Source organism: Peromyscus maniculatus, chromosome 1 (assembly GCF_049852395.1).
Source record: "Peromyscus maniculatus bairdii isolate BWxNUB_F1_BW_parent chromosome 1, HU_Pman_BW_mat_3.1, whole genome shotgun sequence".
NCBI lineage: Eukaryota > Metazoa > Chordata > Mammalia > Rodentia > Cricetidae > Peromyscus > Peromyscus maniculatus.
In genome coordinates, this window is record NC_134852.1 from 118,126,700 (window position 1) to 118,198,788 (window position 72,089).

Below are 72,089 nucleotides of genomic sequence, written 5' to 3' on the forward strand. Positions count from 1 at the left end.
GAAGCCAGAAGACAGATTTGCTATCCCAGATCTGGAGTTACACGTAGTTGTGAGATGCACAACATTGGTGCTAGGAGCAGAACTACAGTCCTTTGCAAGAGTTGTAGGCAAGCTTAGCTGCTAAACCATCTCTTTAGTCCAACCTTCACAATTCTGCATGTGATACCATGTGATATGATAATGACAATAGAATCTTGCCTTACAACATCACAGCTCCACTGTGACATCATAATGTTACATTGTGACATTAAAATGATCAATTTCACATAACAGCTATCAATAGTGATATATTGTGGCCTCGTAAGTTCATTGTGAAATGAAATGCTCCACTCTGGCATCACAATGTTCCACTGTGCCATTGTAATGCTCCATGAGACACCACAATCCTTTACTGTGCTGTGACAATGTCCTATTTTCACATCAAAGTTGTGCGGCTACAAAGATGGACTGTGGTTTTGCACCCCCCCTCGCCATTTCATTGTTATACCACCCTATGATAATGCTGAAAGAGATACTACAATTTTCATTGTGCTATGAAAATATTCTATTTTTATATAACAAGTCTCAATTATGACATCTCTGTGGTACACTGTGGCTTCTCACATACGTTATGGCATCTCCTTGCTCCATAAGTGGCTAAGAAACAGCTAAAAACAATTCAACATCATTAGCAACATCAGGGAAATGAAGAGTTAATCCACTTTGAAAGTCCATCTTATCTTGGTCTACTGGGTTACTATCTAGAAGAGAAATGAAAACAAATACTGGGTAGAATATGGAGAAAGGGGAACCATTATTCACTGTTTGTGGGAGGGCAACTGGTGTAGCCATTACAGAAATCAGCTCGGAGCTTTCTCAAAAAGCTAAAACCAGAACTTCCATACTACCTAACAATAACAACTCCTAGCATATACCCCAAGGACTCTGTGTCCTATGACAGAGATCCATACACATCTATGTTTATTGCTATTTTATTCACTATACCTAGGAAATAGAATAGACCCAGATATCCATCAATAGATGAATGGATATGAAAATCACACACACACACACACACACACACACACACACACACACACACACACAAAATGGAATTTTATAGGGTGAAATGTGATCAAAATACATTGCTATAAAAAGGATTTAAGTTAAAAATGGTAAAAGGTTTGCAGGAAAATAAAAGAAGTTGGAAAATACATTGAGTTAGATAAACCAGAATAGAACACAAAGAATATGTTTTTGATAGTGGCTCTGGGAATGACTTTTTTTCTGCTTTGACACCAAAAACTCAAATAACAAATCAAATATAAACATTAAACTAAAAATCTTTTACACATTAAAGAAAACAACACAGAAAAAGGAAAGGCGGTGTAAAGATTTGGAGAAAATATTTGGTAACTGATATATGATTACACTTAACATCTGAATAGGTAAGGAAATAACAGAATTCAGTAGCAAAAAAAGAAATAATTTGATTTGAAATCTGCAGAGAACTGAATCGACAGTTCTCTATGGAAGACATACAAATGGCAATGAGAGTTCAGAAAATGTTAATCAGTGTCCACAGTCATGAGGAACAGTGAAGCCAATCACAAGCTATTGTTAAAGCCTACAGTGGAATTCCTAAGGGGAAGGGGCTGTGAACACTTTGAGGCTCCCTGGGACTCATTATCATCTGCCTCCCCCTGCCCCACTGCTTGGAAACTCTTCCTCACTCCCAGGAGCTGCTTCAGACTGCAGCACTCAGTGAGAACATGCTCTTGTTGTTCACTTTCTCATACTTTCTTCTCCTGTCCAAAGAGGTGTTGGAAAAGGGAGCTGGAATTTGATCAATGGTGCTGTTTTGTACTTCTTTTATAAGTGTGAAAGTGGACATTGATTTTGACACACCAAAGAAGTGACAAACGACAACAAGTGTTGGTGAGAGAGGGCAGGGAAAACAAAGCCCCTGTACACTGTTCTGTACACACAATAGGTACTGTCATTATGTGAACTGTACGGAAGTTTTAAAAAGCAAAAGTAGAACATTCAAGTGTCCTAGAAATGTGACATAGCAATTCCTTTTATGGGTATACATCCAAATGAAATTAAGTTAGCCACTCATGAGGTTATTTCATTTACCACATCAGTTTTATTCAAGACAGTTAAGATGTAGAAGCAACTTAAGTAACTGTAAGTGATAAATGTATAAAGAAATTAGAGCATAAACACACACACACACACACACACACACACACACACACACACACACACACAAGCTTATTCAGTCTCAATAGAATTTCTTTTTACCTGCAGCAATATGGATGTAATTTGAGTTGTTTGTGCTATTGAAAATAATCCATATGCAGAAAGAAAAACCATTTCAGAATCTCAGTTACATGTGAAATTTTTTAAAGTTCAAACTCACAGAAAGATCACACTGTTGGTCATCAGGCAGGAGATGTAGACAATGGGATACACAGGCCAAAGAGGACAAAGCTGTAACTATATAAAATGAATGTTTGGCTACCTATTGAACAGCAAAAGATAATCATATTTTATTGTATGCTATAAATTTGCTTGAGGAGTAGGTTGCAAATATTTCTAACACAAAAAGAAGTGAGATGATGGATGTGTTAATTTCTGTGACTTGATATTTCTTAAGGGGAAGAGAAAAGCACACTGCAGGCAGAGTTACTCCATGTGAAGCAGTCTTGAGGCAGTGAAGAATGTTGGCATATTTAAGGCTTCAAAAGAAAAAAGATTTAATCTTAGAGTTTGTGTGTATTATTACATCCCAAAGAATAACAGATGTTGCCAGGCGGTGGTGGTGCACGCCTTTAATCCCAGCACTCGGGAGGCAGAGGCAGGCGGATCTCTGTGAGTTCGAGGCCAGCCTGGACTACCAAGTGAGTTCCAGGAAAAGGCGCAAAGCTACACAGAGAAACCCTGTCTCGAAACAACAACAACAACAACAACAACAACAACAAAAACAAAACAAAAAAAGAATAACAGATGTCTCTAAGAAAATATTTTCCTGCTTATCTGTCTCTTCACAGCACCCTTAATCTCGTTATTCCTGAGGCTGTAGATGAGGGGGTTCAACATGGGGATCACCACCATGTAGAACACAGACACCACCTTGTTTTGATCTGTGGAGTAGCTGGACTTGGGCATCACATAGATGAATGTGATGGTGCCATAGAACAGAGTGACTGCAGTGAGGTGGGAGGTGCAGGTGGAGAAGGCCTTGTGGCGGCCCTCAGTGGAGCGCATCTTCAGGATGGTGATGAGGATGTAGATGTAGGAAATAGCTATGACAAACACTGTCACCACAATGATGGAGCCAGCTGTGAATGAGGGAACAACTGCAGAGACACTGACATCAGAACAGGACAGTTCTACCAATGGAGCAAAATCACAGAAAAAGTGATTGACTCCATTGGATCCACAGAAGACTAGTGAATAGAAACATGCAGTAAAAGACCAAGTGTTAAGAAAACCACCTATGTAAGCAACTAGGAGCAACTGGACACAGACTTTTGTGGACATTTTGGTTGAATAAAGCAGTGGGTTGCAGATTGCCATGAAGCGATCATACGCCATGGCAGCCAGAATGAAGCACTCAGATGATCCAAAGAAGACAACTGAACCAAGCTGGATGGCACATCCAAAGTAGGAGATGGTATTTCTCTCCACCAGGAAGTTGACAAGCATGTTGGGTGTGACAGAAGATGAGTAGCCTATGTCAGCAAAAGCCAAGTGGCTCAGAAAAAAGTACATGGGGTGATGAAGCTGGGAAGAGACTCTGATGAGGAGGATGGTGCTGAGGTTCCCAGACAAGGTCACCAAGTAGATGCACAGGATGATGATGAAGAGGACAACTCTAAGGACTGGGTCATCTGTTAAGCCCAATAAAATGAACTCTGTCACTGCAGTGTGGTTCCCATCTTCTAGGAAAGCCATGGGACAGTGTAGCTGCTGCCAGATCCAGGCTGTGATGGAGACATTACAGGAAGGGATATATAAATAAACCATTCTCATTAGTTCATAGATGGAAGTTTTATAAACAAATACATTATTAAAACTGAAACTTATAATTTCATTTTGTACTAAGAATTGTGTCCCAATGTTTATATGTTTATGTGTAATGTATCTCTATAGTTTAAAAACTTTAGCTGAAACAATAGGAGACATGCTTCAAGCACTGTGAATTTTTTTTATAAATATGCTTTTAAATAATGCAAGGATTAAAATATGAAGCTTTTGAGCATATCTAACTATCTTGGTATAGCAAAAATGTGTGTGTCTAGGATGGGACACTGGAGCTTGAGTAGCAGCTAACATTTATGCCATGCTTACTAGATGATGGGCACAGAATTACCATTTTGCATCTGAGTCTATTCAAATATCCATGAAATTATTTAAGTACTTTTGTTATTACCAATTTATTGATGAGGAAGCTAAGTGGGAAAATGTCCAGTAACTTACCTAAGATTGTCTATGTAGTAATGAAATCAGAATATGAATCTCCAGGGTGAATTTAGTTTATTCTTTTTGTTGTAACTATTCCTCATGTGAAATTAATTAGTAGTTACAATGGAGTTGGATATCTTGTAAACAGAAAGAAAATAGATTAAATTTTCAGTACTAATGGCCAATGTATAAAAAGGTCCCTAGTTATTTACATAGTTTCCCAATATCTGTCAAAATATTTAAGAAAATCAACAAAACTCTACAATCTTATCGAAAGGACAATGAAGAAACAGAAAGAAATTTGAAATTAAGTCTTTTTATAAAGTTACCATTCTAAATAATAATTAAGTTATTATTTTATTTGCCCATTTGAAATATCAATCTAATCATTATGCAAAATTACAGGAATATTTAGAACAGTACTGTTGATGTTGTTTATCTGCATAAAATCTTTTCCTAACATAACAATATTCTCTAATTGCAGCATGTTGACTTAATATGAGTTTCAGCATAGTATGCTAGTGAATACATTTTGGTACTAGATAATTAAAAAGTGGACTAAGGTTCATGTAGCTGGGGGCCAGGTTGACTCACCTCCCAAGATTTTTGCCTTTTATCCAAAGTGTCTAGTGTTTACAATGTAGGGGGATTCAATAATACACAAAGTAAGTCTTTCCAGAAGATATTTTGGTATAGGGCTCTCAAATCATTTCAAAGACTAAATTTTTTTTAACATTATGTTTGAGTGCTAAGTTTAGATGTGGTTAAACCTGTGTAGAATCCTGGAAGTATAGTCATATAAATGAGGACTATTGGTAAACTGAGTTATGCCTATTTAAATAATAATTTAATTCTAGTTAATTTCAAGAAAACTTAATTTAACTCAGTCAAAGATGCTGACTGCTTGATTATGTCTACTCTATTTCTAAATGACAGTTTGTGGACACAATTTTGGAGAGTACATATACATGTTGTCAAACAGCAAAGCGAAATTCATAAACCAGATTTATTCACAAAAGCCTAAATCTTACCTCAAAAAAATGAGAATCAGTTCAGATTGCAGACAGAAACCCGAAGTTATGATTATACATGTCTAAGCTGTCTTTTATTGTTGTTTTCATTAGAAGATCTCTCTGATGAATTTAGAGAGTCAAATGTGACTTGGAACACACCAGGGATTATTATCACATTCTCTAGTGACTATTGACTAGTTTGTTTCACACAAATGCAAATAATCTTCAAGGATCCCATCAATTCTCATTCTTATTTTTGTGTAAGTACAAGTGCACTTTCATTTGTTAATTATAAGAATATAATAATTATCTGGCACACTAATAGTTTTATGTGTATATTAGTATTTCAGATTAATGAGTACTCAGCTGCATATACAAAAGGATAACATTGGCTTTCTTTTATTTGCTATTTTTAACTTTTAAAAATAATTATTTTTATTATTTTTTTGAGAATTTTATATATTTTGATCATATTCACCCCAACTCCTCCCATATCAACACCTTCTTCCTTTTTTATTTTATTAAGAAATTTTCTATTCTTTTTACATACCAACCACATATCCCCCCACTTTCCTCTTCCCACCCCCCAGCTTTACCCCCAACCCATCTCCCATTCCTACCTCCTCCGAGTCAAGGCCTCCCATGGGGAGTCAGCAGAGCCTGGTACATTCAGATGAGGCAGGAAAAAGCCCCTCCCCACTGCACCAAGGCTGCACAAGGCAACACCCTCCTCCTATATGCCCATTTTTAAAAAATCCTTCAAGCCAATTTATGTTTCCCATAAAATTATGCTTGTGTGGGAATCTATCTGTGTATAGATTCTTAAAGAAAATTGGCTCTCCTCTCAGCAGCTAACAATTTCCAATAGACTTCAGCAAGAGGCAGGAATCCACATCAGTCTTCCCTGTCCATACTGGGATTTTGTCTGGCTTGAGCTTGCACAGTGACTGTGAATTTACATGTACAGTACAGAAACTGAACTATTACTGTCGCCAGGATTTAAATGCCCCAGGAATGACCTGAAGTTCCAACATTGCTTCTGTTCTCCCCACTCCAGTTTTTAGGCCCAGATCTTTAAAATTGACCACACCTACCATCATTGGCCATTACTTAGGAAGCCGACTGACTGCTTAGGTATTTGCCAGGGACAGCCCACTTGATCTTGGTCCCTAAATTCCTTTAAACTGTATACACTTCACTCCATTTCTTCATTGTAATCACTGTCTTAATTGATTTTCCTATGTTAGGGATGCCTTTGTACATGACAGTTAATTAATAAATCACTTTAAATTTACTCATTTTATTTCCACCAACTAATTCCAGGTAATTGACTGTCTCACATAAGGAACACAAACAATGGTCCGGCAACCTATTGACTACAAATTTTGTTGCTCTTTGCATAATTGTTAATGTATCTTATTTTACATTTTATATATCATAGTCACCTAGAAATCAATCCATTCCTTTTTGATTTTCCAGTTAAATGAAATGTAAGTTTTTTGTTTTTTTCCCGGAGACAGGGTTTCTCTGTGTAGCTTTGGTGCCTATCCTGGATCTCACTCTGTAGACCAGGCTGGCCTCGAACTCACAGAGATCCACCTGTCTCTGCCTCCTGAGTGCTGGGATTAAAGGGAATGTAAGTTTTTAAGGTTCTTCCTTCTAGTTTCTGAATTTCATTGCTATCCATTATAATGTCTCTCTTTTCTTCTCTAATTTTATTAAGTTGAATTTTCTCACCCTATTTTGGTTACTTTGATAAAAATCTATTTTGTTTATCCTTTTGAAGAACTAATTCTTTGTTTCATTAGTTCTTTTTATTGCTTTTTAATTTCCATTTCATTAATTCCTCACTTGATCTCGATTATCTTTCATATACCAATTTTGGTTTGGCTTGTTCTTGTTTTACCAAGGCTTTAATATGCACCATCAAATTATTTGAGATAATGCTGTTATTTTTTTCTTATTTTATAAAGGAGAAAATGAAGAAATATTCCCAAATTCTTTTTATGGAGCCAATTTTATCCTGATAACCAACTCAAGTAAAGACCTAACAAAAAGAGAAAATTATGGACCAGTATCTCTGATGAACACAGATACAAAAATTCTCAAAAAAAAAACCCACTTGCAAATCAAACTTAAGAACATATTAAATAGATTATCCACCTTGGTCAATTGGATAATCATTGATATGTAGGGACATTTCAACATATGTAAATCAATAAATGTAGCCTTTTGCATAAATAAGCTAAAGGATAGAAACCACACATTAGATATAGAATAAACCTTTGATAAACTCCAACTTCTTTTCTCATTCTGTAGACTGCCATTTTGTCTTATTGACTGTGTCCTTTGCTTTACAAAAGCTTCTCAGTTTCAGGAGGTCCCATTTATTAATTATTGCTCTCAGTGTCTGTGCTACTGGTGCTATATTTAGGAAGTGGTCTCCTGTGCCAATGCGTTCAAGACTACTTCTTACTTTCTCTTCTATCAAGTTCAGTGTAACTGGATTTATGTTGAGGACTTTGATTCACTTGGATTTGGGGGGAGGAGGTGGGATCTATGGGTGGTATGTAGAGTGAGTAGAAAATTTCTTAATAAAGAAAAATGGAAAAATAAAATAAAATGTAAAAAAAAGCCTCCAACTTCTTTTCATAATAAAAGTACCAGAGTGTTGTTCAAATCTTAGATGGTCTTATAATTAAAAAACCTGGAGCCAGATATCAGGGTGAAAGCTGAAAGATGAGAGAAGCAGAACAGCCAGCCACTAGCTCTTATCCCTATGAAATCCTCACTCAAGAATGAGTTCCTGTTTCCTCACGCCTTATATATCTTTCACTGCCTAGGTGTCATTTCCTGGGATTAAAGGCATGTGTGCTTCCCAGTACTGGGCTTAAAGGTGTGTGCCACCACTGCCTGGCTCTATTTCCAGTGTGATCTTGAACTCACAGAGATTCAGACTGATCTCTGCCTCCCAAATGATAGGATTAAGGATGTGTCCACCACTGTCTGGCCTCTGTCTAATCTAGTGGCTGGCTTTATCCTCTGATCTTCAGGCAAGCTTTATTAGGGTATATAATATACAATATATCACCACATAATAAAAGAAGGTTATAAGTAATCCCCCTTTAAAATAATAAAAGAAGGTTATAACTAATATAAGAAAAACTATATACAATAAGTACAACAAGTATATACAACATATAGTCAAGAATTACATTAACAATGTCTAGTCTGTTAACATTTGACAAATTCAGAGAAAATACTCCATTATCTATCCATTTTTGTGAGTCCCAAGTGTTGTACCTAATTCATGTTTATCCTAACCAACCAAAAATATCTTTTGATGTCTTTCAAACTTATACACTTTACACCTCTTTAGTGACTTTCTTTTCTGAATTTTAACAAGGAAAACCATAACTATAGCTATCTAATCTTCAACTCCATCAGAGACCTGAGAAGGAAATAATATTGCGTAAGTAAGCAGGAAGTGCAAACAAGCGACTTCCAAAAAAATGTGAGAAATGACAGAAACAGCTGGCTGCCTAGACAGTTACCCAAGATTTCTATGTAACGTTGGGGCATCCGTCTTTGGCCTACAGGCCAGGCATATCTGATGCACTCATCTGTGAAGCAGGATTTTCTAAAGGGCCTTTCTACCTTGTCTTGGCATGGTTCAGCAGTCCTTTCTTTTGTGTCCTGCTTGTCCATTTTGCACAGCTTATGGTCAGCAGTTGAGGTAAGGCCACTTTATTGCCCAGTGGCTAACTTGCCACAATGAAAATAAATTCTGTATGGAGTTTCTTCAATGCCCATCATCTTCTCTGAAGTATATTGGTGCTTCCAGGAGCGGACACGTCTCATAGTCATAAAAAAGAATCTATGTTATTAAAACATCTTAAATACCATATTCTGTAGATCTCTGAAGTGTTTGAAGATGACCTGTATATCTAAAATATATCTCTGTTTGACTTTGAAAACATACCTAATATGACTACAAGTTCAATTGTAATAGGTGACTAAATACTAACTTGCATTTTTTATATCTTGATTAGTTGGTAATAATAACTTTCAAGGACTATTAATTTGCATTACATTGTTAAATGAACTGTATAGGTACAATACCTTGAACAAGATTAGAAATATATGTGCAGTATTTTCTAACAAAATCAATTTCAAATTTGTGTCAATATAAATAATTTGTATTCAATATACAAAAATCCAACCCCATGTAAACTATTTAAAACTAGTAGTTGCCTTTTAAAAGTAGATTCAATAATCTACTTTTCAATCTTATCCTATCCATATCCCCCATTTTCTCTTTTCAGAGTAGATTCAATAATCTATCCTTTATCCATCATTTCTATATCTTTTTTCCTTTTCAGAGTAGATTCAATAATCTACCTTTTGTCTTATCATATCTATATCCTCTTTTTTTCTTTTCAGAGTAGATTCAGTAATCTACCTTTTATCTTATATCCATATCCTCTTTTTTCTTTTTCTTTTCTTTTTTTTTAAAACAAGAACCTAGAATCTAATCCCCTTTGTTTAGCTTTTCTCCTTATCATTATCAACTAACAACTTGTAAACAACCATCCTAAACAATGACAACTATCCATAACCCATTGAATAACCAGGAACCACCCACCTCACCTATTGGGAATGTGGGCATCATGTTCTTAAAATTACTTCCTACTGTCTTGGGGTGAAGGCATATTTATGAAATTCTGAAAAGAAAATTTGTGGGTTAATTTTCAAGTCCTGGGAGAGTTAGCTATATCATTTGTCCGGTATCTGTATAATGGGAAAGTGCAGGGCTTGTCTCAAGTCCTTGCCCAAGTAGTCTATGAATCTGGATCATCTTAGCCATCTCAAAATCGTTCTCATCAGTTTGTAGTCCAAAACCGATCTTTGGGTGGAGTTTGTCAGCTTAGTGTTATTATCATTGTCCTGATGGAATCATCATTGTGGGGTCCCATCATCCTTTTTGGAGAGTTCTATGTTGCTGTTAGGCATTGTCATGTTTCACTACAGAAAATCTTTTTCATGGGACATTTTTTTTGGATGATTTGTCCTTTTTCTTCAGATGTCTCATTTGTCCAGTGTTCTTCAGATTCCTTAGATTTCATTCTCCTGAAAGACAAAAACAAAACCCTTCCTTAACCCTAACTTTTGGGGGTTTTGGCAAGTTTTATCTGACCAAATGAAAAACATTAGTTAATTGTATAAGTTAATTTAAATTGAATGGTCTTGCTGGTTGATGAACTATCACCTCTTCTAATTAAGAGGTCTCTCTTGTTCAAATTAAACCTTTGTCAATTTTGATGGTATTCATAGCTCGTCTTCTCTTGTAGAAACAAAAGCAAAACCTTGCACCCAACATAATACATATCCTGGTTTCCATTCTGAGGTCAGCACATCTTTATAGTATATAGGCTGATTTAATTCTGTAATTTTTCTATTATCCAATGTATCCCTGTAGCTGTTGTTCCTTTCTCATTATCATTGAGAAAATTCAAAGTTAATAAAGCATTATATAATATATTTCTGGGGATTTTTTTTACCTCTTTCTGTTTATTTAGCATAACCTTTGGAGTTTGATTTGATCTTTCTATGACTGCTTGGCCTATAGGATTGTGTGGTATACCTGTAACATGCTTTATATTGTAATAAGCAAAAAAACTGTTTCATTTTACCAGAGACGTATGCTGGAGCATTGTCAGTTTTAATTTGTACAGGTATACCCATAATGGCCATAACTTCTAGCAAATGCGTGATTACAGAATCAGCCTTTTTGTAACTCAGAGCAGTTGTCCATTGATATCCTGAATAAGTATCAATGATGTGGTGTACATATTTCAGTTTTCAAAATTCTATAAGATGTAACACATTCATCTACCAGATTTCATTCCTCTGAGTACCTTTTGGGTTATATCCTCCTGGTAGTGGAGTTTGAATATATAAAGAATAAGTAGGACATTTACTTATAACTTCCTTAACTTGTTGCCAGGTTATGGGAAAATCCTTTTTTAAACCCTTACTATTGACATGTTTTTTAAATGAAATTATGAGGCTTCCAGCATATTTCCTATCAATAGTTTATCAATCTCATCATTATCTTGTGCTAGAGGGCCTGGCAGACAAGTATGGGATTGGATGTGAGTTCTATATAAGTGATGACTCCTATTCCTGATTATTTCTTGTAACCGAATAAATAACAAAGTTAATTTTGACTAATCAGGGATAAATTCAGCAGTTTCAATATGTAAGACCACTCTTTTGCCATATTAAGTCAGTAACTGTTTTGAGAGGTTCAAAAAAAATCCATTAATACCATCAGAATGGCAGATAACACCAGAGAATCTAAGGTTACAGGGAGCACATCTCAACAAAATAAAGAAAATACACTGTGAGCCTACAACTAACATCATGTTAAATAGAGAAAACTCAAATCATTTACACTAAAACCAGGCACAAGACAAGAATGTCCATTCTCTCCTCTTCTGGTTAATATAGTGCTTCAAGTCTTATCCAGAGTAAAACAATTGAAAAAGAAAAAGGAGATACAAATAGGGAGGAAAAAAAATCTAACTATCCCTCTTTGATGTGATTCTATGTATTAAAGGCCCTAATGACTCCACTAGAAATTCCTATAACTGATAAACAAATTTGGGAAAGTAGCAGTGTGCGAAATTGACATTAACACACAAAATCAGTATCCTTCTTTATACAAATGGGTAAACATAGCTTTCTTTATAAAAATAAAAGGATTTAAGGGAAAAATTATTTACAATGGCCTCAAAAATCCCCTGAAATAAATCTAACTAAAGGAATAAATATAAACAAAATGTTTATTCCATTTTATAAATGAATATCATGAAACTTTAAGAGATCAACAAAACTGTAAGACTCACTTGATATTGCTGGTTTTTAAACTTAAGTAGTTATCAGTTTGCCTCTTAGAACTCCTCTTATTGTATTCCATAGATTTTGTTAGATTTTGGTTTTATTTCAATTCAGTTCTAGAAAATTCTAAATTTTCTTCTTGATGTCTTCAGTCACATAATTCAAAATGTGTTCAAAATGTGTTCATAATTCAAAATGTGTTCAGTCACATAATTCAAAAATGTGTTGTTAAACCTCCATGACTTAATGCACATTCTGTGGTTGATTTCTAGCTGTATTCGGTTATGGACAGACAGAATACAAGAAGTTATTTCAAGTTTCCTACACTTGAATAATTTGATTTTTGTCCTATTGATTGTATTATAGAGAAAATTCAATGGGCTGCTGAAAAGAATGTGTATTATACAGTGTCTGGAGGGAAAGTTCTGTAGATGCCTGTTAGGTTCTTTTGATCTAAAGTCAAATTAAAGCATTAAATCAAATGCTTCTCTACTTAAATTTTGTTGGGATAATCTGTCTGTTAGTAAGAATGGAATATTGAAGTCATCCACTATTATTCTGTAAAGGTTAATTTGTGCCCAAATATCCAGTACTGTTTGTTTTGTGAAATTGGATGCACTAATGTAAAATGATTATCTGTTAAGAGTGGTACTGTCTACTGGTGGATTCTTTACAGCAAAATATACCATTTCTGTGTAGAAACAGGCTATAGAATGGAAAAAACTTTACCAGCTGTACATTTGACAGAGGCTTAGTAACTAGAATATACAATGATCACTGAACATCAAGAATATAGACAACACAATTAAAAAATAGGGCATGGAACTAAATAGAGAGTTCTCAAAAGATGAAATACAAATGAATGATAAATAATTTTAATAGTATACAACATACTTAGCCATTGGGAAATAAAAACCAAAATTACTTTGAGATTTCATCTTACTATAGTTACAATGGCAAAGATTGAAATAAATGACCACAAATGTTGCCATGGATATAAGGAAAGGGGAACACTTACTCATTGCTGATGGGAATGCAAACTGGTTCAGCCACTATTGAAATCAGTGTGGAGGTTCCTCACAAAGCTAGAAATAGATCTATCACATGATCTAGCTATATCTTCACCCCTACGCATATGCTCAGAAGACTCTATGTCCTATCCCAGAGATACTTGTTCATCTAGTTTAATGCTACTTTATTTACAATCTTTAGAAAATGAAAACAGCCTAGATGTCCATCAAATAATGAGAAAATGATGGAAATGAGGTACACTTTCAAAATGAAATATTAATCTGTTAAAAGTGAAATTATTCACAAGTAAATACATAGAACAGAGTGGATGCTAGATTTTAATCTTTAGATGTGTTTTTCAATTGGAATATCTGATAAAGGCTAAGGTCAAGAAATTAGTGAAGGGAATGGGGACATTCAAGGGTGGTATAAATACAAGAAAAGTGAAAGCAAAAGTCACTACACAGATATAAATAATAAAGATAGAGTAAAATGTAATGAAATGGAAATTAAAACAATATAAAGAATGATTAAATAAAATAGTTGATTCTTAAAAACATAAAAAACATGGACAAAACCTTAGCCAATCTAACTAAAAATAAGAATGAAATTAGAGATAAAACGAGATACATAACTACAGACATGAAGGATATCCAGATAATAATTAGGGAATAATTTGAAAACTTAATATCGTATTAGATTAAAAACTCTAGATGCTATATTACCTACTGAATTAAGCCAATATGAACAATTTGGAAATATATCTATGAAGAACAATGAAACAGCATTAATAAAAAGATCTGAGGACATGGCTCAGATGGGGAGCACACTTGTTCTGCAAAGCATAAGTATCCAAGTTTGAGTCTGTAATGCCCACATGTAATGTTAGGCAAGGCTGTGCATGTCTGTAACCCTAGCATTGGGGCATAGAGACAGACAGATTCTGAAATTGCCAAACTGAAATAGTGAACTTTGCTAGCTGACGTAGTGAACTTCCAGTTCAGTTACAGACTTTGCTTCAAAGCAATCAATGAGCACATCAGTAGAAGAAAAATCCCATGTCATCTTCAGTCTTCCATTTATGCACATGGGCATGTGCACCTATGCACTCACAGGAATACAACACACACACACACACACACACACACACACACACACACACACACACACACACACACACCACTCAACTGAAAAAACCAAGGTCCGTATAGATTCAAACATGAATCCTATTAGACCATTGAAAAAATAACTGACACTAGTGCTCCTCAAACTTCCAAATGTACTCTGCCAAATTCACTTTGAGAAGTCAATGTTATATTCATAACAAAATTAGAAAAAGACACAAACAGAAAGAAACTAACAGAATAATCTCCCTGATGAAGGTGGGCAAAACATCAATCAATAAAACCCTTACAAATCCAATTCAACTACATGTTGTGGAATATTAAAGATGTATTACATTTGTTTATGCTGTGGAATATTTGTTTGATGACACAAAGATGTGTTGCATTCTTTTATGCTGCATTTGTTTAACTCTGTGAAGCTGTGTTACTTTGCCTGTCTAAAACACCTGATTGGTCTAAAAAAGAGCTGAACAGGCATTATGTAGGCAGGGGAAAGGATAGGTGGGGCTGGCAGGCAAACAGAATAAATAGGAGGAGAAATTTAGGGAGAAACGATCAAGGAGCAAGAAAAGGAGAAGGACAGCAGAGGCCAGCCACCCAGCTGCACAGCAACTCACAGAGTAAGAAGTAAAGAAAGGTATATAGAATAGAGAAAGATAAAAGCCCAGAGGCAAAAGATAGATGGGACCATTTAAGTTAAGAAAATCTGGCCAGAAATATGCTAAGTTAAAGCCAGGCATTCATAAGAAAGAGTAAGCCTTCGTGTGATTTATTTGGGAGCTGGGTGGTGGGCCACCAAAAGGAACATAAAGTTAAAAAAAATAAAAACCAACTACAACTATATATAAGAAAGATCATTCACAATGACCAAGTGAACCAATTTGAGATATACATGGATGGTTTGACAGGCAAATCAATAACCAACACATCACATGAATGGACTCATGGACAAAAGAAATCACATAAGTGTACTATTAGCTGAAGAAAAGGCCTATGACAAACTTCAGTTTCACTTCCTTATAAAAGTCCTAAAGAAACTAGGGATCAAAGGAATATATACCAATACAATAAAGGTTGCATAGGACAAAGCCATAGCCAACATTATACTAAGTGGGGAAAGACTCAAAATATTTCCACTGAAATCAGAAATTAGAAGAGGTGTACTCCAGTATTATTCAGGCTGTCTTTGAAGCCTTAGCTTGTACAGTTGCACAGGAAAAAGAAATAGAGTAAAGACAGAAGAGGAAGAAGTAAACGCATCACTATTTGCAGACAATGTGATCAGATATGACAGACAGCAAAAACAGAACCAGAAAACTTTTAGAACTTGTAAGCACCTTTATCCAGGAGCAGCACACAAAATTAACATATAAAAGTACATTTTATTCTTTTGAATGTATTAATATTTTTAAATTTTATTGTGGCCCTCATAATTCCTTATAGAAACATTAAAATATGGATACAGAGAGAGAGACAAAAGGAAGGCAGGAGACTAGGAGAAGGGAGAATAGAGGAAGCGGAGAGACTAGCAGGAAGGAGAAAGGGGAAATAAAAGGAGGGAATGGCATAGGGTGGATTTTGTCAAAGTGTATGATAAGCTTGAAAAACTATACCTCTATGAAACCCATTTCTATGTCTAATGAATATAAAATAAAAAGGAAAAATGTTGTAAGAGTCCTAAATTATTGTTATGTACACCTGAGCATCAACCACTGTGTCTGTTAGCAGTGATGTTTTGGTGCTCAGTGGAGGCCACCTCAAGTACTCCTTCTTAATAGATTGCCTCCTTTTGCTGTGGGCTTCCTTCTGAAGGACTGTGCTTTCTGTCTCTGTTATTATATATCATGCAAACTGGAGTTTCTTGGATGAAGTGTGATTTGTTCTGAACCAAAAAAAGCAAAAGCAAAAAAAAAAAAAAGACAATGATTAAACACTTGTGACAGTTTATAGCCTCTTAGCAAGTATCATAGAAACTGTCTAGATAGAAAAGGGGATTTTCAAAAAGAAGAAATATAGAGACTAGCAAGGGAAATGGAGAATTTAAGACAGAGCATCATTTGGCTCACCAACAGTATTAATACCATAACAGAAGATATTGGGGATCACATAGTAAAGACTGTGAAGATGCTGAGGGGAAAGCATGTGAGACAGGTAAAGGGGAGCTCTGCTGGGCACTAAGGATAGAGTGCCATTACTGGGGACTGGGGTAAGGGTGAGCTTTCTCTTCAGCAAAGTCACTCCCATGAGAAACAATCACAGTGATCACACTGTATGGTGTTTCTTTATGCATGATCCTTTTGCTTCCCCAGGCAATTACTTCTCATGGCACCTCAGTCCCATGTCCTGTGAATAGGATGGAAGAGACTTGGCAAATTTTCAGAATTTTAAAGTTAGAGCAAATGGTATCATGTAAGAAGCAAACTATGCCTGTGGGAATTACATACATTTCAAGATACACTTTCACTAGATTAAATTTAAATTACTTCTGTTGTTATTCAGAAGAACCACAGAAATATAACTGAAAACTCCCCATGGTGTTGAAGATGAAAAGCAATTTTTATGGGCATCACATCATATGATGCTGAGTACAACTCTGCTTGCATCTAGAAGCAAGAATCTCAAGATGATGGTCCCCTGTGTCCTCAGGACTCTCATTAAAAAGTTTATTGTAGTGAGCTCCATCAACAACAAATGAACACAGAACTGCCCTTTATGGAGTGTAAATTCATAAGGGATTCATTCCCTGCATCTGAAAGAGGATATACTTGAAACTTACCCTGAGTTATGATATATAAAACCACAAGACCTGCTAAAAGTCGCACCTATGTTGTGAGACTAAATTTTCCTTGCAGCTTACTTACTTCATTATTTTTAAAGAATGGAAAGTGAGTCTTCTTTGTTACAAGGTGGCATTTTCAGAGCAATTTTGCTCTTAAAGAATATTGTTCTAATGATCAAGTGCTTGTGGGGGTTTATAGCCTGTTAGGAAGTACCAAAGAAATTATATGCACAGACAAGCTGGAAGTTAACAATACTACAAGTTCTTTATTTTTTGTAGAGCAGAAAACCATGTGTAGAAAGTTTTGATGATGTGAAATAAACAGGAGTATAAATATCAAAGCAAAAGAAAGAGGTATGTATAAAGAGGATTAGGTCTGGGTAAAACAAAGATGATAATAGATCCAGTGTTACAGGTATCTTTTTCCTCAGTGGCTGTCAGAGTCATTGGTAAGAATGGAAATAATATTATATAGTTATATTCCCAGTCAGCTACACCTGGATAACATGAGGATATCAAAAGCTACCACTGACATATACAAGAACCATCGTAACCAGATCAATTAATTAAAACTATCAACTAAAGTCTCTGAGAAACATTGTCAAGCTACATATAACCTGGTATGGATTAGAAGGGCAGTGGGGGTGTAGTGCTTTGATAATCTCTTCTAGCAATTCTAAAATGCCTGAAGGAAGATCATTTATAGCTTGAGTGAGAATTGATACTACATCAAATACAGAAATCTCTCAAATAAGAAATAATGATAGCATCTTTCTCCTGGATGCTCAGTTACACAGTTGGAATTTTAAGAGTCATCTGACTGCTTTTATTGTCACACATTCATTAATTTAATTAAGCAAGCATTTATAAAGCACCTCTCCTCATGACTTCATGTTTACCACATGATTTTTAAAATCCGTTAAGAGGGCAGCAAACTGTTTCAGTGCACATTTAAATACAGGCAAATGGATCAAATAATGTAATTGAGGAGGAATTAATAAGTGAACTGAATTAGCACATGTGGAGGGCTTTCTTCACACTTTGGGACTTCCATATTTTTCTACAGAAATTAAAAAACAGTACTCAAAAAACACATTCACTCAATTTAGGCTGAAAGTTGGGGCACATGAAAGTTAACACAAACCTCTGTCTTTTTGAGGAATCATTCTTGGGGAAAAGTTCTCATCACCATAAAAGTTATATTAATCCAAAAGTGGGAAACAAAAAAAGACTACCAGCCAGGGCGACTTACTAAGGCTTCTAAAAGTAAGTGATATTCGAATTGTCTTGTCAAAAAAGTTGTTTTTGTTTGTTTTGTTTTTGCAAAAAGGGGCAAACAGACATGCATTTTAATTCAGAAAAAAAGTGTGTGAAGCAGAAGAGTCAAGAAAGAATGTGCTGCATTTTAGAAATAGTGCATGTTACTCTTATGTGGCTGACAACAAATGAAGATCGATTGGTGAGACCTCAAACTCATGCTAGAGCATGTGTGTTTGGGGAGGAGGCTTTGTAGGCAGCGCGGCAAGTAAACCATTCTCCGTTCTCTCAATACCTTTCTATAATGTGCCATCCAGATAGACATACGAACTGTATCAACTTTGACAAATCAAACACCCCTCTGAACTGTAGTTTCCTCATCACAAACAAGGTAAGTGTAGTAGCTATTCTTAGAGCACTTTTTAGGACATAAGAGGTATTAACTAAAACATTAGGAACTGGAAGTTATTAGCACCACCTCCCTTGTAAGCAATGAGGATCAAAAAAGCAACTATAATGAAGACACAGCATGGACACAAATATAACACTTAAAAAAGCTATAAACATGTACACCACAGGAGTGGGAAGAGGAGGCCCCTGTATTCATTCTGTGTGATAGACACTGGGGAATAGCAGACCAGAGGGGTTCACATAGAGACCAAAATGTCAGCAGAGTTCTGAGCCCTGTAATTATTTAAGGCACTTACCAGGATGAAAGGTGTGAAAGAAAAAAACCTTTTGTTCATTACTTGAAAGGATTGTGACACTAAAGTTGTACAAGAAGAAGTTACAATATGATTGTTTGTTTTTGAAACAGTGTTTTGTTTAGTCCATCCTGGCTTTGGATTTACTATATAGCCAAGGCTGCCCTTGAACTTCTGATTGGCCTGTCTCCTCCCAAGTGCTAGGATTACAAGCATGTGCACCCAAAACCCAGCAAACAGCATTTTTATAAGCACTCAAACAGGGGCATCATATAGAGTAAACTGTAGCTCAATCAGTAAGAACAGAAAAAAAATATTTTCCTTTAGAAGTAAATTAACGAGGAAACCTTCAGAGAAAGAGTCTATGTGGGATGAACTTGAAGGCCACCTCTAACAGTCTGAGTAAAAGCTGCATACGTAGATCTGTTGCTCTGTGTATTGACTGTTCCCGACGCCACTGGTGTTCTCTTCACTAGTCCTCACATGTTCCATGCAGTTTGCCCTTCTACTCTGCATCTTAGAATGTCACGTCCTCAGAGAGAGCTTCCCTGATAGATTAAATAGCCACATGCACTGCCATATCACAGAACTCCACAATGTATTTCTTATTCAATTTTAAGTGTCTGGAACATCATGAGCATTTAATTAATATATGTTGAATGAATTAATGACCTTTATAGATACATAAACATTCTGCACCTAAATCTCTTCTGTAAATCTAAATGCCAACCCCACCACAGATTTGTGAGGATTCTATGAGATAGTACTATCTGACCCCAACACATTTGTGACATATTATAAGTATGAAATTTGTGCCCATTTTCTGGCTTGGATGCTATTATTTTCTGCACCTAAATACACAATGCAAATAGGAAATAGCAACTCTTCAAATAAGAATATAGTTTTGTCTTTCATCATTTTAATTTAATCATTGTGAATCTTACTGAATAATTTCTAGCTAGCATCTTTCTGTTTCTCTTCCATGTCTTTATTTTCTACCTAACTTTCTTATAGTTTTTGCCCTTCACCTTTAATAGTAGCTGAGGTTAAAAAGAAAAATTCTGTATAGAATCTTCCTGGTAATTTCCTGTCATGTTTTCTTCATAGATTACACCCCAAAGGAACAGACAAGACAGAAATATGACTGTGGGAGATTGGTGTGAGAAACTTCAGTTGGATCTTTTCATGCCTGCACTGCAAAGAGAAATGTTTAACCTCACCAGCTAGAAAAGGTGCTGGGCGTTCTGCTAAAAATTCAAAATCTCATCAGAGCACTGTGACAAAAATTTGCAAATCTGGAATGAGACTGTCTTTCAGATCACATTAACTCCAAGGGAGTTCATTACATCATCTATGCAGTGGACAGAGCTTTGATACTCCCAAATGTGTTCATTGTATCATGTTTGCATTGGACAAGAGCTTTGATGAAGCCTTAACTTCTTTAGGTACTTAAAAATTATGCTATGCTATAAAGTACTAATATAAATTTTATTATTTATGTGGATATTGCTATTTCTCTATCTTCAATTACTATACTAAGATAGGAATGTGGAAGTTATACATGCTAAATTTATTTATTCATCTGATCTGGTCACAGATGTAAAAATCATTCCTGGAATCACTGGGTGGTGGAGAATACAAATAGTAACAGGACCAGGACCACACTGAAAAAAGTGTAAGTTTCTTCAGAATTTCTCACTGGTCTCTGCAGAATTTTGAAAAATCATGTCAATTTGAAATCAAGTTATTCAGTTACTGTGTGCATTTCATTACTAGGTTAGTAAACAATGTGGAGGGCTAGGGTATCATCTGATGAAGAACATATTTGGAAACTGTGGCATATCAACATCAAGCAACTGAGACATTTATATTCTCTGTTTTCTTCAGTGTAGATCCCAAATGGAGAAAAGTGTTAAGGAATGCTTTGTGAGTAGATTTCAAGAAGACATTTGGAACGACTCTTTGAGTTTCATGTAGATTCTGATACTAGAGTCCTTTCAAACCTCAACTATTAGGCTCCTGGCTTGATTTCAGGGAGGTCCACATTTGTGCATACATACATACATTCATTTCCTTTAAAAAATTTTTTTTTGTGCATGTGCTTATATGTGGTGGTGGTGGTGGTGGTGGTGGTGTGTGTGTGTGTATACACATGTCATGCTACATGTCTGATGGTCATTTTTCTCCTTCCAACATGTGGGTACTTGAGATTGACTCATGTAATCAAACTTAGCTACAAGTACCTTTATCTAATGATTTATTTCACTGTCCTCACTTCCCTTTTTACAGGTTCTTCTATTAAATTGTTTTATACTAACTCTGGTAGTCTTGATTAAGTAACAGATGGCATCACTGCAGAAGCTCCTCACAATCATCTCAGTGTCTTGATCTCAAGCATATATTCACCTCTGGAGAAAAAAATCATTGCCACCTGGAGGATGGGCAATCACACCACAGTGACCATGTTCCTTCTATGGGGATTTTCCAGCTTCCCAGAACTACAGAATCTACTCTTTGTTGTGATTCTCCTTTCCCATGTGACCATCCTCCTAGCAAATGCATCCATCATGGTGGCCATCAAGCTCAACCACAACCTTCACACCCCCATGTACTTTCTCCTTTTTGCCCTGTCCTTTTCAGAAACCTGCACCACTATGGTGATCCTACCGCGAATGTTAGTGGATTTGTTATCAAAGAACAAGACTATTTCTCTCCCTGAGTGTGCCACACAGATGTTTTTCTTCTTTGGACTGGCTGCCAACAATTGTTTCATCATGGCTGCCATGTCCTATGACCGTTACACTGCCATCCACAGCCCACTGCACTATCATATCCTTATGACCTCAAAGGTCTGTGTTCAGCTTGTGATGGCTGCTTGTGTGGTTGGGTTCCTCTGTTCTTTCGGCATCACCTTCACCATATTCAACTTGTCTTTCTGTGATTCCAATAATATCCAGCACTTTTTCTGTGACATTTCACCCTTGGTCCATCTTGCTTGTGACTACACTGTTCATCATGCAATGATTATCTTTATGCTCTCTACATTTGTTCTGGTGGGCAGCTTTGTTTTAATCATGATTTCTTATGTCTTCATAGTATCCCTAGTTGTAAGAATGCCTTCTGCACAGGGGAGGTATAAGGCCTTCTCAACGTGCTCCTCCCACCTCACAGTTGTGTCTATGCACTATGGATTTGCTTGCTTTGTCTACTTGATACCCAAGAACAGTGACTCTTTCCGTGAGGACATGCTGATGGCTGTCACATATACAGTACTGACTCCTCTGCTCAACCCCATTGTTTATAGCTTAAGAAACAAAGAAATGCAGACAGCCCTGAGGAAGGTACTATATAGTGTCAACAAAATTTTGCCTTGCCTGCCAAGTAAAAAGGCCCCGAACACTTAAGAACAACTATTGAGCAGTGACAACAAAGTGAGAAATTGGATATTTCCACAAAAAGACCATTATTTAGTGTACAAAGCAATTAAAGTATTATCTAACTGCCTAAAGTGTCCTGGTCTCACCACTTTCCTACAGCAAATAGATCATGGTTTTAAAACATGTATACTTTTAATAGACATATCAGAATGCTTTGGAACACTATTATCATGACTGTAGTTGCTTTGGTGGAAAAGAATTATTATATATATTTTTGTGGTTTTTTTGGATATATTTTTTTAAATTTTATTTTACAGTACCATTCAGTTCTACATATCAGCCACGGGTTCCCCTATTCTCCCCCCTCCCACTCCCTCCCCTTACCCCCAGCCTACCCCCATTCCTACCTCCTCCAGGGCAAATCCTCCCCTGAGGACTGCGATCAACCTGGTAGACTCAGTCCAGGCAGGTCCAGTCCCTTCCTCCCAGACTGAGCCAAGCATCCCTGCATAAGCTCCAGGTTTCAAACAGCCAACTCATGCAATGAGCACAGGACTTGGTCTCACTGCCTAGTTACCAAGAATTATTATATTAATGAGAAAAAAGAAAAGAAAAGAATCTAGTCCCCATGACTTACTATGTGCCATTTTTTCATATGACATGGATGGCGGTCTATATTACGGATTGGTTATGCAGTCCAAATGGATTTATAAAATTGACAGATGTCTTTTTCCAGCTCAAACATAGAGCAGAGAATCATCTTTAGCTGATTTGTGCACACAGCACATTCCATACTTGTGTTAATGCAGATATGTATGTTACCTTTACAAGTTTGCATGTTTCCATGACAAAAGGACCAGACACAATGAAGATAATGCAAATACCCCAGGTGATACAGCCTAACAGAATGCCTTTATTGCTGTTTCCTAAAAAATCTGCTTCCAGGACAACTTCAAAGTGGTTAGCTAAGGTGGCCTAGCCTCACACACTACTCCAGCCAGGACTTCAGATAAGCCCTACACTTTGTCATCACAACAAATGAAACAGCTGCCTCTCCCAGGTCTTGACCATTATTCAAATTTTCTCAGGGTCCTTTAGAGATGACTTTGCACTCTAGAAAGCAGGAAATAATTTTAAGAACATGATACCCACATTCCCAAGAGGTGGGGTCAGTGGTTTTTTTTGTCATTTGGTGGGTTATGGATGTTTGTTGTCATTTAAGGGGATTAGTTGCAAGTTGTTATTGGTCATGGTCAGGGAGGAAACTAAACAATAGAGGTTGGATTAAGGGATTTTTTTCATTCTTCCTTCCTTTCTTTTTCCTTCCTCTATCCTTCTTTCTCTCTTATATAGTGAAAATAAAAGGGGGGATGTAGAAATGATAGGATATAAGGGTAAATTACTGAATCTTCTTTTAAACTAAAAAGCAACTACTAGTCTCAAATATTTTACATTGGTATGGATTTTTTATAATGATACAAATTTAAGGTTATTTTTGTTAGAACATACTGTATAGATGTTTATACTCTTGTTTAAGGTATTGTACCTATCTAGTTCATTTCAAAATTTAATGTAAAGTTCTTGTCCTTGAAAGATACTATTACAAACTGTTTAGGATAATTAAGAAATGCAGGTTAGTAGTTAGTCACCTTTAACAATCAAACCTATAGTCATGTTAGGTATGTTTTCAAGGTTAAACAAAGATATATTTTAGATAGATTAGCGATCTTCAAACACTTCAGAGATCTACAGAATATGGCATTAAAATGTTTTAATAACATAAGTTTTTTTCCTGAGAGTGAGATGTATCTGCTCCTGGCAGCACCAATCTACTTCAAAGAAGATGATGGGCATGAAAAACTTCCATATGGAATTTGCTTCAAATGTGACAAAGCCAGCTACTGGGGAAACAACTTCCCTTGCCATGGTTGCTGACAGTATGCTGTCCAAATGAGACAAGCAGGGCACAAAGGAAGTCACCTGATGAATTTTTTTTTTTTTTTGAGACAGGGTTTCTCTGTGTAGCTTTGCGCCTTTCCTGGAGCTCACTTGGTAGCCCAGGCTGGCCTTGAACTCACAGAGATCCGCCTGGCTCTGCCTCCCAAGTGCTGGGGTTAAAGGCGTGTGCCACCACCGCCCGGCGTACCTGATGAATTTTGTCAAGACAAAGTAGGCCAGTCCTTCAAAATTCTTTCTTCACAGAAAAGTCTGTCAGATGTTCTAGGTCTAAGGGCTAATTTCCAAACTATGTAAAGAACATAAAAAACCAGACATCAACAAACCAAAAAATCCAATTAAAAATGAGGTACAGATCTAAACAGAGAATTTACAATAGAACAATATCAAACAGTCAAGAAGCACTTAAAGAAATGTTCAATATCCTTAGTTGTTAGGGAAATGCAAATCGAAATGACTCTGAGATTCCATCATACACCTTTCAGAATGGCCAAGATTAAAAACACAAGAGACAGCTCATGTTGGAGAGGACATGGAGCAAGGGGAACACTCCTCCATTGCTGGTGGGAGTGAAAACTTGTACAATCACTTTGGTAATCTATATGACTGTTTCTCAAAAAATTAGAAATCGATCTGCCTCAAGATTCACTGATACCACTCTTGGGCATATACCCAAAGGATTCTCCATCACACCACAAGAACACTTGCTAACCTATGTTTGTAGCAGCTTTATTCATAATAGCCACACACTGAAACAACCTAGATATCGTTCAACCAAAACATGGAAAAAAATGTGGTACATTTACACAATGGAGTGTCATGAAATTTGCAGGCAAATGGATGTAACTTGAAAAAAAATCATTCTGAGTGAGTTAACCCAGACTCAGAAAAACAAAATGTTATGTACTAACATATAAGTGAATATTAGCTGTAAAGTAAGGCATAACCATGTTACAATTCACAGACCCAGAGAATAGGAGTAATAAGCAGGGTTCAAGGTGGGGGGGGGATGCGTGAATCATCTTGAGAAAGGGAAATAGAATAGATACCATGTGTGGATGGCTAGCGTGGGATCAGGTTGGAGGAAGATGGAGGGAAAGATTATTTGGAGAGACAGCTGGAATTGGGGGGCATTTTGGGCATGAGCTAGAAACCCAGAGCAATGGAAACTCCTAGGAATCTAAAAGGGTAACTCTAGCCAAGATTCCTAGCAATGGGAGGTACTGACCCTGAACTGGCCATCTCCTGTAATTAGGAAAGACTTCCAGTGGAGGGATTGGGACACCAACTCAGTCACTAAACCTTCAGCCTACAATTTGTCCTGCCTATAAGGTAAAGGTGGCACAAAACTTGGGGGAGTGGCCAGCCAATGACTGGTCTGCCTTGAGACCCACACACCACAAGAGGGAGCCCATCCTGACACTGCCCAGAGGTCCAGGACCCAGAGACTGGATAGTCTAGAGATCTAGGATAGAACCAAATAAGACTGACAAAAAAAAAAAGTCAATGAAATGATTCCTAATGATATTCTGCTATACCCATAGATTTGTGCCTACTGACTGTGGAGGGCTGTTGGTGAAGTTCTCAGGTTGGTGAGAAATATGCTAGTTAGACAACCTAGCATAGTAATCAAGCATGGAATGTTTGTATATTTTACCTCATATAAATTTGCATTAAAATGCAGACTATAAAGCAGATAGAAATAATGAATTGTTGCTATTAATTTGTAAACAGAAATAATAATAGGGAAATTTACTGATATCTACAATTTCCGTGAACCTAAGAGATTATATATATATATATATATATATATATATATATATATATATAAATAATTTGGTTTTATATTAGGTCTCTTGTCTATTTAGTCTTTGGTTCTTGATCACGCAAGTAGTATTGGGTATGGGTTCCATCTTGCAGAGTGGGCCTTAAGTAAAATCAGACATTGGTTACTCACATAAGCTTTGTGCTAACATTTCCCTAAGATATTTTGCAGGCAGGGCAGCATTATAGACCAAAGGGTTTGTGACTGGGTTGGTGATTACACTTCTCTTTTGGTAGCCTGCAGAGCTTCCCATACCAAAGACATTAGAATGTAGGGGTGAAGGTTTTATGTAGGTACCATCTCAACCTCTCTGTGTTCAACGAATTGCATGTTATTTTCTGCAAAGATCCTTGCTATCAGTTTGTGGAGAGTAACCTATTGTCTTGGCAACACCTGGGTTGTTTGGGGATTTCCATGAGACTCCTTTGTCCAACAACTCAATTGGATGTAACCCAGTCCTAGTACTGACAAGAGATTGCCAGTTGGGACTCAGTCTCACCTATTATTTAGAGACTTCATTAGGATCACCTCATGATATTTTAGGAAGATTCCACTGCATTAGATTTCCATACCATCCCTAAAATGAGACACTTCCATCTGTCTCTTCTGCTGTATTCTCTCCCTCAACCCCCTTTCCCCTCCCACTCCCCACCTGATCCTCCATTCTAGTATCCCTTTGCCCAAGTTCACCCATAAAATCTATTATATTTTCCCCTCCTAGGGAGATCTATGTGTCCCACTAGTCCCTTCCTCTATACCTAATCTCTCTGGGTCTACAGTTTGTAGCTTGGCATTTAGTTAATGGCGCGCGCGCGCGCGCGTGCGTGCGTGCGTGCGTGTGTGTATACATACCCTATTTATCCTTCTGTGTCTGGGTTATCTCATTAAGGATGACTTTCTCTAGTTCCATCCACTTGCCTGCAAATTTCGTGGTGTCTTTTTTTAAAAAAAATTTTAACAGCTGAGTAATACTCCACTGTATATTACCACATTTTCTTTATTCATTCTTCTGATGAGGGATTTCTAGGCTTTTTATAATTTCTGACTATTATGAATAGAGCAGTGTCTAGTTAGGATTTCTATTGCTGTGAAGAGACACCATGACCATGGCAACTCATAACAATTTCAGAGCTTTAGTCCATTATCACCATGGTGGGACATGGAGGTGTGCAGACAGACATGGTACTGCAAAAGGAGATAAGAATTCTACACAGGCAACAGGAACTGAACTGCCATATTAGGCATGACTTGAATATATGTGAGACTTCAAAGCCCACATCCACAGTGACACACTTCCTCCAAAAAAAGGCCACATCTCCTAAGAGGGCCATTCTCTATGGGCCAAACATTCAAACACAGGAGTCTATGGGGACCATAACCTATTCAAACCATCATAAGCAGCAATCAACTTGCTTGAGTAAATGTCCTTGTGGTAGGCTGCTGGGGATGTATTTCTGTATGCTGTGAATGTGTTGCTCTTATTGATTGATAAATAAAATGCTGATTGGCTGGTAGCCAAGCAGGAAGTATAGTATAGGTGGTATAAAGAGAGAGGAGAATTCTAGGAAGTGGAAGGCTGTCAGGAGAGGCTGCCAGCTACTGCCACCATGAAAAACAAGATGTAAAGTACTGGTAAGCACAAGCCACATGGCAATTTACAGATTAATAGAAATGGGTTGATTTAAGATATAAGAACTAGATAGCAAGAAGCCTGCCATGGCCATACAGTTTATATGTAATATAAGTCTCTGTGTGTTTACTTGGGTCTGAGTGGCTGCAGGGGCTGGGTGGACACAGGAAAACTTCAACTACCGTAGGATGAAGTGAAGTGTCCTTTGGTGCTTTGGGTATATGCCTAAGAGTGGTATTGCTGCATCTTGTGGTAAATCTATTCCATCTTTTTAAGGAATCACCATATTGATTTTCATAGTGGTTGTACAAGTTTGCACTCCTACCAGCAGTAAATGAGAATCTCCCTTGCTCCAAATTCTCCCCAGTATGAGCTGTCACCTGTGTTATTGACAGGTATAAGATGGAATCTTAAAGTAGTTTTGATTTGCATTCTCTGATGGCTAAGGATGTTGAACATTTCTTTACGTGTTTCTCAGCCATTTGAGATTGCTCTACTGAGAATTCTGTTTAGATCTTACCCCATTTTAAAATTCAATAATTTGGTTTTTTAATATCTAGTTTCTTAAGTTCTTTATATATTTTGGATACTAGTTCTCTACTAAATGTGGAATTGGTAAAAATCTTTTCTTATTCTGTAGGCTGCCTATTTGCTCAAATGATGGTGTTTTTTGCCATGCTTTTTAGTTTCATGAGGTTCCAGTTACGAATTGCTGATGTTAAGTGCCCATGTTATTGATGTTCTGTTCAGAAACTCTTCTGTGTCAATGAGTTTGATGATATTCCCTGCTCTCTCTTCTATCAGGTTCAGTGTATCTGGTTTTATGTTGAGGTCTTTGATACACTTGCACTTGAGTTTTGTATAGGGTGATAAGTATGGATCTGTTAATATTTTCCACATATAGACATTCAGTACAATCAAGGGGAACATAAAAAGGCTTTGTGGCATGATTAGATTTTCATAGATGTTCACTTGTGGAGTCAACATTCCATACACCTGTAGAGAGGCTAAATATTCATTTCAGCTTTCAAACATCAACTATCATTATTAATCACACACAAGAGTAAACAGGGAAGTCAGTGCATCTCTTATTTCTTCTGAGTATTATTATCGGTGGATATGGTATAATTGTTTAAATGCAGTAAGACATGGAGTAGTGCATTGTGTACCGCCATGCAGGAAAATCTAAGAAGTAAATATACTAACACTCTCAGTGTAATTGTTGCAGTGTGGCATAATACTCATTATTATGCTTTAAAAATGTCAAAATGATTCATTACAAAAATTGTGAATCATGATGTTAATAGTTGGTAACAGTGGATTTTCTGTTTCAGAAAGATTTGTTACCAAGAGTTGCTTCATGAGAGGGCAGTCATGTCAACCATTTTCTCAATGTGTATTTTCTCTTTCCCAAATTTCTTCTAGGTGAATTCTCAGGTTATAGCCTTACTTGATGAGAACTTTTCCTGGACATCTACATAGGACCTAAGACTTTTGAGCCTTGGTGGGTTTTCAGAAATATAAAGACTGGTACTAAATAAGAAGTAAAATGCCACTTGAAGACTCACCCATTTTCAAACATGCTTCAACAAGTTGAATTTCAATCATTTTCCTTTTTGTAGACTGACAAGAACAAAGTAAAAAAAAATTAAATTAAAAAATATCTGTGGACATCAGAAAGAGTTCTAGGTCTACAGGGGATTGTTCTCCTGATAGGGACATAAAACTCTAAGTGATGCAAGGGGTAATGGTCTCAGGTGGCCTTGTGGATCTCCTTAGGGGTGCACCAAACTTAGCTCCAGCCACAGGATCTGGAAAGTCACTGCCCTGTTGTCTTAAGAGAACTCAACTTCAGGTAGAAGTGAACTCACCACAGGCATGCACAGGGGAAACTGTCTTAAATTTTTTCCTTAAATAACATTGTGGAAAGGACTGAAGAAAGTTGCATGACGTGTAAGCTCTACATACAGCTCCCCTACTTATTTTAAAAAAGATTAGATGTTATCCTTCTTTGGTATGAGGTGGGAATTTAATTTTCATTTCTATCTGCCATAAATATTTATTTTTAACATCTACTTATGGTGATATTTTAATTGTACTGAAATGTGATTTTATTTGTATGTTAATAAATAAAGTTGCCTGGGGGTCAGAGCTAATAGCAAGACATAGCAGAAGCTGGGCAGTGGTGGGACATGCCTTTAATCCCAGCACTTGGGAGGCAGAGCTAGGCAGATCTGTGTGTGTTCAAGGATATAGCCAGCATGGAGACACATGCCTTTAATCTCTGTACCAATCATAGAAGACCTGGAGGTCTGTATAGATGGGCAGTGATGAGGAGGTCATGTGATTGGGTTTACAACCAATGAGAAGGCAGAATAGAAAGTCAATAAAAAGGACAAACACACAGGAAGTAGGTCTCTTGGCTGAAGAGGACAGCAGCAGCAGTGAAGGGTAAGGTTTTTAGCTTTTAGCTCTGACCTCTTGGGCTTTCATCTCTGCATTGGCTCTGTGTTTCTTATTTAACAAGACAGTTAAATCTACATCTACTAACTACCAAATCCTTGTGAAGGTTAATAGGGAGAATATGATAAGGATAATAAGGGTAACACTGGGCTGGAAATGTGTGATATATTTTCAAATACATATAAAATATATGATGTATAAAATTCATATGTATATATGTGTATTTGAAAATATATTTCTATATATTTATAAATAAAATGGTTCTTGTATTTCCACTGTTTCACCTGTGGTTAAAATTCACTATACACCACTGGCAGCTGTCTTCTTCCTGTGTTTCTCATTGTTTATCATTTTGCTACTCATTCCTTGGACCATTTGATATTATCACTATGTGATTATAATTTATAAGCTCAACAAGCATTCTTATAGTGGAATTAAGGGAAAATCTGTACATGAAACCTGGAAATCCAACTCTAGATAAAAAATGTGAAACAAAATCCATGGACCGCCCCCCCTCTCTCTGGAGCTGAGGATGGAGCCCAGGGCCTTGCACATGCTAGGCAAGCGCTCTGCCACTGAGCTAAATCCCCAACCCCTCTTTGTTTGTTTGTTTTGTTTTGTTTTGTTTGGGTTTCTTTGTGTAGTTTTGGTGCTTGTCCTGGATCTTGCTTTGTAGACCAGTCTGGCCTCGAACTCACAGAGATACGCCTGGCTCTGCCTCCTCAGTGCTGGAATTAAAGGAATGTGCCACCACCGCCTGGCAGATCTCTCTCTCTCTCTCTCTCTCTCTCTCTCTCTCTCTCTCTCTCTCTCTCTCTCTCTCTCTCTCATATTTTCTACCACTTGCAACTCAATAAAACCTAGCCTCAATTTTTCTGGACAGTTAAAATATCAGTAACTGCCATGCATCTGAGTTGAAGTCAAATTAGGTTTGAAGAAAGGTAAGTACACTTTCCCAAAGATTGGTAACAATATTTTACCACTGAAAGTCACCCAACAATTACTAGGAATTAGTTGTACCTGCCAGGTAAGTTCTGCAGTACATTCTGGTGGGCAATACACTCTTCACCTGACCAAGATTTTAAATGCCTCTAGAAAGTTCAGTGGTTAACAGCACCCTTGAGTTTTCAAATGGTGAAGGACAAAGTAACTTCAAATCAAGATTAAGGGTAAAATCCCTATAGATATCCTTGCTGATTCAAAGAAATATGTCAAACTAACTTCTTCAGGTCTCATTGCAAGAGTGGGGTCTGGAAAAACTGGGGTCTATCTAGGGTTTCAGGGGATGAAAATAAATTGTTTCCCTTTCAACTGCAGAATTGGAATGGCGCAGACTGTGAAAAACATCTCTCAGATTTAAAGAATGATTTTTAATTTTTTTTGTGTGTATCTGTGCACTTGAGTACAGGTGCTGGTGGAGGCCAAAAGGAGTCAGATCTCCTGGAGCTGGAGCTACAGGTGGTTGTGAGTCACCTGACCTGGGTGCTGGGTTCACTCCAGTCCTTTACAAAAGCAGTAAGTGCTCTTATCTTCCAAGTCACCTCTCCATCACCAATCCTCTCAGCTTTCTGAATGCTTTCCTCAGCTCACTAGACCACTCCCATTCTTGGGAGTTCTTTTTTGTGTTCTTTCCCTAGTATTTATTAATCTACTTACATTAAGGTGACTGAAAAGGGAACTGCTGTGTAGGAGAATATTTTTTAGACACATTTAAAAATTCACATGTATAGTATTAGGAAAAAATTAAAGTCAGAGCTGCATGAATATGAGGTTTTTATTCTTAGACAAAGTATTTCTTTTCTATTCTGGCCATATATTTCTGATGATACCTATCCCCTGAGCATAGGAGCCTGTGCTATCCAAACCCATATCTGCAGCTCAGCCTCACAAGCACTGTTTCCCCGACACTCGGGGCTTTCCGACTCTTTCTCTGACCTCCATGCTAACTTAGAAGATATGAATTTTTCCTTCATTTCTCCTTCTTCTGGCAATTTCAGAGTATTTTAGCTTGCTGGTCCTGTTGACCTCAGGGAGGAGTTACAAAATGATAAACTCTTCTTCTGCCCTGAAACTTGTAGGAACTGACCATGTACAATGTCATAACAAAATCAGATGTCAATGCAGAAAAATTCATTCACTCAATCACAGTGGTTAGTAGGCTTCTTAAATAGACAATATTTGACTTGGATTGGAAGAAAAGGCTGTGGTTTAAGAGCCAAAGATGAATGAGGAGAGGGGAGAGTAGTGCAAGTCAGAGCAGCAATGTATTAAAGAGTGAGGACAGAACATGACAGGCTTGGTGGACATCAGGATGGTCCCCCATAGAGGGAAGGTTGTGGAGACTGGTAGAACTTGAGTGTTACTCTATGACATTTGTATTTACAGGGACAGCTTCTCCGTTCAGAGGCACATCATCTGTGTGTAAATACCAGATCCATCTTTAACAAACTATCCTACCTTCCAAATTTAAGCTACTGCACTCTTACCTCAAGCGTGAGCACAATACTATTACTCTCAGGTGGCATTCAAGAAGGTATAACCCAATTACACCAAGTACATGATATTCTTTGAATATGAGCAGCTCTTTCCCATGATGAGGATCTTTACTGTTTTTTTTAAATATCTGACATACCTTCCCCCAGACCTTAAAAGATGAGCAGCTAACCATATTCCATCACAACACTGAAAGGAATTCCTGATTCCACAGTAGAAGGTAGTATATTCTTCTATCACTTTGTGTTATTTAAATGGATTGTATCTTTCTCTATCATAGGCAGGGCAACTCATCTAAATGTCATTCCATGGCATCTTTCTCACCAAACACAGGTCTGACAAGTCATACATATTAAACCATTGGTAGAATCAATGCACCGAGTTTTGATAGTTTTGGATGTACCTTGTGCCTTGGTTTCAATTTCTGTGATATAGGAACTGAAATATCACATACAATTGTTGGGGAAGTTGAATGAGGAAATTCTGTCTGGCATACAGTCTGACTACCTCATTTCTAGGGATAAGAAAATTCTGGTTATTGGGGTGCCTCATTTATATTTTATTTCTGGAAATTCAAGATATAACAAAAATACTATTTAGTTAAAATAATTTCCTTTTATACTATTTCTTTCCTTTTTTCTTTTCATAAAGTTGCCCAAGCTGACCATGAATTCTCAGGCTGAAGAAATTCCCCTGCCTCAGATTTATGAGTAATGGGGATTACAGTTACATGTCAGTATGTTCCACTTAAAGGTGTATTGTCATTTGTGATCTTTAAACTTTGTGGATTTTTTTCAGAAGACCACCCAGTGAACCCCTTTCTTTTCCTAACCCCATGTTCCACAAACATGTCTTCACATTGCCTTTCTTTTCTCCCCTAAAAATTGCCTGTAATTAAACCCCATGTTGTATTCTAGTTACTTTTATCTAGTCACTTCATATATTGTGACTATTTTAATAACTAATGAGAACAGGGGAAAATGGCCTGAAGAACATGAGTTAATTCTTACCACATCTACATTTTAAAGCAACCTTCTTCACAAGAACATTAGTCATAAAATATATTGGAAGCTTTCTTTAAAACTCAAAAAATGGACCAGGACTTCATGATCATATTACAAATATGCCACCAGAAAGAAACTAATGCTTTATAACCCATTAATATACCTGTTTCAGAGATAGTTATCCAAAGCCTCCCACCCTCATTTTATTGCTATAGAGAAGAATCTTGTGTTTATTTCAACATGGTAAGTTTATTTACCAGATCTACTCATTGGTACAGCTTCATCTACACAGCTGCTGTGTTCTTGCAGCACAGGGAATACAAGATGATTTTGAGAGAATGTCTGTAAATCTGCAGATAATTTTCCTGCTGTGCCTGCACGGCACTGCATGGCAATTGGGCCGGAAACCTGGTGAGGGAAGTTGGGATGAACACAACACACACCAGTCAAGTTGCAAGCATCAGGACTCGCTTTATTCTTTCTTCCCCATCTTATATACCCTTTCAGGAGGAAAGAAAAAAAATTGTTTATCAAGCACCCAGGGTCAAGGACCGGTCAGCATGCCCCAGGAAGCCACAGCTGCCAAACCACGAGATATACCAAACAGCAAAACATCCGCAGAACAGCCTGACCTCAGCGCACTCAGAACAGGGGAGGTGGGGGCAATCTTGAGGGGTCAGAGCCATTCTGATCCCAACATTTTCCTACACCTCATTTGATTGTACAGTCAATACTGCAAAGCCCTATGTATGGACCAATATGGACTAGATCATACACACACATTTTACAGATGTTACTGTTGCACTTGGTGGGTGAGGAAAGAACATGAGCACCCTTTAAGGACTTTCTTCTCTTGTGAAGTTTTCTCTGACAAAGAGAAAAAAGGCAAGGTGAGGTAGAGTAGAGGGGACTGTTAAAAATGTTTGAAACTACACATAATTTACAAATTCATCATTTAGAATCTCTCTTCCTGTTATATTTGCTTCTGACATTGAATTCAGCCACAGGTATTTAAGTCACCCGTTACAGGCTCTCTCATTAGTACTTTTTTGACCACTGAGCAGGAACCCTTGTTTGAAGGCCATCTGATATCAGAGCACTTTGGCATTCACCTCAGTCTTGACCTAAAGCACATATTAACCTCTGGGGCAAAATTGCTACCACCAGGAGGTTGGGCAATCACACCACAGTGACCACATTTCTTCTGTGGGGATTTTCCAGCTTCCCAGAACTACAGAATCTACTCTTCATTGTGATTCTCCTCTCCCATATGACCATCCTCCTAGCAAATGCATCCATCATGGTGGCCATCAAGCTCAACCACAACCTTCACACTCCAATGTACTTTTTCCTCTTTGCTCTGTCCTTTTAAGAAACCTGCACCACTATGGTGATCCTACCACGAATGTTAGTGGACTTGGTATCAGAGAGCAAGGCTATATCTCTCCCTGAGTGTGCCACACAGTTGTTTTTCTTCTTTGGATTGGAAGGTAATAACTGCTTCATCTTATCTGCCATGTCCTATGACCGTTACACTGCCATCCACAACCCCCTGCATTATCCAATCCTGATGACTCAAAAGATCTGCCTTCAGCTCATCATGGCCTCTGCTGTGCTTGGCTTCTCAGTTTCTCTGTGCATTGTCATCATAATATTCAACTTGTCCTTTTGCAACTCCAATGTCATTCAGCACTTCTTTTGTGACATTGAGCCTGTGGTCTCCCTTGCCTGTAACTGCACCTTTTATCAGAAAATGATTCTTCTTGCATTCACTGCCTTTGTGTTGGTGGGCAGCTTTTTTTTTTGATCATGGTATCTTATGTCTTCATCGTGACAGTAGTTGTGAAGATGCCCTCTGCCAAGGGAAGGTATGAGACCTTTTCAACTTGCTCCTCCCACTTCACTGTGGTGTTCATAGATTATGGGTTTGCTTGCTTTGTCTATCTGAGGCCCAAGAATGGTGACACATTCAGGGATGACACACTGCTAGCAGTGACATACACCGTTTTGACGCCTCTGGTCAACCCCATCATTTAGAGTCTAAGGAACAAAGACATATAGACAGCTTTGAGGGAAATACTGGGTCATGTAATTAAGGGCTTCCCTCAAATGGTAAATAAAAGAGCCCAGAACATCTGAAAAGTCAATATGACTTTGTTAAATAAATGTGGAAAGGTGGAGTACTTTCAACAAAAATCACGACAGTGCATAAAACAATTGAAGTGTTGTTCCGTTGCATGATGGGTTTTATTCTCATACTTTTCTCACTACAAAACTAGTAATTAACCCTGAAAACGAACATATAAGTAACATTACACAGACTGAGCAATTTTGATTTATATATGTAGGAATATTTATGTATGTAAAAACAATTTATTTTTTAAAAAAGAGGCTATGCACTTGAAAGAGAGCAAGGAAGAGTATATGGAAGGGTTCAGAGGAAGGATGGGGTAGGGGAAATGACATAATTATATTATAATTGCAAAATAAAAGAAACAATTAAAAACTAGATGGGATTTTAAAATATCAGGATACTATTGTGTATTTAAATGTACATATATAGAGAGACAGCATATAGTAGGCATAACAAAACTTGTTTCAAAAAATCGTTTCATAACATTTGCCTTTGTACAAGAAAAAATGTTATAATGAACAGTAAAAAAATAGAGAAAGAGAAAGAGACAGAGACAGAAAGAAGGGAAGTAGGAATAAAGTTACAATGGAAACAACATAGCACACCCACATGTTTAGAGTTGACCTGGAGAAATGACCACGATGAAGAAAAATAGCAAAGAATTTTAAAAATAGGGGAAGCGGGTTGTAAATTTTAAAAAATATAAAAAACTGATGAAAGGGGCTTAAAATGCCAAGCATTAATTATTGTTTACTACATAAAGTAGACAACTAAACATATCTTGATATATGCAGAGTTCCATAACAGTAATAATTATTGCTGTATTATTATAACTTGACAGATTTCAAGGTGTCTTCTTACTATAGAAGTGTAGAAAGGTGAGAGTTGTTGCAAAGGAATAGGATTTCAATTTACACAACCAGTTGATCAGCAGATGGTAGGCACTTATAGAGGCATGCACAAGTAAAATCCTTACACCCTATGGATATACTCTGATGGTGGCCTTTTTCAGGGCCTCCTTTACATCTCTGTTCCTCAGACTGTAGATGAGGGGGTTAAGCATGGGGATCACCACTGTGTAGAACACAGACACTATTTTGTTTTGTTCAGTAGAGTAATTGGACTTAGGCATCACATAAATGAAGGTGATGGTCCCATAGTAGAGAGTGACTGCAGTGAGGTGGGATGTGCAAGTGGAGAAGGCCTTTTGGCGGCCCTCAGTGGAGCGCATCTTCAGGATGGTGATGAGGATGTAGGTTTAGGAAATAGCTATGACAAACATTGTGATCACAATAATAAATCCAGCAGAGATAGAGGGGATAATTCCAATAATGGAAACATCTGAGCAAGACAGTTTCAACACAGCAGGGAAGTCACAGAAAAAGTGATCTATCTGATTTGATCCACAGAAAGACAAACTCAACAGACAACTAGTAAACATCCATGAATTCACACATCCACCTATGTAGGAAACCCCAACTAAGAGGAAACAGATCCTGGGGGACATATGTGTGGCGTAGAGCAGGGGTGAGCAGATGGCCACATAGCGGTCATAAGCCATGACAGCTAAGAGGAAGCACTCAGCTGTCCCAAATGTCACTGCGATGCAGGATTGGGCTTCGCAGGCAGCCACAGAGAGTACCGTTCCATATCCAAGGAATCCTGTAAGCATTATAGGTGTGATAGTCGTGGAAAACCCAATGTCCACAAAAGCCAGATGGCTAAGGAACAGATACATGGGAGTTTGGAGCTGGGGGCAGATTCTTATTAAAGTGATAATGCTGAAATTGCCTACTAAAGTAACAGCATATATTCCTAGAAATATCATAAAGAGGATGACACGTAGTGTGGAATTCTCTGTTAACCCCAAAAGAATGAATTCTGTCACGGTGGTGTGGTTTTGAGCCTCCATCTCCAGTGTGAAATGTCCCTGTTGAAGGAAATAAGAAATTCATTTCTTTAGTTTTTTTTTTAATACTTACTATAATTTTCTTCTATTTTTCCACAGATTCAATAGTAATCCCTTCCTTTAACCAAGTTATAAATATCTGTGGTTTGCAGAATTGGGGATTTTGTTCCTACCTCTTTGAATAAAATGGGACTAGTTAAGCCTCACCCTGCTATTTCAGTTTTCTTCTTCTTTTATGTAATACTTATACAAAGTATCCTCAAACCTTGACTTCAGAGATCCTTCCCTCAAGGTCGAGGTCCATAATTTCAATGATTTCTTGAGTGTTTACTCATGTGCCAATCAATTAGAAATCCTATAAACACTTCAAAGTTTGTCATTCCACACTCTTCTTTAACCCTTCCACCAATATTTTTATATGTATTTATTTTCACGCATATGATTATTGTGCTTGCATGCATGTTGGTACACTAGATGCTTGCCTTGTGCCCATGGAGATCAGAAGAGGGAACTGGATTTTCTGGAAATAGAGTTATGGACAGTTGTGAGCCATCATGTGGGTGCTGGGCATTAAATTAAATTCAGGTCCACTGCAAGAACAGCTTGTGCTCTTAACTTCTGACCCATCTCTCCAAGCCCCTCACCCTGGTCAGCTCATTCATTCACAATCTCATGTCTGCAACTTGTCAGACCTCCCAGCCATCTTCCTCATATTGCACTCCATCTAGTTAAATCCTATTGCTTTTGTCTATAATTTATTTCCATTTTTTCTTTCTTCAGCTCTTTTTTCCATCCTCTGTGTACCCACTTGCCTTAAGATTCTGGTCATTTTTATTCTGCATTCTGTCTACTTATTTACCTTCACATTCATTTCTTCTTGCACTTTATAGTAATACAACATAATGACTTCTTTCTAATAAAAAGCAGATAATGCCAAAATCTAATTCTTCTGATGCTTTTTTTTTCAGATTTTCATGGTGATCTATAAGCTCATTGGCACAACACTCAGTATCCTATCTGACCTCTCCCTGCATTTCACTCTTTCTCAGTATCTTCTCATGCAGTTCTCACACTAACGCAGATGCCTGTCATTATCCTAGGTGCTTAGCCTCAGCCTTCAAGATTATTTCCTTTACAAAGCCTTCTAGGTCTCATAAGGATGGATCTGATTCACTTTATTTGGAGACATATGCTTCTACAGATGTCTGAAATTCCACTGTATACATTGCACCATGGTTTATGATTTGCTTACCTTTCTTTCTCCTTAATTAAAACATATTACCATTAATAACTTTTCCCTTTGTCTTAAAAATACCCAGTGTGTAGGCAGAAAATGTGCTAAAATTTTTGGATGAGTATATGTATATATATATATGTGTGTGTGTGTGTGTGTGTGTGTGTGTGTGTGTGTGTGTGTAAGGGAGAGAGAGAGAGAGAGAGAGAGAGAGAGAGAGAGAGAGAGAGAGAGAGAGAGAGAGAGAGAGAGAGATCTTTTTCAGACAAGGTCTTACTATACATAGACTAGCCCTAGCTCATCTCAAACTTGTGATAATATGATAATCCTGCTTCAACATGAGATTACAAGCATGCGTCCTGCCTTGTTTACATATATTTAAATAATCCCATGCTTAGTTATTTTTTTAGGGCAACAATTTGAAAACAGTGTATTTTGTGCTTCATGGTAAGTTCACCATTAAGATTTACAATAGTGGCCGGGCGGTGGCACACACCTTTAATCCCAGCACTCGGGAGGCAGAGCCAGGTGGATCTCTGTGAGTTTGAGGCCAGCCTGGACTACCAAGTGAGTTCCAGGAAAAGGCGCAAAGCTACACAGAGAAACCCTGTCTCGAAAAACAAACAAACAAACAAACAAACAAACAAACAAACAAACAAACAAAAAAGATTTACAATAGTGAAAATACTAAGCAAATTGTTCCCTATTGCTCATTGATGGGTTGTGTTGTTAGTTGCATTTTGACTGAAGGTGTTAATATTTTTCATCTCTCCAAGCATGGTATAATATTCTCATAAGCATAATCATCTCCTTACAATATTATCATTTCTGAAGGAGTTAAACAATTATAAGATATAATGCTATCAGTATTAAATGTCCTCTAAATGTATTAATTCTTTTAAGTTTTTTCAATTTCCTCAGAGTAAATAAACATATAATCCATCTGTTGGTGCATCTAATCACCTGACTCGGTGAAAGGGGAGGTTCAGTGAATCAACAGCCAAGGACCTATAACTTATTCACGATTGTCCCCTGTCTCTTCTTTACTGGGTCTTCCTGTTTAAGTTACCAATATAACAGGTAGATTATTTCCTTTGATGGTAGCCCTATCATTAGGTGTTTTTCTTTTAACCTTATCAATTTTTCACCCTATGTTTAATGGTACAAATCTTCAACTTTCTGTATAAAACCATTGAGATGTTTGAAGCTGTCACACCTCTGTTGCTTTCCATTTTCTAAAAGAAAGCACCCACAGTTCCTTTTTCTATCATACCTGCAGCATGGTTTCCAGCTCCATTGAAGACTTCTTCAGACTGAACATACTCAGGGCTGAAGAACAGACCAAGCACCCAGCCTTCCTGCTCTTTGCCTTTTGACTCAAGCAGAGTTCAAAGTGGCAACCTTGATCTCATTCTGACTCACACTAGTCATTCTGCACTGACTGCAGAGTTGTAGGTGGAAACAGAGAAGGCAGAAACACAGGTCATCTATATTAAATTACACATGACACTTAAACTCTTTGGTACTCAACATATTTTTTAACTTCAACAATGAAAGAACTGACCTAAAGTGCAGCTTTGTTGTGAGATTAAAGGAAGTGATATCTGTGAAATACCAGAGGACCTGGTCACATAAAGGGGTTAAGCATCTCTTTATTTAATAAAATGAAATGAAGTTTGGATAGTTTTACAATGATTTAGTGTTTTGATGACTGTAGTTCTGCTTTCAAAATGTCAGGTAGCTTTGCCATAAATCCAAAAACAAGACAAGAGGTGCAGTCCTTATGTGTCCTCAGTTGTGAATTCTGCTCTTTAAATGTATAATACATAGACTAATTTTTTGCTTCTCTTTTCCTCTCCATTGGACACTTAATATCTGGAATTCTCCACAGGATTTCATGTTTATCAGCCTAGATCGGGGATGCTGACCACTCAAATATCTTCTCCCTCAGAGGATCAGTCACTGTGGAGGGGAAATAGAGGGGATAGGGCAGTGAACCTTACCTAGTTGAAATCAGGCTGTTGCTTCTGATTTCCTCTCCTTGTCTCAGTTCCTGAAGTCCAGTAACAATAATGGTTGCCACACACCATCGATGCAGTACCCACATGCCTTAGGAATACTGCTTTATGCATGCCAGAAATCCACTGCACAGTGCCTCTTGGTGAGGTCATGGCTACCACAGATGTCAAGAGCTCAAAAGCGTTTGATAATTTTCAATTTGTTCTTGTTTTTTTAAAATCCATCCTAATAAAGTCCATCAATCTTTCATTTACCATTTAGAGTTAATATTGACACTGAAATCACTGAAAATCCAAGAGGATTTTATGAAGTAGATGTATTTTATTTTTAGAGAGAGTTGGGTTCTGGACACTGCAATGTGAACCATTAATGCAATCACTGGTCAAGGATCATAGCCACACACATGCAGAAAATATAAGGTTGAGTGTCTTTGTGTGCATTTCAAGAGAGGGGAAGAAAGGCTGTAATCGAACGAGGTAAACCTTCAGGGATTATTGCTGATTGCCTCTTAAGAGAAAGGTATATGTGTTTATTGGAAAGAAATAGCTTATGGAACCAGGTGATTCATTAAGTCCTGGCTTATTCTCCCCAGGTGACACCCAGATGCCATAGCATCCAATGGAATTCTTTTGTTACTTGTTTACAGAAAGAGATAGCACGTGGCCTCCCAGAAAAATATTTGACCTTGAAAGTAATAATTTGTCTGGTTAGTTTGGGGTATTGTGATAATATTACTCTCCATTTACAATAAACTTTGAATCAAATTTAAAAGGAGTCTTGAGGTAGCAGGCTAGAATAGTAGTAAATTAAATTGGTACTTGGGTACTTGCCCATTTTGCTGGAGAAATAGAAAAATCATTCTAGAGCTTTGTAGATATAAAACTGACAAAAAAAGTGTTTGGACTTCTTCCTCATTGTTGGTTAGTAGAAAAACGTAAGAATCTCCCATGAGACATATGAGTATCCATGGTTCATTAAGTCATGAATCAATAAAGCCTTTTGTACTCAGAAAAGATGATGACCCCAGTATTTTCCCTCACTTAAGATTTCTTCCCCTACCCAGAATCTTTTCTGACTCTGTAATTTAAGGATTTTTAAAAAATCACTTCTTTAGGGAAAACATTGACATTTTTGTAGGAGTTACACTGAATCTGAAGTGTGCTTTACAGAATATGGCTATTTTAATAGTTTGAATTCATCCAACTCATGTATAGCAATGCCTGTCGCTGCATCAGTTATTAATCTCACATTCTTTCATTAATGCCTTACAGTTTTCAGTACAGAGACTGTTTATATCCTTCGTTGATTCTGTGATAGTTTTTATGTCTGGAAATGTGGAAGTCACAAAACTAAAGTTTCATGATCCCATGGAGTCAAAATGCACCTCTGATGTTCCCATAGACTATTAGAGGTGTTTACCAAAAGATAAGTACCAATGTGGCAGAGTGCATGTTAAGTGCATGATGCCAAGAGTCACTGAATCCACACTCCTCTGTAAAAACTATTCTGTTTCTCTAAGGCTCACTCTTCTCATCTGTAAACAAGGCTCCCTTTTCTGATTTATAATGCCCTAACTCATAGATTCATTGGGAAATTAAATGTAGAAGCCACATGATATTAGAGACCAACTCCTTAGATATGAATGACCTCAATTATTCTTCATGAGTATATGGGCAGTCTACTTTCTGTTTTTTCCCAGGAAATTTTCCACAAAACAAAACAATAGTGCTACTTACTTACGTTATTGTGAGAAATAGGTAAATTCATATATGCAACTAAAATTTATCTTGACAGACAGAAGGCACAAATTATTGTTTGTTACATAAATAACACAAGGCAAAGATTTTGACATCATGCAGAAGTTGTATAGTAGCAATGGTTATTCCAATCACTTTACTGACTTCAAGTGGCCCCACAAATGATATACGAGTGTATAAAGGTAAGAGTTAGTGCAGAGAAACAGGATTTAATATTAAACAATCAGTTAAGCACCACGTGATAGATACTAAGTATGACAGGGCTAAAGGTATTAAGGCATTTCATAAATTTGAAGTTCTATGAATATACTCTGACAGTTGCCTTCCTCAGAGCATCCTTCACATCTCTGTTCCTCAGACTGTAGATGAGGGGGTTAAGCATAGGGATCACCACTGTGTAGAATACAGACAGCACCTTGTTCTGTTCAGTAGAGTAATTGGACTTGGGCATCACATAAATGAAAGTGATGGTGCCATAGTACAGAGTGACTGCAGTGAGGTGGGATGTGCAGGTGGAGAAGGCCTTTTGTCGGCCCTCAGTGGAGCGCATCTTCAGGATGGTGATGAGGATGTAGATGTAGGAGACAGCAATGACAAGCACTGTCACCACAATAATGGAGCCAGAAGAGATAGAGGGGATGATTCCAATAACAGAGACATCTGAACAGGACAGTTTCAGCAAAGGGGAGAAGTCACAGAAAAAGTGATCTATCTGATTTGGTCCACAGAAGGACAGATTTAACAAACAGCCAGTAAATGTCCAACCATTCATGCAGCCACCAACATAGGAAGCTCCCAGCAGTAGAAAACAGAGTCTGGGGGACATGAGCATGGAGTAGAGGAGAGGTGAACAGATTGCTACATAGCGATCATAGGCCATGGCAGCCAGTAGGAAGCACTCAGCTGATCCAAATGACACTGTAATACAGAGCTGGGCTTCACAGGCAGCTACGGGTAGGGCCAGCCCATGTCCAAGGAGTTCCATCAGCATTATAACTGAGACTGAAGTTGAATATACAATGTCTACAAAAGCTAGATGGCTGAGGAATAGGTACATGGGTGTGTGCAACTGAGAAGAAATTCTTATCAACGTGATGATGCTGATATTTCCTACTAAAGTGACAATGTACACTCCTAGAAATATCACAAAAAAGACTATGCACAGTGTAGGATCCTCTGTTAGTCCCAAAATGATTATCTCTGTCACAATGGTGTGGTTTCCAACCTCGTTCTTTTGTGTGATTTGTTCCTGTTGAGGAAAATGGAAAAAAATGTTTTTAAAATGTCCTAATTTTTCACACTGCTGATTTTTTAATTATCCTCATATTTGTTCTTGCTTATCATCTCTGCCTCACATGTAAATACTGCCTTCTTTGGAATTCTTGTTTTGTATTTTTTCTTCTGAATAAATGAGAATGACAAACCTCAATTTCTGTCGTTCATTATTTTTGCATGTACTATTCCTTAAATGTCACTACTCAACACTTGACTGTTAGGATCTCTCTTCAAAGTCCAGGTTCTTAATTTCAATATCTATTTATTTTCATGATGCTCATTGTCTATTTGAAATCTCATCAATACCTCTCACAATGGTTTCCCATACCAAAATAATTCTTTTCTTCAACCACTCCACCTATATTTCATATCTGAGTCCTGATACTATCTAGCATCTCCTGTCGGCAACTTGGGAAGCTTCCTTGCCTTTTTCTTATTGTACCACATATAATAAAAAGTAATTATAGACCATTTATTTCCCAATTTTATCACTTTGTTAACTCAAAAATATAGCTATCACCTCAAAAGTCATAGAACTAGTTTTTTCTCTAGTCAATTGAGAGTTCATGGCCCAGGAACATGGAATCAGCTTGCCACAACTACCATTATCCTATGTGATAACAGTTTTATAAGGCTTTTGTAGTTACAGGACAAAAGAAAGCCCTAACTCAAGTCACTTTACAATTATATTTGTGGAATTATCAGGTAAGTAGATTATAGCAATAGTGGGGAAATCTCTGTTATAGGTCTCATATCCTGTCTGATTACACCCTTAGCTTTGTTGTTGGTAGAGCCTGGAAGCCTAAGGATACATTCCAAAAGACTTCATAAAATAGTCACAAGATGGGTAATGAATGCTTATTTATAAATGGGTATAGGATAGCCCTAGAATATTAAATGTAAGTTTTTTTTCCAGTTCACCTTCTCATCTCTTGTTTGTTACCTCTGATGTCAAGGCTCTGGTCATTCTTCCTTTGTATTTTGTTACATTTGCCTCACTTCTTTCATTATTTTTCTTCTATGTTTCACAATAATATAAAATAGGGACCTCTTATTCATTAAATTCTTTAAGTAACTTCTCAAATCATCATGATATAACATAACCTCATTAAAACAATGCACATCACATATATCCTTGAATATGATCTTGTCTCTCAGAGTGTATTTGCCCACTACTGACACTAAATCAGTTGTTTATCATTTTCAGGTGATTTATCCTCATCTTACAACATTATTTTCTCTTCAAAGCCTTCTCTGACTCCTAGGATAGATCAAATTATCTTTCTTTGTGCTGTAGATGTCTCCACTCCCAGTGAGGACACTGGCCTTTTGTTGATGGCCTTTTGGTCCCTCCTTCTTAAACAGCACAGTTGCATCAATAATGGTTTTACACTTCTCTTACAAATATCCAGTGCTTGGGCATAAAATTGAATGTAAAATTGGTGAATGCATGCATGAACAGTGAACTGAATAGGCTCTGAATATCAAGATTAAAATATAATTCATGTCTCCTGTCATAAAAGAAAAAGAAAAGCAGGCTTCAGAAAGAGAAAGAGCCAATGAACTTTCACTTTATGGAAAGTGCTGCCTTGGTACTACAAATGATGGCTCTTTAGTCCTGTTTTTTCAAACCTATATAGCAACAATGGGGGAAAACTTGAAAATTCAAAATAAGCATCATACATATCAACAATAAGAAATTTGGTACATGTATAAGTATTCTCTTTCCATTAATATATATTAGTTTGCATATATATACATATTATATATAATACACATGCATGTACATACATAGGCCCATGCACAGTGTCTTACTGTCTTTGAACTTCAGTCTTCCTACCTCAGCTTTGTAAAAGCTATGTATACAACTACAAGTATGTGTCACTATGTCCAAATTAGGTACATTTTAATAGTGCTGTATTTAGTTAAAGTTGCAATATAAGAATTTGGTTTACATTGTGAATATTTACCCACATAATTTTTGAGATACACATAAGCTCTGAAGGAATAGAACATAACTTAATTGATTATCATTTTTTTTCAGATATTTATCCTGTACAATTGTTAACTGCCACACCTAGGAATCTCAGAAATACCTCATTTACTATGATATTAACATGAAAAATATGACAAAATATCATAATTTTCCAATTCTTACTTGGTTTTCTTAGGGCAGTAATCCAAAACAAATAATTATCGTTTGGGATCCAAGGTAGGTTTATCTACTTAATTTTTAGTAACAAAAAAACATTAAGCCAAATTATTCCCTATAGTTCATTGATTTGTGGCTTCCTTTGTTGATTGAAGAGTTTAGGGTACTACATATCCCTGATTAATATTTGGGATGTGAAATAGTTCATAGAACCTATACCATCTTCTTTGGCTTGATACTCAGAACGCTGTTGTTTACATTCTGTCACTTCTCTAAATTTATCTCCCTATAACATATACTTTCTTCTAATTGTATACTTTTAAAGAGTCATGTTAGAGGATGCTGTGATTGTCTCCTCATACTTATTAAATATAATATGCATACTATACAACTTTCTGCTAACAATGTTTGTGTAGCTCTTAGGTATTTAAACATTTACTACAACAGTAATATCAGTATTAACTATCTTTCAAATATATCAGTTCCTTAATGTTTCCAGTTGTTTTTACTTTAGTGAAAATAAACATTTAGTGTCTCTGATGGCGAGTCTGCATTCTCTCAAAATGTTAACTATGAAAGGCAATGGCTCCATAGTTGACTATCTGTAGCCCATTCAAGAATATCTTCTATCTTTTCTCTGATGGTTTTGGATTGTATTCAAATGACACTAGCACCAGACAGATTACTTCCTCGATGTCAGCTCTACTATTAAAAATGTTTTTTATTGCATTAATTGTTAATATTGCAATTGTCAAACTATTTTATACATAAAATTTTTAAAATACTTAAATAAAGCTATCATGCCTCCACTGCTTTCTTTATTATAAAATTAATGTTCATAATTTCTTAGAAAGTTCATTCTAACTCTACCAAGCTTACATGGTCCTTTAAAATTGTTCTTTGCAGACTGTGAAAATACTTTGGTCTGAAGAACAAGGCTATGCTCAGAATAGCATTTATACTCTGTGCTTCCTGCCTTGATCTCAGTTCAATTGTGGCAATCCTGCTTTCATTATGACAGTGTTAAGAGTAACTCTGTGCTTGCTGCAGATTCCTGTGGAACAGAACTTGACATACAAGGAATTTTGTAGGCAGGGTTAACCTGCACATGGCAATATCTTTGGCTCTCATTGTTGTGTTTGTTCAGTGATGCCATTTGTCCATATACTGCAGCTTTGTTTTGAAATTAAAAGAAATGGTATCCATAAACCTACAGAAGTATTTTGTCACATAGCTGTGCTAATAATTTCTTTCCCCCTTTTATTGAAAATAGATTTTTTCTCATACAATATATTCTGATTATAGTTTCCCTTCCTCTATCCTCCCAGTTTCTCCCCACCTCTCCTCCAATCTGGATCTACTTGTATTCTGTCTCTCATTAGAAAATAAACAGGTGTCTAAGGGATTATAATATAATATAATATAATATAATATAATATAATATAATATAATATAATATAATATAATATAATATAATATAATACAAGAGATAAGATAAGACAAAAATCCAACACATTGGAATATACAAAAACAAACAGAAGGAAAAGAGCCCAAGAAAAGAATCAGTGACCCACTAATTTGAACACTCAGGAATCTCATAAAAACACTAAACTTGAAGCTATAGTATATATGCAGAGGAGGTGGTGCAGACCCATACAGGCCCGGTGCATGTGGCCTCAGTCTCTGTGAATTCATATGAACTTTGGTCATGCTGATTTAGAGGGTCTCACTTTCTTGTTGTCCTCCATCCCCTCTGGCTCTTACATCTTTTTGCTTCCTCTTTTGCAGCGTTCCCTGAACCCTGAAGTAAGATTTGCTGGAATTAAATAAAAATGAAATGGTAGTTTCAGTTGTTCCATGTTTTGAAGAGCATAACTTTCCTTTCTACATGCCAGGTCTTCCTATGACACATCTACAAGTAAGTTCAATCTCTGACACCTGCCCATGTCCGGACTAGGACATTTTTACGTGTACTATGCTGACCACTCCTTTCCTTTCTCTTCTTCCCTATACACACTTAAGTTCCTGACCTCTAGACTGGCATTTATTCTTGTCACCATAGGCCAGGGGCTCTCACCACTCTAATATCCTCTCTCAATACTGGATCAGTCACTTGAGATGGTAAATAAAGAACATAAGACTAGGAACCTAATCCAATCCTAGTATGAGGCTTTTCCTCCAGATTTCTTTTTTCATATTCTCAGCTCTCAAGGTTAGCAGTGGTTCTGGATGTGTTAGACCCATATTTTCTTGGGTACCCAGGTCCAACTAGTATAACTATATCAGGAAAACCATGGGCTTCTTTTGCTCACCTTCTTATACCAATGAAAATCCATCTTGAATAAACCCATGACTATTGCACTTACCATTTAGAAATAGAGTTTTGATACTGAATTCCAGTAGGGACTTTAGGAAGATGTGTTCCATTTACTTTTATAAATAGTTGGAAGATGAATACAATGTGAACTACTGAATACTCTCACTGGCCAAGGATACACATGCAGTGGGGATTATGATGGATGTCTGACCATGATGGGAGAGAAAAGAGGCTCCCAGCAATCATGGTGAACTCTTGGGGATATTCCTTCCTGTCCCTTTGAGAGGTGGGTCTCTAGGATTTTTTTTTGTATAGAAATTATTTCTGGGACCAGGTGACTCATTAAGGCCTGGCTGGCTCTCTCTAGGGGGCATCTACATGCTATGGTGTTCTTTGGAATTCTTCTTCATTGTTTACCGAAAGCCAGTGAAATGATTTGTGTTCTCCCAGAAGAATACAGGACATTCATAAAAAATTATTTATTTTATTAGTTGATGCTAGCTAGTGTGGGTATGTAAGAGGACTTCTCAGTTAAACTTTAAATCAAATTGAAAATCTCTGTTCAAAATGAAAGATAAAATAGTATATAATGAACATTGTTCATTTTCCTGAAGAAATATTAAGATGATGATAGAATTCTGTATATAAGATTAATTATTTTTTTTAGGTATCTATTTCTTCCCACCCCTCAATGCAACAACATATGAAGGCCTTTGGAGGCAGCTGAGTATCCACATGGCAGGCAATAAGCTGAGTGCATTAATATTTAACTCAATTTATCTAAATACTCTGTATTCCTTTGTGTTTTAAGCATTTAATGTAGGCATACATCATTTCTACAAATCTTTGACAAATACCAGAATGCAGAGCATCTAAAAGTGATTTATTGTGCTACACATAGCTATCATTGTCTATCCTCTTATTCTACACCATGCACTTTTTTATACCTCTTTTGGGATCATTTGTTCACATGTACATTCTTCAACACAAAGCCATCGAAGTATTTTTCTTTTCCTACAGATGATATTAAGGCCTCACTGTGGATCTTGAAATGACCCTGTAAGACAGCTCTAACTTCTGTCAAGTACAATATAAGACCTACAGCCTTCATGAGTAAAGGTACTTGTGACCATAGAGGCAGACCTAAAGACTTTAGTTTCATCTCAATAATTCACTAAAACTATGATATGATACATTTTAAGCATCTCCCAACCATACATTGTCAGTTCTGATTGCCCAAAGACTTCTCAGTCTTCCATTTAGAAGCATTCCCATGAACCCTAAGGAAATGTAACAGACTCATCATCTTTGTAGAGTTCAACCTCCGTGTGTGTGTGTGTGTGTGTGTGTGTGTGTGTGTGTGAGTTGTGTGTGTGTGTGTGTATGCATACATGCATATAACATATGTATTAAAGTAAGCAGGCATTCTTATGCCAGCCCTATAGACCATGCTACTGGAGTCTGACAGTCACCCAGAAAATGCAAGGTCCCATGTTCACTAGAACCCTGGTATCAAGTTGATTGACACAGACCACATTGTGGATCCAAAAATTGTTAGTGAAATAGTTACAAATTCACCAAGGATGGATGGTGACCCACAAGTCCTATATTGCACTACAAAAGAAAACTAACTTAAAAATTTTCATTGATACAATTCCAAATGAAAGAAAGTAAATTTCTAAAGATAAATGTGAAAAAAAATATTTTATGACAAAGTTTTAGGTACAGCACAAGAACCATAAACTATAAAGAATTACAAAGAGAAAATACTTCTGGTTACTCTGAGTTTGTGCATTTTTAAAAGATAAAGATATGTTATAAATAATCAAACCTTTTTCTTCCTGTCTACAACTATTTCCCCTCTTCAGCTGGTATTAAAATTCACATGAATTTTAGATTTAACAAAAAAACATTTATAAATTTTCCTCATTTTTATCATAATTTCAATGACTAGATATTAAATTTGTTACACAAAATTACATTTTATATATCTTACTAATTTTTAAAGATTTATTTTTATTATTTTATTATTATATTATGCCTACATATATGGGAGTATGTGCACATGAATGCAGATGTCTGGGAAAGCTCAGAAGAGGGCATCATATCCCTTGGTGGTTGAGTAACTGGCAGTTATGAGCCAGCGAATTTGGATACTGGGAATTGAACTTGGGTTCTCTGGAAAAACAATACAAGCATTTATCCACTCCATCCCACTTTTATATTAAATTTAAGCTAGGATACAAAGTAACCAGTTCCACTATGACATTTTTGTACACATACATCATTATACTTTGGCCTTCATCACCCAACTACTTATTCTATCCCTGATGCCCCTCTTGTTGGTCCCTAATCATCTTCCAAAGAGTCCCCATTATGCTATCAATCATATGCATTCTGTCTCCCTCTCTTCCTCCCTCCATGTCTCTCCTCCCTTAAGCCTTTTTCCATCTCTCGTTTTACCCCACTCTGCTTTCACATCCTACACACATACATGTACACATGCATGCATACATACACCTATATAAGATTAATTCTAGATTCAGTATATGAAATAAATGTGATATTTGTGTTTTAGGAGACTGAGTAAACTTTCTTATATAGTTATGTCCTACTGCATCCATACTACATTTCATTCTTCATGACTAAAAAGTAAATTCCAGGACATGTGCCTCTGTGTGTGTGTGAGTGTGTGTGTGTGAGTGTGTGTGTGTGTGTGTGTGTGTGTGTGTGTGTTTGTGTGCCTGTGTACTATATTTCTGTGTTCATTCTTATGTTTATTAACACCATGGTTTGTGCTATAGCCTAGCTATTGTGATTTGTGACATGGTAAAGATGGATGTGTATTTTCTTTTATACATAAACTTTTTTTTTTTTTTTGGTTTTTCGAGACAGGGTTTCTCTGTATAGCTTTGCGCCTTTCCTGGAACTCACTTGGTAGCCCAGGCTGGCCTCGAACTCACAGAGATCCGCCTGCCTCTGCCTCCCGAGTGCTGGGATTAAAGGCGTGCGCCACCACCGCCCGGCCGGATGTGTATTTTCTTAGCATGTTGATTTAGATTACTCTCCATGTATACCAGGAGTTGTACAGATGGGTCATGTTAGAGCTCTACTCTTGAGTTTTTAAGAAACCACCACATTGTTTTCCATAGTGATTAGCCCAGTTTACTTCCTTCCAGGGGTAAGTATTCTTCTTCCCTCAGTTCCTATATCAGCATCCATTGTAATTTGCTCTCTTCATGATGGCCATTCAAACCAAGATAAGATGGATTTTCAAAGCAGTTGTAGTATGCATTTTCCAGACAGCTAAGCATGCTGGATACTTTTTCAAATATTTGTGGACTGGGTGTATTTCTTCTTTTGTGAACTGTAAATTGAGTTCTTTAGCTGTTCTACTGATTGGATGGTTTGTTTTTTTCAGTGTTTAATTTATTTAATTCCTTATGGAGTCCAAACAGAAATCCCCTATCTGATATACAGTTGGCAAATAATGTTTCCCATTCTGAATGCCATCTCTTCACTCTGATGATTATTTCCTCTGCTCTGTGGTAGTTTTAGTTCAAGCAATCCCTTTGTCACTTCTGGGGATTATCTTCTGTGCTACCATTGTCCTTTTCATAGAGTCTTTCATATGTCTATATCCAGAAGTGCTTCACTCCTGTGGTCCTCCAGCAGTTGCAGGTTTCAGGTCTTATGTTTGGTTTTTGAATCATTTTAAATTGATTTTTGTACAGGATGAAAATAGGGTTACATTCTTCCTTGTGTGGAAATCCAATTTATCCAGCATGATTTGTTGAAAGAAGATTGCTTTTGCCAGTCTATTTTCTGAGGCCTTTGTCAAAACGGAATGGTAATAGCTGTGTACATTTGTTTCTGTATTCTCCATTTTATCACATTGGTCTATAAGTCTGTTTCTGTGCCAGCACAGAATGTGCAAGCAATATGACCTTGTCATATAATTTAAAATCAAGTACAGTGATACCACCCAGATTTCTCTTTCTGCTAAGGATTATTTAGGCTTTTTTTCATCTTCTTAATCTTTAGCATTGTTTTTCCTATATCTGAAAAATATCTTGGGGAATTATGTTGACTCTATAGATCACTTTTAGCAATATAAGTTAATTTTGCAGTATTAATTCTGTTGATATTCAAGTGTCTTCTTTAATTATGTCAGTGTTTTAGCATTTTCATTATGTAGGTCTTTGAATACTTTAATTAGGTTTGTTTTGGAGTGTTTTTTCTCATGATTGGTATATAGAAAGGCTACTGAAGTTTCTGTGTTGATTTTGTATCCTAGCACAGTTCTGAGGCTATGTATTTTAAATATGCTTCCAAAAGTATAGCATTTGTCTAGATAATATTTCCTGAATACCCTTAGTAGTTAATAGGTATGGTTTGGAAAATTATTCAAGAAATTTGCCCCAAAGTGCTAGAGAATGGGTTGGGAAGTAGCACAGTGGATGGATTCCTTGTGGTGGAAGTAGAGGGATATAAATTGGAAGTCCCAGCCCCTGTGTCAGGACAGGATCATCTGTGCACATGGATAGCCCCAGCAATTGTTAGGGTGAACCAAGACAGGAGGATTCCAGGGCCAGAAACCTCAGCTAAACAGGAGCTTCAGATTTTGTGCCTGTACAATCATGTAACCCCAGCACCAGAAGCAGAAAGCAGTATAATTTGTGATCTCACTGGTTTGCTAGCATAGTCAAAACTACAAGCTTCCAGTTCAACAAGAGGCCCTTCCTCAGGAAAATAAAGTTGAGAATGATAGAGAAGATACCCAATATCCTCCTCTGGCCTCTTCATACGCATGTACAAGCACAAGAACTCACACACTCATGTATGTGCAATACATACAGAGACACACGCAATATAAACCACAGATGCGCGCGCGCGCACACACACACACACACACACACACACACACACACACACACACACACACAGGATTAATTAATAAATGAAAGCCAGAATGAAACAGGTACAAAAACAGACACGAAGAGCCATGGATTAAAATAGAGGACCCAGAAATAAATCTATACAGTTCAGCATAACTTTTAATAAAGGAATCAAAAGCATACATTAGAGAAAAGACAGGCTCTTTAACAAGTGGTGCTGGCCTAATTGGATTTCCACATAATGAAGAATGAATCTATATCCATATCTCTTACCCCCACTAAAGTCAATTCATAATGGATCAAAAACCTTAATGTAAACCTAAAATTACAAAATGGATAGAAGAAGACATAAGCAAGACATTTTAAGATATAGGCATAGGATATAAGGGCAGTCTGTGCTGTAACATCTGTCACTCCAGAGCTCACCAAGGTTGATTCTACTGATCTGTCTAGCTAACAGGTGTTGCCTTCCTCCCTCAGCAGTCCATGTTTATGCCTCCAAAGCTGTTCAGTGAGAGGATGACCTCCCCAATAGAGCATTCTTTAGTCAAGGATACATGGGTAGCTGAACTCCCCTGCTAGAACCTTCAAAAGCAAGTCCTCAAGATAAAGACATAGGAATCTCAATAACTGACCAATAGGATTAAGGGAAATCTAAAGCTTCTGCTTAGCAGAGGACTTGACATCAGAGCCAAGAGATAGCCCACATAACTTAAAAAAAGAAAAAAATCAATAGTGTGGTAACTGCATGTTAGAGAGTGAATTTTATCCAGAATTTATAGAGAACTGTAAAATTTAAATACTGAAAATAAAATGTATTGCCAGGCAGTGGAAGTGTATCCTTTTATTCCTAGTACTCAGGAAGCAGAGGCAGGGAGATCTCTGTAAATTCAAGGCCAGCCTGTTCTACAGAGATAGTTCCAGGACAGCAAAGGATACACAAGGAATCCTGTCTCAAAAAGGCAATAAATTAGCTGGGCAGTGGTGGCACACGCCTTTACTCCCAGCACTTGGGAGGCAGAGGCAGGCAGATCTCTGTGAGACCAGCCTGGTCTACAAATTGAGTTCCAGCAAAGGTGCAAAGCTACACAGAGAAACCCTGTCTCGAAAAAACTAAATCTGTGGACATCAGAAAGAGTTCTAGGTCTACAGAGGACTGTTCTCCTGCTGGGGACAGAAAGCTCTAAGTGATGCAAGGGGTAATGGTCTCAGGTGGCCTTGTGGATCTCATTAGGGGTGCACCAAACTTAGCTCCAGCCACAGGATCTGGAAAGTCACTGCCCTGTTGTCATAAGAGAACTCAGCTTCAGGTAGAAGTGAACTCACCACAGGCATGCACAGGAGAAACTGTCTTAAAATTTTTCCTTAAATAACATTGCAGAAAGGACTGAAGAAAACTGCATGTGTAAGTTCTACATACAGCTCCCCTCCTTATTTTAAAAAGATTAGATGTTTTCCTTCTTTGGTATGAGGTGGGAATTTAATTTTCATTTCTATCTGCCATGAATATTTATTTTTAACATATACTAATTACCAAATCCTTGTGAGGGTTAATAGGGAGAATATGCTAAGGATAATAAGGGTTGGAAATGTGTGATATATTTTTAAATACATATAAAATATATGATGTATAAAATTCATATGTATATATGTGTATTTGAAAATATATTTATAAATAAAATGGTTCTTCTATTTCCATTGTTTCACCTGTGGTTAAATTTCACTGTACACCACTGGCAGCTGTCTTATTCCTGTGCTTCTCATTATTTGTCATTTTGCTACTCATTCCTTGGACCATTTGATATCATCACTATGTGATTATGATTTCTAAGCTCAACAAGTATTCTTATGGTGGAATTAAGGGAAAAATCTGTACATGAAACCTGGAAATCCAACTCTAGATAAAAATTGTAAAACAAAATCCATGGATCTCTCTCTCTCTTTTTTCTGTTTGTTTTGGGGTTTGTTGTTTTTTTTTTTGTTTTTTTTGGGGGGGTTTCTTTGTGTAAGTTTGGTGCCTGTCCTGGATCTTACTCTGTAGACCAGGCTGGCCTCAAACTCACAGAGATCCACCTGGTTCTGCATCCAGATTGCTAGGATTAAAGGCGTGTGCCACCACCGCCTGGCGGATCTCTCTTTATTTTTAATATTTTCTACCACCTGCAACTCAATAAAATCTAGTCTCAATTTTTCTGGACAGTTAAAATATCAGTAACTGCCATGTATCTGAGTTGAAGTCAAATTTGGTTTGAAGAAAGGTAAGTACACTTTCCCAAAGATTGATAACAAATAGTCAATATATTTTAGCACTGAAAATCACCAACGGGTAGGAACTAGTTGTATCTGCCAGGAAAGTTCTGCAGTACATTCTGGTGGGCAATATCCTTCCTCTTCACCTGACCAAGATTTTAAATGCCTCTAGGAAGTTCAGTGGTTTTCAAATGGTGAAGGACAAAGTAACTTCAAATTAAGAATAAGGGTAAAATCCCTGTAGATCTCCTTGCTGTTTCAGAGAAATATGTCAAACTAACTTCTCCAGGTCTCATTTCAAGAGTAGGGTCTCGAAAAACTGAGGTCTAGGGTTTCAGGGGATGAAAATAAATTGTTTCCCTTTCAACTGCAGAACTGGTATGAAACAGACTATGTGACAAATAAACATCTCTCAGGTTTAAAGAATGATTTTTAATTTTTTTTGTGTGTATCTGTGCACATGAGTACAGGTGCTGGTGGAGGCCAGAAGGAGTCAGATCTCCTGGAGCTGGAGCTACAGGTGGTTGTGAGTCACCTGACCTGGGTGCTGGGTTCACTCCAGTCCTTTACAAAAGCAGTAAGTGCTCTTATCTTCTGAGTCACCTCTCCATCCCCAATCCTCTCAGCTTTCTGAGTGTTTTTCAGCAAAGAAGTAAAAATTAGATGGAATTGTCAGTAATTTACTCTAAACCTCTAAATCACAATAATTCTGGAATTGTATTGAAAAAGAGTGAGGGCAGAGGACAGTTCTGTCTCCGGATTTTAATGGGATTGTTTAGAGGTTTTATCCATTTATGATAGTGTTGGCTGCAGTTTGTCATATATAGCCTTTATTGTTGAGGTTTGTTCCCTCCAGTCCTCCTCTGTCTGGAACTTTTTTCATGAAAGTATGCTGGCTGTTTTTCAAAGGCTTTTTTTCCCCTGTCTATTGAATTGATAACATGATTTTTGTCATTAAGCTTATTTATATGATTTATTACATTTATTTCTTTTCTGGAGAAATAAATGCTTTTGCCTTTGCATATGTGAGTGGTGGTCTTTTGTGGGGTTATCTGTGAACCCTAACAAAAATAAATGTCTGTTACTAGCTGGGCCCATGCTGACATCAGGGTCAGGCTGTTGCTGAGGGTCATGTTTGAGTAGGTGGTCCTACTGCAGCCCGGGTCTGTGTTGACATTCATGGCCCATGTTGTCACCAAAGGTCACATGGATCTCTATGACTCCATGACAGAGATGAGTATCCCTGAGAGTCCAGTATTGATGGTGCTCCAGAAGATAGAGGCCTTGAACTAGATCAACAACTTATTGCAATGAACATTTCCAAGTAAAGTGGAGTGGACAAAAGGGTATACTACATGATGTGCCATAGCTTTCAATGCCACTTAGATGAATGAAGAGGGGTTGGAGAGGTGGGAAAGATGGTGGAGCAAAGTGGTTTTTTTTTGTTTGCTTGTTTTGTTTTTAATTCATATTTTTAAAATTTTCTTCTGGGTAGACTCTATGGAGGGTAAGGGGCAGATATGGTGAGACTGGGATTGAGGTGTATGATGTGAAATTCCCAAAGAATCAATAATATATGTTAATTTAACATATATATGATAGATTATTTTGTTTCTCAATAAAAACTGTATAACAATATCAGAAAAAAGACACCAGAAATATTTTAAAAAATTTTTCTTTGAACTGTAGTTATTAGGATGTGTCAACCATTAGAAATGTATATCTCCTAGCATTTTCACTTTACATTTTAATATGCTTTTTTTAAAAAATTTTTTTTATTTTTATTTTACAACACCATTCAGTTCAACATAATAGCCACAGATTCCCCTGTTCTCCCCCTCTCGTCCCCCTCCCCCTCCCCCCAGCCCACCCCCCATTCCCACCTCCTCCAGATCAAGGTCTCTCCCGAGGATCGGGATCGACCTGTTAGACACAGTCCAGGCAGGTCCGGTCCCCCCCTCCCAGACCGAGCCAAGCGTCCCTGCATAAGTCCCAGGATTCAAACAGCCAACTCATGCAAGGAGCCCAGGACCCGGCACCAACGCACAGCTGCCTCCCAAACAGATCAAGCCAAATGACTGTCTCACCCATTCAGAGGGCCTGATCCAGTTGGTGGCCCCTCAGCCTTTGGTTCATAGTTCATGTGTTTCCATTCATTTGATTATTTGTCCCTGTGCTTTATCCAACCTTGGCTTCAACAATTCTTGCTCATATAAACCCTCTTCTTTCTCACTAATTAGACTCCCAGTGCTCCACCAGGGGCCCAGCCATGGATGTCTGCATCCAGATTCCTCAGTCCTTGGATGGGGTTTTGGCACAACTATCAGGGTGTCTGGCCATCCCATCACCAGAGTAGGTCAGTTCCTGCTGTCTCTCGACCATTGCCAGCAGTCTTTTGTGGGGGTATCTTTGTGGATCTCCGTGGGCCTTCCTAGCTCTCTCCTTACTCCCCTTCTCATGTGGTCTTCATTTACCATGGTCTCCTATTCCTTGTTCTCCCTCTCTTTTCTTGATCCAGCTAGGATCTCCCATTCTCTTTCCCTCGACCGTCGCCCTTCATTGTTCCCACTCATGACCAGGATGTTCATGTAGATCTCACCATTTCTCTATGTCTTTTTTGGGGTCCCGTTTTCCAGGTAGCCTCAGTGGTGATGTGAGTAGCAGTCCAGTCATCCTTGTTCCACATCTAGCATCTTCCTATGAGTGAGTACATACCATATTTGTCTTTCTGAGTCTGGGTTACCTCACTCAGGATGATTTTTTCTAGATCCATCCATTTGCCTGCAAACCATATGATGTCATTGTTTTTCTCTGCTGAGTAGTATTCCATTGTGTATATGTGCCACAATTTATTTATCCATTCTTCAGTTGAAGGGCATCTAGGTTGCTTCCAGGTTTTGGCTATTACAAACAATGCTGATATGAACATAGCTGAGCAAGTGCTCTTGTGGTATGATTGAGCATTTCTTGGGTATATGCCCAGGAGTGGTATAGCTGGATCTTGGGGGAGATTGATTCCCAATTTTCTAAGAAAGCGCCATATTGATTTCCAAAGTGGTTGTACAAGCTTGCATTCCCACCAGCAGTGGAGGATAGTTCCCCTAGTTCCACATCCTCTCCAGTATAAAGTGTCTTCAGTGTTTTTGATCTTAGCCACTCTGACAGGCGTAAGGTGGTATCTCAGAGTTGTTTTGATTTGTATTTCCCTGATGATTAGGGATGTTGAGCAATTCCTTAAATGTCTTTCAGCCATTTGGGTTTCCTCTGTTGAGAATTCTCTGTTTAGTTCTAAAGCCCATTTCTCAATTGGACTGTTGGTCATTTTGATGTCTAATTTCTTGAGTTCCTTATATATTCTGGATATCAGTCCTCTGTCAGATGTGGGGTTGGTGAAGATCTTTTCCCATTCTGTAGGCTGTTGCTTTGCCTTGTTGACCATATCCTTTGCTCTACAAAAGGTTCTCAGTTTCAAGAGGTCCCATTGATTGACTGCTTGTCTCAGTGTCTGTGCTACTGGTGTTATATTTAGGAAGTGATCTCCTATGCCAATGCGTTCAAGACTACTTCCTACTTTCTCTTCTAGCAGGTTCAGAGTAGCTGGATTTATGTTGAGGTCTTTGATCCACTTGGACTTAAGTTTTGTGCACGGTGACAGATATGGATCTATTACAGCCTTCTACACGTTGATATCCAGTTATGCCAGCATCATTTGTTGAAGATGCTTTCTTTTTTCCATTGTACACTTTTGGCTTCTTTGTCAAAAATTATATGTCCATAGGTGTGTGGGTTAATGTCAGGATCTTCAATTCGATTCCATTGGTCCACATGTCAGTTTTTATGCCAATACCAAGCTGTTTTTATTACTGTAGCTCTATAGTAGAGCTTGAAGTCAGGGATTGTGATGCCTCCAGAAGTTGTTTTATTGTACAGGTTTCTTTTAGCTATCCTGGGTTTTTTGTTTTTCCATATGAAGTTGAGTATTATTCTTTCCAGGTCTGTGAAGAATTGTGTTGGTATTTTGATGGGGATTGCATTGAATCTGTAAATTGCTTTTGGTAAGATTGCCATTTTTACTATGTTAACCCTGCCTATCCATGAGCATGGGAGATCTTTCCATTTTCTGACATCTTCTTCAATTTCTTTTTTCAGGGACTTAAAGTTCTTGTCATATAGGTCCTTCACTTGCTTGGTTAGTGTTACCCCAAGGTATTTTATGTCATTTTTGGCTATTGTAAAGGGTGATGTATCTCTAATTGCCTTCTCAGCTTTTTTGTCCATTGTATATAGGAGGGCTACTGATTTTTTTGAGTTGATCTTGTATCCTGCTATGTTGCTGAAGGTGTTTATAAGCTTTATAAATTCCTGAGTGGAATCTTTGGGGTCACTCAAGTATACTATCATGTCATCTGCAAATAGGAAAAGCTTGACTTCTTCCTTTCCAATTTGTATCCCTTAATCTCCTTATGTTGTCTTATTGCTCTGGTTAGAACTTCAAGTACTATATTGAATAAGTATGGGGAGAGTGGACAGCCTTGCCTCGTTCCTGATTTTAGTGGAATTGCTTTGAGTTTCTCTCCATTTAATTTGATGTTGGCTGTTGGTTTGCTATACATTGCCTTTATTAGGTTTAGATATATTCCCTGTATTCCTGATCGCTCCAAGACTTTTATTATGAAGGGGTGTTGGATTTTGTCAAATGCCTTTTCTGCATGTAGTGAGATGATCATGTGGTTTTTTTCTTTGAGTTTGTTTATATGGTGTATTACATTGATGGACTTTCGTAAGTTGAACCACCCTTGCATCCCTGGGATGAAGCCTACTTGATCTTGTTGGATAATTGTTCTGATGTGTTCTTGGAGTCTGTTTGCCAGTATTTTATTGAGTATTTTTGCATCAATGTTCATGAGGGAGATCGGTCTGTAGTTCTCTTTCTTTGTTGCATCCTTGTTTGGTTTAGGAATCAGGGTAATTGTAGCCTCATAGAAGGAGTTTGGTAATGTTCCTTCTGTTTCTATTATGTGGAACAATTTAGAGAGTATTGGTATTAACTCTTCTTTGAAGATCTGGTAGAATTCTGCGCTGAAACCATCTGGTCCTGGGCTTTTTTTGGTTGGGAGACTTTTAATGACTGTTTCTATTTCCTTAAGGTTATTGGACTATTTATATAGTTTATCTGGTCTTGATTTAACTTAGGTAAGTGGTACCTATCCATAGAAATGTCCATTTCTTTTAGGTTTTCCAGTTTTGTGGAGTAGAGGTTTTTGAAATATGACCTGATAATCCTCTGGATTTCCTCAATGTCTGTTATGTCCCCCTTTTCATTTCTGATTTTGTTGATTTGGATTCTCTCTCTCTGTCTTTTGGTTAGTTTGGATAATGGCTTGTGTATCTTGTTGATTTTCTCAAAGTACCAACTCTTTGTTTCATTAATTTTTTGTATTATTCTTTTAGTTTCTAATTTATTAATTTCACCTCCCACTTTGATAATTTCCTGGCGTCTCTTCTTCCTGGGAGACTTTGCTTCTTCTTGTTCTAGTGCTTTCAGGTGTGATGTTAAGTCACTAGTGTGGGATTTCTCCAACTTCTTTATGTGGGCATTTAGTGCTATAAATTTCCCTCTTAACACTGCTTTCATAGTGTCCCATAAGTTTGGGTATGTGGTGTCTTCATTTTCATTGATCTCTAGGAAGTCTTTAATTTCTTTCTTTATTTTTTCCTTAACCCATTGGTGATTCAGTTGAGCATTATTCAGTTTCCATGAGATTGTAGGTTTTCTGTAGTTTTGTTGTTGTTGAAATCTAACTTTAAACCATGGTGGTCTGATAGATCACAGGAGGTTATTATAATTGTTTTGTATCTGTTGAGATTTGCTTTGTGGCCAAGTATGTGGTCGATTTTAGAGAAAGTTCCATGGGGTGCTGAGAAGAAGGTATATTCTTTCTTGTTAGGATGGAATGTTCTGTAGATATCTATTAGGTCCAATTGGATCATGACATCAGTTAAGTCCTTTATTTCTCTGTTAAGTTTCGATTTGGGAGATCTGTCTGGTGGTGAAAGTGGGGTGTTGAGATCTCCCACTATTAATGTGTGGGGTTTTATATGTGGTTTAAGCTTTAGTAATGTTTCTTTTACATATGTGGGTGCCCTTGTGTTTGTGGCATAAATGTTCAGAATTGAAACTTCATCTTGGTGGATCTTTCCTGTGATGAGGATGTAATGTAATTCTTGATCTCTTTTGATTGATTTTAGTTTGAAGTCTATTTTGTCGGATATCAGGATGGCTACCCCTGCTTGTTTCTTAAGACCATTTGATTGGAAAGTCTTTTCCCAGCCTTTTATTATTAGGTAGTGTCTGTCTTTGAATTTGAGATGTGTTTCTTGTATGCAGCAGAAAGATGGGTCCTGCTTTCGTATCCATTCTGTAAGTCTATGTCTTTTTATAGGTGAATTAAGTCCGATGATATTAAGGGATATTAATGACCAGTGATTCTTCATCCCTGTTATTTTCGGTGGTAGTGTGTGTGTACTTCTCTTCTTTGGGGTTTACTGTTGTGGCTTTATCTATTGCCTGTGTTTTTGAGTGTGTATCTGACTTTCCTTGGTTGGAATTTTCCTTCTAGTGCTTTCTGTAGGGCTGGGTATGTGGATAGGTATTGTTTAAATCTGGCTTTGTCTTCGAATGTCTTGTTCCTTCTGTCTATGATGATTGAAAGTTTTGCTGCGTATATTAGTCTGGGCTGACATCCATGGTCTCTTAGTGTCTGCATTACATCTGTCCAGGTCCTTCTGGCTTTCAAAGTCTCCATTGAGAAATCGGGTGTTATTCTGATGGGTTTACCTTGATAGGTCACTTGGCCTTTTTCCTTGGCTGCTCTTAATATTCTTCTTTATTCTGTACATTTAGTTGTTCAATTATTATGTGTCGAGGGGACTTTTTTTGGGGGTCTAGTCTGTTTGGTATTCTATAGGCTTCTTGTATCTTCATAGGCATTTCCTTCTTTAAGTTGGGAAAGTTTTCTTCTATAATTTTGTTGAATATATTTTCTGTGCCTTTGAGTTGGTATTCTTCACCTTCTTCTATCCCCATAATTCGTAGGTTTGGTCTTTTCATGGTGTCCCATATTTCTTGGACATTTTGGTTCATGACTTTGTTGGCTTTAGTGTTTCCTTTGACTGATGAAACTATTTCTTCTACTGTATCTTCAATGCCAGAAATCCTCTCTTCCATCTCTTGCATTCTGTTGGTTATACTTGCATCTGCATTTCCCCATCTTTTACTCAGGTTTTCTATTTCCAGCATTCCCTCTGTTTGTGTCTTCTTTATTTTTTCAATTTCCCTTTTCAGTTCTTGGACTGTTTCCTTTGTTTGTTTCAGTGCTTTTTCATGATTTTCTTTCAGTGCTTTATTGTTTTCTTCCAGGACTTTATTGTTTTCTTGGAGGGCTTTATTGTTTTCTTCTAATTTGTTTGCCCTTTCCTCTAGTTGTTTACAGCGTTCTTTTAATTTTCTTGTCTTTTCCTCTACACAAGCCTCTACTTTCTTCATGAAGTTACTCATAAGGCTACTTTCTTCTGCTTCTTCCAATTTTTGGTGTTCAGGTCTAGATGTTGGAGGCGGGGTAGATTCTGGTGATGCTGTATTGCTTTTCATTTTGTTGTATGTACTTCTGCTTTGATGTCTGCCCATCTCCTCATGGTTCTTTCTTGGTCTTATCAGTGTACTTGGTTCAGAAAGAGCTGACAGATTCAGGAAGTCTCTCTTTCTTTTCCAAAAGAGAGTTCTCTTGTCCAACTCTGGTCCTGAAGGGAACTCAGGGGCAGAATAGGACCTGGTGGCCGGTCTCTAAGTCTCAGGAAGTGGCTGGGGTCTCGGGCAGATGGGCGTGGGGACAGGGCGTGGAGATTGCAGGGGCTGCCGGGGGGCTTGGAAAAGGGGATCTCTCCCGGTGGGGCTAGAAGGGGACCTGCCCGGTGGCCAGAACCTGGGGCCAAGTTGGGCAGGTCTTCCCGGAGTGGCTGGTACCCAGGGATGGGGTCCGGGTTGGACCCGGATACTCACCTCTGGTCCCGAAGGGGAGTCGGGGGCAGGATGGGAGCTGGGGGCCGGTCTCTAAGTCTCAGGAAGTGGCTGGGGTCTCAGGCAGATGGGCGTGGGGGCAGGGCGCAGAGATTGCAGGGGCTGCCAGGGGGCTTGGAAAAGGATATCCCTCCTGGTGGGGCTAGAAGGGGACCTGCCCGGTGGCCAGAATCTGGGGCCAAGTTGGGCAGGTCTTCCCGGAGTCTTAATATGCTTTTTAATACATGATACATACCCAGACATTCACACATGCACTCACCCACATACTCTATAGTTCCTTTTGAAACAAGATTGCACTAGGTATTCCAGGTTGTCGTAAAAGTCCTGATCTCCCTGCTTCAGCTACCCAGCTGGTGAGATTACAGGCATGAGCCACCAGGCTTGACTTAGATATACTTTTAAAACTGGTGTTTTTGTTTGGCTTGCATTGTAAGAATTGGTTTATATGATAACTGAAGACATAATTTTGAGGTCTGTCTGAAAACACACTGATTGGATAGGCAATAATTAATAATAATTATTCTTGGACAATAATCTTCCACAACTCTTAGCTGTCAGAAGCAGAAATCCTAGAACTTGAATTAAGCATCGTGGGTCATAGCATAACGAAATATGATAAATATAAGTATAATTGATAATCCCGTTCTTGTTATTTTCCTTAAAGTTTTAATTTGAAAGAATTATGTTCTGTGTTCAAAATATGTTTATCTCCATGGTTTGCAGCAATGGAAACTACATCAAATTGTTTCCTAATGCTCATTGACTTAATGAGTTTTTGTTGACTTCTCATTTCTTTTTGATGGAGGATTATTTCCCATGTTCCTGAGAAATCATCACAGTAAAATATGTAATACTTCTCAAACCCTTTAGCATGATACTCACAAAGTTTCTTAGGCCCCTTCAATTACTTTTCTAAATGCCTCTCCCTACAGCATATCCTTTTAAAAATATTTTATATGACTCAAGAATCATATTAACAGAAGTCTACACTTTTTACTCATGTTTACTAGTTATAAAGTTTATAGAAATACAAACTTCTGCTAACAATACTATTGCAATTTCTTGAGGATTCAAATTCTTACTAAAACAGTAATACCAATATTATATGTTCTTCAATGGACCAACTGATTAAATATTTTCAAATTTCTTCCCTTAGAGTAAACGTTGAGTCTCTCCACTGGTGGGACTCAGCTCTTTGACTGAGCCCATGTTGAAGTGCAGAGAGGCAATAGTGGAATGCCAGCAACTCGGTCAAGAATGTCTTCTGCCTGTTCTTTGATGATCACCAGTGAGTATGAGTTACTGCAGTAACAGGTATCTCACTATTTTTGATGTTATCTCTATCATTAAGATTATGCTTTCAGACACTGAAAACAGCTTATGTTGGAGAGGATGTGGAGCAAGGGGAACTCTCCTCCACTGTTGGTAGGAATGCAAACTTGTACAGCCACTTTGGAAATCAGTATGGCAGTTTCTCAGAAAATTGAGAATAAGTCTTCCTTAAGACCCAGCTATACCATTCTTGGGCATATACCCAAGGAGTGTTCAATCTTACCACAAGGACGCATGCTCAACTATGTTCATATCAGCATTATTCACAATAGCAAGAACCTGGAAACAACCTAGATGCTCCTCAACTGAAGAATAGATAAAGAAAATGTGGCACATATAAACAACAGAGTACTACTCAACAGTAAAAAACAATGATATCATGAAATTTGCAGGCAAATGGACAGAACTAGAAAATATGATCCTGAGTGAGGTAACCCAGACTCAGAAGGATAAACATAGCATGTATTCACTCATAAGTGGATACTAGATGTAAGGGAAGGGAAGGCCAGACTGCAGCCCACAGCTCCAGAGAGGTTAGCTAACAGGGAAAGACCCTAGAAGGGACATATGTATGGCCCAGCAAAGGAGAAGTGAATGAGATCTACATGAGTGGGAGTGGGGGTTGTTGGTGGAGGGTGAGGAGCGGGGGATAAGAACATAGGGAAATGGGAGGGTCAAGCAGGAGTAGGGACGGAGTGGGAGGACAGGGAGGGAGATACCATAATAGATGAGATCATTATGGGACTAGGAAGAGGCAGGGTGCTGGGGAGGCTCTCAGGAATCCACAAGGATGACCCCACCTGGGAGTGCTAGCAGTGGTCTAGAGGGGGTCTGGATTGGTCTAGTGAATACCCTAACTGTCAACATAGAACCTTTGTCCAGTGACTGGTGGAGGCAGATGCAGAGATCCAAGGCCAATAGCCAGGCTGAGCTCTGGGAATCTAATCAATGAGAGAGAGGAGGGATCCTGTATGTGGGAGGACATCAAGATCATGATGGGAAGACATACAGAGATGAGCAGCCACACTGGTGGAAGACCATGAACTGTAGACTAGTGGCTGTAGAGCCTCCATGGGATTGGACTAGGCCCTGTGGATACGGAAGATGGTTGTTTGGCTGTGTTTGGGGGCACCCAGATGGGGGATCAGGATCTGTCCCTGGTGCATGGGCAGGCTTTAGGGAGCCCAGTGCCTGTGGTGTGACAATTTGCGAAGCCTTAGTGCAGTGGGAAGGGGCTAGGATCTGCCTAGGTTTAGTTTGCCGGGCTCTGCTGACCCCCCCATGGGAGACCTTGATTTGAGAGTTGTGGGAATGTGGGGTGGCTTGGGAGGGAGGGCTGGGAGGTGGGAGGAGGAAGGAGGTGGGATCTGTGGGTGTGGTGTGTAGAGTGAGTAGAAAATTTCTTAATGACGAAAAAAAATTGTGTTTTCAGGACTGGAGGGAGAGATGGCTGGGCAGTTAACAGCACCAGCTACTCTTCCAGAGTACCGGGCTTCAATCCCTAGCACCTACATGCTGACTCAGAACTGTCTGTTACTCCAGTCCCAGGAGATTTGACACCCTATTCTGGCCTGTACTGGCACTGTGTTTAACTATCTTATACATAAATAATTGAAACCATGAACAGTGCTATTACACTTCCGATGCCTTCCTTTTTCTAAAATTCAGAATCCACCATTCTTTGGTCACTCCACTGCAATGGACTATTGAGACATATTGAAATCCTTTCTGAGACTCAGAAAATAGTTAAGTCTGAAGAATAAGTATAAGTGTTAAGCATTGCTTGCGCTGTTTGTCCTTTGTCTCTATCACAGCTCAGCGTGGCCACCTCACTTTCATTATGATGCCATTTAGAGGAGGTCTGTGCTGACTGCAGTGTTGCAGAACAGAGCTGAACAAAGACAATGCTTTGTTTCGCATATTCCAGCTCTGCTGACTCACACTTGATAGCTAACCTTTTTGAATCTCAGTTTCTGTACTTATACAATGGGATTGTGTGTCCATTGAAGTTTTGTTGTGAGATTAATAAAGATGATATATGCAAATGACAGAGGTATTTGGTCACACTTTAAGGTTAGGAAACATTTTTAATTAAATGAAAATTAAATACTGGCAGATTTTCAATAACTCCATGATTTGAAAAGAATCATAATGTTACAACATGTCAAGAGACCTTATCATAAGTCCATAGTAAGCAAGTATAGTCTCTAACACCTCCTCAACACCTGACTAAGCCATCAGTATGTGTAATACATTGACTTATTTTTAATTTTCCCTTTGTCCTCACTGGATAATTAAGGTTCAGAGCTTTCTACTAGCTTCAGGCTTCTGAGCTTGAGTCAGAGACTCTTAACTGCTCAAATACTCTTTCTCTCACAGCATCAGTCACTTATGATGTAAATAAGAACAGAAGTGAGACCCTTTCCCAAACAAACACCTGCCCTTTATTCTGATGACATTTTTATAATCTCAGCTTCTCAAACTCAGCAATGGTTTTGGCTGCCACAAACCATCTCCACACTCCTAGTTACCCTGGGCAGACTGGCTTATTTGGACAGGTGCCATTGCAGTGCCTCTCGTGTGGATGGCAACCTTCTACATGGTAAGTGCTAAAATGAACAAAATTAGTTTGTAAATTTATTTCTTCTTGAACAAATGAAAAGTCATCTTAACCCAAAGCCCATTTACTTACCATTTAAGAACAGAGTGCTTACATGGAATTATGGTGGGATTTTATAAATAGGTTTATTCCGTTTACTTTTATAAATATCTGGAAGCTATGTATTCTATAGGATGAATAATTGAATGTTTCCACTGACCAAGGAATTTAATCCCTACAGATAGTAAAGGTGAGGTTGGGTGCCTGTGTGCACTATACAAGAGAAAAGAGGTTCTTGTCAAATATGATAAGGTCTTGGGGACCACTGTTGTTTATCCCTTTGAGAAAAAAGTTCTTGAGTTTGTTGTACAGAAATGTCCTATGTCGTTAAGGTCTGATTGTCCTCCCCCACGGGACATACATAGACTGTGATGTGCTTTCCAACACTCATCCCTTGTATACTGAAAGTGAAGAAGATGTTTGTTTCCCAGTTGAATATCCAATGTACAGAACAAATAGCTCACATGCTTCAGTAGAGTTAGTACACTAGAATGTACTTCCTGATACACTTTCAAATTGAAAATGAGTGTTAGATTTGGTGGACAGAGCAGGAAGTAATGGAATGATTATTTCCACTTGTTCTTCATTTTACTGAAGAGGAATAAAATTATTTCAGAACTCAGTAAATTAGTAGGAGGAAGTGAGCCTTCTTTAGGTGTCTTGGATCTCTTTCTTCCCACCCCATAGTAAAGCAACTGAATCTATTCTGAGGCATCTAAGCACTAGCATTCCACTGAGACACTAAACAAGAACAAAGCATAGGAAATGTTTGAATCATTTGCCCTAGATGCCACCTGCATTAAATGTCTTGAGGGTTCACATTGTCCATCATCATTTCTACATCTCTTTGGACTAGCTCCAGAAGTCAAGGATCTGAATGTGTTTCATTTTATTGTACAAAATAATTGTCTGGCTACACAATTATGTTCTTCAACATAAATCCATCAGAATATTTTTCTTCACTTACAGGCTACCCACTAAAATAGGTCTTACTGTGGATCTTTATATGGCTCTTTAAATCAGATCCAGCCAACTCAATTGCATTCAAAAACAATATTGAGAGATACACATATTTTAACCATAGGGATCTTGGCCTTATTTCCTGAGCAATTTGAGTCCTGTTTCTTTTTGTTTGTTTGTTTGTTTTGAGTTTTTGTTTTTCGAGACAGGGTTTCTCTGTGTAGTTTTGGGGCCTGTCCAGGACCTCACTCTGTAGACCAGGCTGGCCTCGAACTCACAGAGATCTACCTAGCTCTGCCTCCCAAGTGCTGGGATTAAAGGCGTGTGCCACCACTGCCCAGCTTGAGTCCTGTTTCTTAAAGAAAACACTATTCTACAATCCTGACTGAGAAAAGTGTCCCCTCTTATGGCCTATTGCACCTCCTTGTTCTTATTTGTATTGTATGTGTAAATGAACAAGCCATTCTGGAAACATGTGAATTCTATATAGCATTTTAATTACTTTAGGTGAGACAATGTCTTAATTGTTTCCACACCAGCATGATATCTGGCATTTAATAAATGTTGAGATTCTTTCCAACAGTTGTGTCTTCAACAAAACTGGCAAAAATAGCCCTTGGATGTCTGTATCCCTCATCTGTGCAAGGTGATTAACTGGAGAAGGAAACTTGACTTATTCACAGAGGTTTTCTTTATGGCTGTAGCTTTGTTCTCCATGAACAGGAGAGGGAATGCCCTCTTAATATTCAGAGGACAGTTGCATGGTTTTCAGTTCCACTGTGAGACAGGTCCTTTCCATAAATAACTTAATTGTCTACTTTTTTGTATGCATTTAAAGTAAATAAATATTAATATATGAGAAGTTTAATGGCTGGTATAACATTGTCATAATTTTCACTTAGATCTCTTAGTTTTCATTTGTTCTGTATTTTCCTCTGACAAATATTGTACTCTAAAGTTTTGCTTAGTAAACCATAAATATATTCATTTTTGTTTGTTTCTAAAAAATATCTCCAAACCCTGATGTCTCCAGCCCTATTGTCCTGAGGAATGGGGTTCTAACTTTTGCTTTAAAAGGTAATAAACACTAAACTGAGCCTGTGCTCTGGGATTCCCATGTGAAAGCCATTTTCACCTTAATTTCCGAGAAGTCATGATGATGTGATGATGTGTCAGTCAAAATATGTACTTTCTACAAGAAAATTGTGCAGTGTAACCTGTAACATCATCTCTAGTTTTTTGTGGGGGGAGATTTTTAAATCCTAATTTCTTTATAGACACAGAACTGTGACTGTTGTGGAAGCACTAATCAAAATACTTTGGTCAAGCCTGGCGGTGGTGGCACATGCCTTTAATCCTAGCACTTGGGAGAGAGAGCCCGGCGGATCTCTGTGAGTTCGAGGTCAGCCTGGGCTACAGAGTGAGTTCCAGGAAAGGCACAAAGCTACACAGAGAAACCCTGTCACAAAAAACTAAACTTTGGTCAAAATGGACTTCTAAATTGTTACATATACAATTATGTCAACAATCTGGCTTTGATGTATATTTAAACATGGCTAGAAAGCTAGCCAAACTTGTACAAGTAGTATAGAGACTTTATTTCCAGCTGGGGGGTAGTGGGACATACCTTTAATACCAGCACTTGGGACGCAGAAATAGGTGGATCTCTGAGTTCCAGATTAGTCTGGTCTACAGAGCAAGTTCCAGGATAGCCAGGGCTACACATAAAGAAACCCTGTCTCAAAAAAAGATCTTTGTTTTCCCCCAAATGGGAATCAAATTAGTTTTCCCAGTTCTAACCTCGTTATGGAGTGCATTAAATTGACCTTCTTTACAAGGCCATTTGTCCCCAAAGATTGATGTACTAACTGAGGCCTTATTACCATGGACAAATCTTGTCACAACAGTGCTCACATTAAATTTATCATGGTATGATATAGGTCAGGTGTGTGGAAAACAGAACCAGAGAAATTAAATCAACACCTGTGTTGCATAGAGCATAGAATCAGAGGGAATGGCTCTTCACTTCTCTGGAGAAACTGCTTGATTTCTCCAACGCTTGATTTTCTCATATGTAAATTTAGTATAATTTAAAATGCCAGCCTCATAGATTCATTATAAAAACTAAATGCAAAGCCAAAGACTATTAGTGACTGTCTCTCAATTTTAGTATCGATCTCACATCTCTGCTCTTTCATGAATTTATCGTTGATCAACATTCATTTTCCTATGTTCAGACAATTTTTTTTTGCAAAATAAAAATTAATGATGCCACTTTATTTGGTTTCTATCAGGATAAATCAGTTCATATATAATTTATTTATAACAGGGGTTTAAAATGCCAAGCATTAATTATTGTTTGCTACATAAAGTAGACAAATAAACATATCTTGATATATACAGAGTTCCATAATAGTAATAATTATTGCTGTATTATTATAACTTGACAGATTTCAAGGTGTCTTCTTACTATAGAAGTGTTAGAAAGGTGAGAGTTGTTGCAAAGGAATAGGATTTCAACTTACACAACCAGTTGATCAGCAGATGGTAAGGACTTACAGAGGCATGCACAAGTAAAATCCTTACACCCTATGAATATACTCTGATGGTGGCCTTTCTCAGGCCTCCTTTACATCTCTCTTCCTCAGACTGTAGATGAGGGGGTTAAGCATGGGGATCACCACTGTGTAGAACACAGACACTACTTTGTTTTGTTCTGTAGAGTAATTGAGGTCTTCTTCAGACTGAACATACTCAGGGCTGAAGAACAGACCAAACACCCAGCCTTCCTGCTCTTTGCCTTTTGACTCAAGCAGAGTTCAAAGTGGTAACTTTGATCTCATTCTGACTCACACTAGTCATTCTGCACTGACTGCAGAGTTGTAAGTGGAAGCAGAGAAGGCAGAAACACAGGTCATCTATATTAAATTACACATGACACTTAAACTCTTTGGTACTCAACATATTTTTTAACTTGAACAATGGGAGAACTGACCCTAAAGTGCAGCTTTGTTGTGGGAATAAAGGAAGTGATATCTGTGAAATACCAGAGGACCTGGTCACATATAGGGGTTAAGCATCTCTTTATTTATTTATGAAATGAAGTTTGGATAGTTTTACAATGA

The 72,089-nt window shown here is 37.8% G+C and overlaps 4 protein-coding genes and 1 pseudogene across 4 annotated transcripts; 2 read left to right on the forward strand and 3 right to left on the reverse strand.

Moving 5' to 3' along the window:
* Positions 1–2,997: 2,997 nt before the first annotated feature.
* Positions 2,998–3,943, reverse strand: LOC102924379 (olfactory receptor 5P6). The gene has a single exon (XM_006991777.3). The coding sequence runs from the start codon at positions 3,940–3,942 to the stop codon at positions 2,998–3,000; it is 945 nt and encodes a 314-aa protein (XP_006991839.1). The 5' UTR covers position 3,943.
* Positions 3,944–21,681: 17,738 nt separating this feature from the next.
* LOC102924693 (olfactory receptor 10T2-like) lies at positions 21,682–22,647 on the forward strand. The gene has a single exon (XM_016009967.2). It carries the CDS (start codon positions 21,682–21,684, stop codon positions 22,645–22,647), a length of 966 nt encoding a protein of 321 aa, XP_015865453.1.
* Positions 22,648–34,329: 11,682 nt separating this feature from the next.
* Positions 34,330–36,130, forward strand: LOC102906562 (olfactory receptor 10T2-like; annotated as a pseudogene).
* A 974-nt stretch (positions 36,131–37,104) lies between these two features.
* LOC102925010 (olfactory receptor 5P56-like) lies at positions 37,105–38,043 on the reverse strand. Its single transcript, XM_016009964.2, is given in 1 exon segment — positions 37,105–38,043. A coding segment is annotated over 1 exon segment (933 nt). The 5' UTR covers positions 38,038–38,043.
* A 5,299-nt stretch (positions 38,044–43,342) lies between these two features.
* On the reverse strand, positions 43,343–44,116 carry LOC102925319 (olfactory receptor 5P53). Its single transcript, XM_006991778.3, has one exon. It carries the CDS (start codon positions 44,099–44,101, stop codon positions 43,343–43,345), a length of 759 nt encoding a protein of 252 aa, XP_006991840.3. The 5' UTR covers positions 44,102–44,116.
* Between the last annotated feature and the right edge of the window lie 27,973 nt (positions 44,117–72,089).

What these genes read in the sequence shown, in the direction of transcription:
- LOC102924379 (XM_006991777.3), bottom strand. Translation starts at nt 3,942, where the DNA reads ATGGCTTTCCTAGAAGATGGGAACCACACTGCAGTGACAGAGTTCATT.
- LOC102924693 (XM_016009967.2), top strand. Translation starts at nt 21,682, where the DNA reads ATGGGCAATCACACCACAGTGACCATGTTCCTTCTATGGGGATTTTCC.
- LOC102925319 (XM_006991778.3), bottom strand. Translation starts at nt 44,101, where the DNA reads ATGTACCTATTCCTCAGCCATCTAGCTTTTGTAGACATTGTATATTCA.